General features: G+C 56.7%; 18 protein-coding genes across 18 annotated transcripts; 12 read left to right on the top strand and 6 right to left on the bottom strand.

Moving 5' to 3' along the window:
* Positions 1 to 5,983: 5,983 nt before the first annotated feature.
* TRAVEDRAFT_53251 (uncharacterized protein) lies at positions 5,984 to 6,861 on the bottom strand (the record flags this gene model as incomplete). Its single annotated transcript, XM_008046170.1, has 2 exons — positions 5,984 to 6,684; positions 6,735 to 6,861. The coding sequence occupies 2 exons, from the start codon at positions 6,859 to 6,861 to the stop codon at positions 5,984 to 5,986; spliced, it is 828 nt and encodes a 275-aa protein (XP_008044361.1).
* A 5,361-nt stretch (positions 6,862 to 12,222) lies between these two features.
* TRAVEDRAFT_31878 (uncharacterized protein) lies at positions 12,223 to 13,133 on the bottom strand (the record flags this gene model as incomplete). The annotated part of the gene is made up of 3 exons (XM_008045854.1): positions 12,223 to 12,673; positions 12,753 to 12,816; positions 12,874 to 13,133. Coding segments are annotated over 2 exons (324 nt in total), but the record flags the coding sequence as incomplete, so codon positions are not given.
* A 1,299-nt stretch (positions 13,134 to 14,432) lies between these two features.
* TRAVEDRAFT_75095 (uncharacterized protein) lies at positions 14,433 to 17,650 on the bottom strand. The gene is made up of 11 exons (XM_008046169.1): positions 17,586 to 17,650; positions 17,370 to 17,534; positions 17,151 to 17,312; positions 17,015 to 17,093; positions 16,818 to 16,940; positions 16,547 to 16,755; positions 16,414 to 16,483; positions 15,593 to 15,831; positions 15,104 to 15,531; positions 14,717 to 15,049; positions 14,433 to 14,636 (listed from the first exon to the last, which is right to left on the bottom strand). Exons 1-9 carry the CDS (start codon positions 17,613 to 17,615, stop codon positions 15,298 to 15,300), a joined length of 1,311 nt encoding a protein of 436 aa, XP_008044360.1. The 5' UTR covers positions 17,616 to 17,650; the 3' UTR covers positions 14,433 to 14,636; positions 14,717 to 15,049; positions 15,104 to 15,297.
* A 757-nt stretch (positions 17,651 to 18,407) lies between these two features.
* On the bottom strand, positions 18,408 to 20,063 carry TRAVEDRAFT_53249 (uncharacterized protein; the record flags this gene model as incomplete). The annotated part of the gene is made up of 8 exons (XM_008046168.1): positions 18,408 to 18,478; positions 18,729 to 18,918; positions 18,978 to 19,186; positions 19,257 to 19,394; positions 19,455 to 19,533; positions 19,592 to 19,753; positions 19,816 to 19,980; positions 20,034 to 20,063. The coding sequence occupies 8 exons, from the start codon at positions 20,061 to 20,063 to the stop codon at positions 18,408 to 18,410; spliced, it is 1,044 nt and encodes a 347-aa protein (XP_008044359.1).
* A 652-nt stretch (positions 20,064 to 20,715) lies between these two features.
* TRAVEDRAFT_174895 (uncharacterized protein) lies at positions 20,716 to 21,680 on the bottom strand. Its single transcript, XM_008046167.1, has 6 exons — positions 21,523 to 21,680; positions 21,458 to 21,469; positions 21,088 to 21,404; positions 20,986 to 21,036; positions 20,880 to 20,933; positions 20,716 to 20,821 (listed from the first exon to the last, which is right to left on the bottom strand). The coding sequence occupies exons 1-6, from the start codon at positions 21,670 to 21,672 to the stop codon at positions 20,761 to 20,763; spliced, it is 645 nt and encodes a 214-aa protein (XP_008044358.1). The 5' UTR covers positions 21,673 to 21,680; the 3' UTR covers positions 20,716 to 20,760.
* Positions 21,681 to 23,551: 1,871 nt separating this feature from the next.
* TRAVEDRAFT_78296 (uncharacterized protein) lies at positions 23,552 to 23,931 on the top strand (the record flags this gene model as incomplete). The annotated part of the gene is made up of 3 exons (XM_008046166.1): positions 23,552 to 23,716; positions 23,776 to 23,792; positions 23,853 to 23,931. Coding segments are annotated over 3 exons (261 nt in total), but the record flags the coding sequence as incomplete, so codon positions are not given.
* Positions 23,932 to 24,501: 570 nt separating this feature from the next.
* On the top strand, positions 24,502 to 29,312 carry TRAVEDRAFT_61131 (AAA-domain-containing protein; the record flags this gene model as incomplete). Its single annotated transcript, XM_008046165.1, has 20 exons — positions 24,502 to 24,597; positions 24,653 to 24,868; positions 24,924 to 25,007; positions 25,079 to 25,193; positions 25,255 to 25,867; positions 25,922 to 25,996; positions 26,044 to 26,159; positions 26,217 to 26,315; positions 26,369 to 26,520; positions 26,573 to 26,986; positions 27,059 to 27,167; positions 27,224 to 27,320; positions 27,457 to 27,592; positions 27,682 to 27,764; positions 27,821 to 27,925; positions 28,008 to 28,101; positions 28,178 to 28,471; positions 28,583 to 28,672; positions 28,738 to 28,829; positions 28,883 to 29,312. The coding sequence occupies 20 exons, from the start codon at positions 24,502 to 24,504 to the stop codon at positions 28,968 to 28,970; spliced, it is 3,168 nt and encodes a 1,055-aa protein (XP_008044356.1). The 3' UTR covers positions 28,971 to 29,312.
* A 336-nt stretch (positions 29,313 to 29,648) lies between these two features.
* Positions 29,649 to 32,111, top strand: TRAVEDRAFT_61130 (uncharacterized protein; the record flags this gene model as incomplete). Its single annotated transcript, XM_008046164.1, has 5 exons — positions 29,649 to 30,339; positions 30,394 to 30,493; positions 30,552 to 31,083; positions 31,151 to 31,589; positions 31,641 to 32,111. The coding sequence occupies 5 exons, from the start codon at positions 29,649 to 29,651 to the stop codon at positions 31,679 to 31,681; spliced, it is 1,803 nt and encodes a 600-aa protein (XP_008044355.1). The 3' UTR covers positions 31,682 to 32,111.
* A 916-nt stretch (positions 32,112 to 33,027) lies between these two features.
* On the top strand, positions 33,028 to 34,432 carry TRAVEDRAFT_53244 (uncharacterized protein; the record flags this gene model as incomplete). The annotated part of the gene is made up of 6 exons (XM_008046163.1): positions 33,028 to 33,057; positions 33,110 to 33,271; positions 33,338 to 33,653; positions 33,719 to 33,850; positions 33,922 to 34,130; positions 34,196 to 34,432. 6 exons carry the CDS (start codon positions 33,028 to 33,030, stop codon positions 34,430 to 34,432), a joined length of 1,086 nt encoding a protein of 361 aa, XP_008044354.1.
* Positions 34,433 to 35,227: 795 nt separating this feature from the next.
* TRAVEDRAFT_53243 (uncharacterized protein) lies at positions 35,228 to 36,574 on the top strand (the record flags this gene model as incomplete). Its single annotated transcript, XM_008046162.1, has 7 exons — positions 35,228 to 35,257; positions 35,305 to 35,466; positions 35,526 to 35,690; positions 35,752 to 35,830; positions 35,886 to 36,017; positions 36,086 to 36,294; positions 36,353 to 36,574. 7 exons carry the CDS (start codon positions 35,228 to 35,230, stop codon positions 36,572 to 36,574), a joined length of 999 nt encoding a protein of 332 aa, XP_008044353.1.
* A 1,111-nt stretch (positions 36,575 to 37,685) lies between these two features.
* Positions 37,686 to 39,078, top strand: TRAVEDRAFT_53242 (uncharacterized protein; the record flags this gene model as incomplete). Its single annotated transcript, XM_008046161.1, has 7 exons — positions 37,686 to 37,715; positions 37,768 to 37,929; positions 37,994 to 38,155; positions 38,220 to 38,298; positions 38,357 to 38,488; positions 38,554 to 38,762; positions 38,815 to 39,078. The coding sequence occupies 7 exons, from the start codon at positions 37,686 to 37,688 to the stop codon at positions 39,076 to 39,078; spliced, it is 1,038 nt and encodes a 345-aa protein (XP_008044352.1).
* Positions 39,079 to 40,255: 1,177 nt separating this feature from the next.
* On the top strand, positions 40,256 to 41,393 carry TRAVEDRAFT_53241 (uncharacterized protein; the record flags this gene model as incomplete). The annotated part of the gene is made up of 6 exons (XM_008046160.1): positions 40,256 to 40,276; positions 40,334 to 40,495; positions 40,559 to 40,637; positions 40,689 to 40,829; positions 40,874 to 41,118; positions 41,175 to 41,393. 6 exons carry the CDS (start codon positions 40,256 to 40,258, stop codon positions 41,391 to 41,393), a joined length of 867 nt encoding a protein of 288 aa, XP_008044351.1.
* A 1,822-nt stretch (positions 41,394 to 43,215) lies between these two features.
* On the top strand, positions 43,216 to 45,888 carry TRAVEDRAFT_75090 (uncharacterized protein; the record flags this gene model as incomplete). Its single annotated transcript, XM_008046159.1, has 9 exons — positions 43,216 to 43,245; positions 43,305 to 43,466; positions 43,528 to 43,689; positions 43,744 to 43,769; positions 44,231 to 44,415; positions 44,917 to 45,051; positions 45,121 to 45,329; positions 45,396 to 45,630; positions 45,685 to 45,888. 8 exons carry the CDS (start codon positions 43,216 to 43,218, stop codon positions 45,597 to 45,599), a joined length of 1,113 nt encoding a protein of 370 aa, XP_008044350.1. The 3' UTR covers positions 45,600 to 45,630; positions 45,685 to 45,888.
* Positions 45,889 to 46,271: 383 nt separating this feature from the next.
* TRAVEDRAFT_174887 (uncharacterized protein) lies at positions 46,272 to 47,686 on the top strand (the record flags this gene model as incomplete). Its single annotated transcript, XM_008046158.1, has 6 exons — positions 46,272 to 46,356; positions 46,419 to 46,583; positions 46,644 to 46,799; positions 46,865 to 46,943; positions 47,005 to 47,136; positions 47,196 to 47,686. Exons 1-6 carry the CDS (start codon positions 46,294 to 46,296, stop codon positions 47,684 to 47,686), a joined length of 1,086 nt encoding a protein of 361 aa, XP_008044349.1. The 5' UTR covers positions 46,272 to 46,293.
* Positions 47,687 to 50,017: 2,331 nt separating this feature from the next.
* Positions 50,018 to 51,792, top strand: TRAVEDRAFT_31875 (uncharacterized protein). The gene is made up of 3 exons (XM_008045853.1): positions 50,018 to 50,504; positions 50,554 to 50,982; positions 51,036 to 51,792. Exons 1-3 carry the CDS (start codon positions 50,108 to 50,110, stop codon positions 51,644 to 51,646), a joined length of 1,437 nt encoding a protein of 478 aa, XP_008044044.1. The 5' UTR covers positions 50,018 to 50,107; the 3' UTR covers positions 51,647 to 51,792.
* A 3,375-nt stretch (positions 51,793 to 55,167) lies between these two features.
* Positions 55,168 to 56,441, top strand: TRAVEDRAFT_53238 (uncharacterized protein; the record flags this gene model as incomplete). The annotated part of the gene is made up of 6 exons (XM_008046157.1): positions 55,168 to 55,182; positions 55,413 to 55,535; positions 55,594 to 55,980; positions 56,033 to 56,094; positions 56,154 to 56,226; positions 56,304 to 56,441. 6 exons carry the CDS (start codon positions 55,168 to 55,170, stop codon positions 56,439 to 56,441), a joined length of 798 nt encoding a protein of 265 aa, XP_008044348.1.
* A 643-nt stretch (positions 56,442 to 57,084) lies between these two features.
* On the bottom strand, positions 57,085 to 58,460 carry TRAVEDRAFT_53237 (uncharacterized protein; the record flags this gene model as incomplete). Its single annotated transcript, XM_008046156.1, has 6 exons — positions 57,085 to 57,288; positions 57,366 to 57,574; positions 57,653 to 57,920; positions 57,981 to 58,142; positions 58,204 to 58,365; positions 58,425 to 58,460. 6 exons carry the CDS (start codon positions 58,458 to 58,460, stop codon positions 57,085 to 57,087), a joined length of 1,041 nt encoding a protein of 346 aa, XP_008044347.1.
* A 1,662-nt stretch (positions 58,461 to 60,122) lies between these two features.
* TRAVEDRAFT_53236 (uncharacterized protein) lies at positions 60,123 to 61,545 on the top strand (the record flags this gene model as incomplete). The annotated part of the gene is made up of 8 exons (XM_008046155.1): positions 60,123 to 60,152; positions 60,207 to 60,374; positions 60,429 to 60,590; positions 60,647 to 60,666; positions 60,726 to 60,733; positions 60,796 to 60,930; positions 60,994 to 61,202; positions 61,267 to 61,545. The coding sequence occupies 8 exons, from the start codon at positions 60,123 to 60,125 to the stop codon at positions 61,543 to 61,545; spliced, it is 1,011 nt and encodes a 336-aa protein (XP_008044346.1).
* Positions 61,546 to 65,321: the final 3,776 nt, after the last annotated feature.

Here is a 65,321-nt window from a genome sequence, read left to right as displayed (position 1 = left end):
ACCCTACAAAAGGGTTGTTCAGTTAAGAGCGGCTGGTACGGACTAGGCAGTGCGCATACGCACGATCAGCGGCGGGAGGATGGCGTTGGTGACGAACACCAGGTTGGAATTCGCCAGAAATGTGACGAGGTTGAAGATCACTGCGATGGTGTAGACGGCCTGAGAATGCATGATGGCCTTCGTCACTCGCCAGGCGGCAGTGTCGTACACGTCCTGGGGGAGATATCTCCTGGTCCTTCTTTCGTGCCAATATAGACGGCCAAGCAAGAGGACTATAAGAGAGGTCACCACTGCACCGTGAGCAGTGCACTGGTGGACTGCTAGACGATTCGACTCACGTGTGGTCCCGAGGTTTGTCAGGATAGTCATCAGGAAGTACGCAATCAAGGGCGAACGGGCTCCCGGGATGTACTGTAACTTCCCGACCAATCCGGCGGAGGGTTTGGGGTGTGACCGCCCGGATACGAAGCGGCGCTGCCCAAAAAGCGGCGCGACCGGTGGTGACCGTGACCATCCGGTACGAAAAGCGGCGCGCGGCCCCGCAGGGCCGCCAAAATTGCCATTTAGGGGCGTGACCGGCGCCGGACCACAGGCGAAAGCGGCGGAGGCCGCTGTGACGCGGGACAGACCCCCAAATGCGGGGCGGCGGGGGTCGTTGTGACCTGTGACCCGCCGCTTTGGTCGGGAAGTTACAGTATACGACGTCCGAGTAGGTCGTCGGGGCGTCTTGCAGCAATGCTGTGCCGACTAAAGCAGTGGTCACTTTACGAAGCGTACATAAGTGATCGAATGTAGCGGGTTAAGCAGAGCACTCACCCACATCACCAGCGAGAAGGAGGCTGGACAGGACGAGAGCGACGCCCGAGCGATCCCACACCACAAAAACGCGATACGCCTTTTTGAAACCAACCAATCAGAATAGGGGTCTGTTACATAACAAAAAGGCGTTCACCATGAACGCGTCGCCGAGGAGTGTCAGGAAGGCGAAAATGGCAGCGGAGACGGACAAAGACACGTTGCTCGCCGGACGGTCGAGATATGCCAGGGGCCCGCCGGGCGTCGCGCTGTGGTCGACGTACGCTTTGACGAGCAGATGGATGTCAAGGGCGAGGTACTGTAACATGTAATCACTGAGAGTGTGGCCAACTTTGTCGAGGATGACAACTCACCGTGCCCACGCAGAGAAACATAATGGTGACAATTGCGGTCAACCAGAGTGTTGCTGTTCTCGAGCGCCGCCCGCGGTGTTGCCGGCGCACCAGGATCCACACCGAGGTAGGATACAGCACACAAAAAGCCCCGAAGAGCAAGACCTCTGCGATGACCGAAAGAAGCTACCGACACAGTCAGATATACTGCAATAGATACCAATACAATCTACTTACCTCAATCCTCAGCAACGCAAGGTTTGCCATCACGAGTGCGAGAGGAGCATGAGTCGAGGACGGCTCAAGATATGGGCCTCCGTCTCGGACAAGCGTGAGAGGGCGCCATCCATGTGTTGAACATGGGGAGGAGCACTGTACAGCAAACCGGCCTAGAAAGTATCGAAGGGCCGCGGTCCGAGGGCGGAGCCGGGGTGAGATCGGACAGAGGAGGGCCCCATCCGTACTCCTATCAAGGTGGGCAATGCAGGTATCAGTGGATGCAGATGCGGGCCCACGATATCGGTGTTTGCGAACCAGACGAACCTCGTCCCTGCCATATCCATCGGCCGACGGTTCTCCAGAGCGAGATCATATCTTGACGTAGAGAAGCGCCATCAGCTTCTCCTCCTTCGTTCTCTTCCGAACAGCGCAAGAATCGAGCCGGTGCTGTTGGGGGATATCTAGTAGAGTACTGGAAAAATTTCGACGATGTCACGTCCCCGATGAATACTAGGGAGTCCTGTCCATTATCGAAGAGAGTCTGGTTGAGCGACGAGGCGAGGGCGTTGACTCAACAGACAAAGGACAAGCGAGAGGTAGCGTTACCGAGAGTGCTACGCGCTCAGCGCTCACTGCCAAGCTTTGGCAGATGCAAGTACTGGTGTACTGTACGTGGCGATGCAAGCGCTCATGTCACTCACGCCGCAAGCCCGGGCGCTCACCCAAAGCAGGTCCTGCGTGCCACTACTATCTCTCAGTAGATGGGTTGTGCGACGCGCTCGGCGCATGCGAGCTCAAGCCTGAGGCCGGCGCGAGGACGGCGCGGGACGCTGGTACGTTTCGATATGCGCATTTCGGACGACGTCTGAAGCTTACGCGATACAACACAGGGCGGCAGGGCCGTCGTCGCGGCCTACAGGCGGCGTGGGCTATCTATGCGGTGGGCGCGTCATGGCCGGGGTCGCGTCGTGTCACAACACCGCGTCTCGACTGCGAGGCGAGAAACTGCCAGGCCAATATCTACGGACTCCGGACGAACACCAGACAGGTATTTGGACCGGACGAACACCAGACAGGTAGTTGGACGGGGGAACATTTGCAGGGAGGCATTCGGAGGCGGCGGACTTTGGAGGGGGCGGCGAGGATGCTCGAGGGAGGCTCGCAGAAGGTGTGTACTCGGACGGAACCTGGCTATATACGCTCTAAATGATCACTACATCTATCCCGCTCGACGATATCCGACAGAGAGAATGTCCGCGTTTGCGGAAAGAGATGCGTACATGCGCATCGCCCGCGCACTCGGAGGTGCCCGCACCCATCTCCGCGCCGACAACTTCACTCGGCTTGCACCCACACTGCCACCATGTCTCCGACTCCCCGCGTCCGCCTGGCGTGCTCTCTAACGCTGCGCCCGCTCCGTCTACGGTCTCTCTGGTGCTCTTAGATCATCTCGACTTTGCGAACAGAGCATGGACTCACATGTCTCGCCATTCGCGCGCTGGAAGCTTCGCGCGCAGGCGTCTGCTCCTTTGCGAGAGAGCCGGCAATCTTGCCCTGGGGGTGCTCGAGTGCACGCCTTGTCTTGCAATGCCTCGTATCCAGTCTGAGGACGAAATCGTAAGGGCCCTCGCTCTCGTGGACATATCTAGAACTCACTCGCGCTGGTACTCACCTCTGCGACTCGGACGCGCACCCGCCTTGCTCGGAGTCTCCCATCGTGTCGTGGAGTCGCCAGCGCCTCCCCTCCTAGGCTCTGCCTACGCCCACCAGAACTCGGCCCAGACGCCACAGCACCCTCGCAGCACCTCAGCATCCGCCTCCCTCCCCTTAGAGCGCCTCACACAGCGTCTCTTTTCCATCATCAACCTCACCGGTCCGCCCCTCTCTAGCGCCCTTACGGGCGCCCTACCTCCCGGTATCACCGGACTCCCATCATACTCCCTACGTCACTCCCTACGTCACCACAGTCATTACGATTACTATAGCACCCTGAAGGACATCATAGGTATTAGTCTAGCTACAGGTCACCTGATCGTTGGTCACATGCTTCATACTCACCTTAGGTACCAAACACGTACAAATAGGTACCTGGTCTGTGCGCACCTGCTCCAGTATATAAGTAGAGTAGATCCTGCACCTGTTCCCCATCTCGACCTCTTAAGTCATTGGGGACAGGTAAGCACCTCTTGTACTAGATGGTCAAGCCAATATACTTAAGTCATTGGGGATAGCTTTGGCCTTCGTCGCCGGCCTCCTCCTTGGCCTCTTCCAGGCTAGTTCCCTGGCACGCCCCTGTCGCAACCCCAGACCTCTGTCGGGGTTCGCTGAAGGGTGCCTCTGCCCTGTAAGCCCCTCCCTCTCCTCTCTCGCCTCCTCCCATCGTCGTCCCCGCACGAACTCGGCGTGGGCCAGCACCACCTCCGTAAGCAGGTCGGTCCGCTGTCGTCCCTCGTCCCAGGCCTCCGCGACACATCGCGCGCCGGTGTCTGCGAACTCGCGTGGCCTTGTCCTGAAGTACTCGGGCCCGCGCGGTGTCTCTGAGTGCCTCGTTTATGCTGCCCGAGGACGAAGCTGTTAGGAATCTCGTCTCTGGATCTGCTGGACATATCCTGAACTCACTTGCGCTAGTGCCACTTCTACCCTGTCTTCTTTGCCTCTCCCGCAGGCCCGCGACTGCACTAGTTCACCTGTGCGCAACGCCGCACCCTCCTCGCGCGCGCCGGTGACTCTTCTTCTGCGATGCTCACGCTGGCGCTCGCGTACTCCCTTCTGCCGCCTGCAGCATCCGTATCAGCAGCAGAAAACACGAGTGAGCAACTTTGGGGCTTACCTACTTGGTCTTGAGCAGACTTGCACGAATGCTCCCGCACCTTGTGCGCGCCGCGCAGGCGTCCTTGTGCTCGCGTGGTCGTTGCCGCTGCCGTGTGCGCGGGATCGCATGCCGTACCTTTGATGTGCAGTGCTCAATTTAGTCCAGGGTGCGATTTCCGAGCCTCCGACGCTCACCTGTTCGAGACGCATCCCTGCGAAATCGAGCATGCTCCATCTGGGCGTCCTGCGGGTGCGTCTTCTCATGTCTCCAGCTCGTGGTCTCCTGTGAACGTCTGCCTCGACGACGCGTGCTCGGGCCGTGGCCCCGCGCGGCCATCTCCGAGTCGATACGAACTTCGACGAGCAGGTAAGTCGTGTGGACCATGCTCGGAAGAAACCTTCGACTCCCCACGGTCAGTCTGTCTTCGCTGTCCTAGTCACGTCCAGGTCGGCCTTCCGTCGGACCGTCCGCCACCATTCGGCCCGCCGTCCTCGTGCCCCGCGCCCGCTGCTATCTTCTATCTGCCAGTCCCTGCGGCGCGCGCGGACGCCCTGTGCTACTGCCGCCTCCCGTCTGTCTCCCTGATGTAGCTCGATCTCAGCGCCCTGCTCGTCTTGTTGACTGTCAATCCGGGCTGAACTCACTGGACCCTGTCTGGCAACACACATCTCTTGCCGCTGCCGTTCCTTGTGGGGATCTCCATGCGCTCCACAGGTGCATCATGCACGCTGCAATCTGCGAGCTGCACGGCGAAATCTGGTGAGTACTGTTGCAGATGGCCTGGGGGTGCTGCTACTCACCTATCCAGGCTTGCCCCTCGTCTGCATGAATGGCGGTGGGGCATCTGATGTGCTTGAGCAGCAGAAAGTGGAGAGGGGAGGGAGGGAAGGGGAAGGAGTGGGAATGTGGGCGGTAGTGGAGGGAAAGGAGACGGCCCAGGCAGGGCTGTTCCAGGGTGGTAGAGAAGGCCATCCACGGCTCTGCGCAGGCGAAGCGTGGGCGGTGCGACCGGCATCTTCCTGTATTTAGCACGTAATATGTTTCCAATCTAACAACCCGGTGGTGAGGTGTGCTGATGCTGGGAATCTGGACTGAGTTCTCCCGCTTCAGGGTCTTGCGCCCGATTGCAACGCCTGCCACAGCTTCCTCAGCGATGCTCACACTTTCTGACTGACTCACTCGCTCACTTGAATTGTCCACAGCACACTAGTAGACAGAATCAGCCACGGAAATTGGCTGGGATGGGCAGATCTCCTGCTCATCCCGCCCTCTTCCTTGGCTGATTCTGTCTAAATGATTAGCTGTCATTCTGTGTTATATTTGTCCCCTCGGCAGTGTCCAACCTGCACCAAGCGCGCCAATCTTCTCTGCGCACCGTGTATTTTTCTAGCGCTTCCGTGCCGCCATTCGTCCCTGCTCGAGTGTCGGCGATACGGTTGCTAGACGTCTACGCCCAACCCAATCACGCCCGCAGTCCGCCAGGGGACATGCCCGTTTCTCCACGCTCCGCTCGCAGCGCAGGGCACGCATATTTCCAAGCTCGATATCCGGCACAGATGCCAAATTGATAGGGAGCGGAGCAAGGACGTTCGCGTTGATCTAACGAAATGTGCCAGATTAGGAAAGCAGTGCCATTCAGAGCGCCCAACGCCTCTGCGCGGCTCGAGCGCTCCTCGAGTCCCCTCTCGACGTCCACCACCACCGTTGAGCTCCCGTCATCACGTCGTGTCCTCTGCTCGAGCTCGAAGACTGTTAACTAGTAGATTGTAATGTAACAAAACAACGCTGAGATCAATGTGCCACCCTACGTCGACTCGGACACCTCGTGGATGGAGAGCCGCCCGCCAAACTCGGTCAACAACTCGAACTCCGTGATAGGGTCATCCACAGGCCAGTCCTCCAGCCGCGCCCTCTTCGCCGCCCTCCCGTCACCACCGCCGCTCACCCCGTCCAGCCCAGGGATCACGTACCGCATGCTCGTGATGCCCCGCATCGGCAGCTTCTTGCGCACTTGGAGCGAGGTGTCCGATGCCCTCGCGCGCCGCTTGCATGTGTCCACCCTCTGGCTCCGCTTGCGCTTCCCGCCTGGCTGCGTGGTGGTGAGTTTGATGCCGAAGAAGCGGAGGTCGCTAGGGTGCCATGTGTATGACACAACGAACATGGTGTTTGCCGCAGCCTTCAAGTTCGCGCGGCGCGCCGCCTCCTTCCGCTCCTGCTCAAGCTGGAACAGGTTCGGGTGGACGCTGGTGTGGTCGCGTGCAGCGGCCAAGGCGTCCTCGCGCGTTGCGCGCTCGATGCGCAGCTTGTGCTTGTGGCCGTCCGGGAGGTTCCAGCGCCGGCGGAGCTCGAGGAGTGGGCCGACGCCACCGCGGATCTCGCTGAGGGGCTTGAACGGTATGTCCTCTGGCCACCCCAGGATCTTGCAGCGCTCTCTGATCACGGTCTCGCTGGCATAGGGCTTCGCGGCGTAGTGCATCTGCGCATCCTTGTTGCCAGACACCTCGCCTGTACATGGTGAGCCTCTCGTGCACGACGTATGATGGACCATTACTCACGAAGTTTCCCGACCAGGAAGCCCGAGATCTCGTGTCGGAGTCGTGCACGATGAGTCGGCGGGCGAAGATCGTCCTCGTGCAGCGTCGGAGTAGCGTCGATGAAGATGGGGTTGTAATGCGTCGACATGGGGAGCGACGGTGAGTGTGGGGCGAGATGTGCGAAGGAGAAGGCTGACGTCTCGCAAATAGTTCTTATAAAAGAGCGGAATCGGCGGAAACGGGCGGGCGCACGGCGGTTGCTCGATCTCGGGTAGGATTGGCTTGTTAGGCCGCGCCTCCTGCTCCTCCGTGGGAGAGAGTTCGCTACGTACGGCATGTCACAACGGTCGTCCGCAGCCGTTACGCCCAGATCGTGCGGGCGGATTCTGCCCCAGGCACAACTTGTGTAGGCGAGTTTGCAACTGAATCCTCCAAGTCGATCTGCTGACTGAATTAGCAGAGCTCACGGGGATAGGTGCGGGCTCCATACGGCAGCGCAAGTAGGATACTTCGTGGTCGTTCCGTGCGATTGAGCAAGGCGATTGCCTGCTGTCCCCAGCTGTGGCCTACGGCTCCAGAATTGACCTTTTTGTGTGTTGGACATTCGCGTACCCTCTAGACGGTTCTAGATGATATCGAGTCCGAAGGGGATACCTCGTCCACGCCCATATCCCAAGCCTGGTGCACACACGGGTGGACTTCGAGTCAGCGTCGCGCAGGACTCGCGAACCCGCCCATTCTCGTAATAGCCTCGTGCGGCAGTTCTGAACTTGCACCAGCCACGCTCGTGATACACCATCCGGAACCATGGCCCCGGAAATCAAAAGACTGCCGGCAGGTACGCCATTGCACGTTTGATCTCATGTCTTAGCCTCTCCGCTAATTGCTGTTCTATTCACCCTGTCACAGCCCGCGGCTTCCCAAACTCTCCGCACACCGGGATCTCGCCTCTCAATGTGCGCCGTCACTCGCAATTCATATGGCTAGGAGAGATTTCAAGCCAGATGTCCGATACCGCTTCGGCGACTTGATACGCATGAACTGCATAGGAAGCAGGGCAACGTACGACATCGGTGCGTATCCCCGCTGTGATTCTAAGGCAGGTATCGCATGTTGATCGTCCACGATGCTTAGCTGCGCTTGCACGTCCAATTGGTCTCTGCGGAGTGGCCCAGAGCGATGGTATGGCCTTGGTAAGGTGGTCCAAGCCCTGCTGCCGCTGCTGCTCGTACAAGCTGATTTCTGCAGATCAGAATTTACGGAGACCTGTAGTCCACGTGTCCGCGTCCGCGCTCGCGTACGCCGGCCTGTCTGGTGCACGCGACCCGCCGCGAAGCCTGCGCGTTACGCCTTACCGACTCCGTTCAACTCGCTTTGAGTATGCAAGCACACTCGCCAGCCTTTCCCCGAGGTCCACTGGAGATACGACGCGCACGTAAGGAATCCAATTGCCTATCTCTGCGGTGAGTTGTGTACTCGCATATGGCAGACGTACTGGAGGACTGGAAGGGTTAAAATAATATGCCAGGGATGCTGCACGTGGAAACGTCGAATCCACCGACTGTCGCCCACGGGTAGGCTCCCGCCTCATCGATCTTCTTTCCCAGGACTGACACTTGTTTCTGTAGCAACAATGCCGGCCAAATATCCAATGTGTATGCCACGCAGGAAATTCGTGCGCCAAGCTTCTCTGGACTCGTATACAACGGACCTAGCTCGTAGGGGCTGCGCCCGCGTTGCGACGCATGTGCCATGGCGTCCAAGGTCTGGATGCCTAAGACGAATCTCGATACAGTGTCGTGGGATACACGCCCAGCCCTAGCAGGAGGTGTGTTTCCATGTCTTCTCGTCGGTTGCATGAGCCTATCGCTAACAGTACTTGCAGGGTCGTGGGAGTGATTCGTAGGTACGTTCGTAAGCATCGAGACGACGTACAGATATGCTAACTTTCCTATGTGCTTGTCTGCAGTACTCGAGGCCTACAATACATAATCTCAGCTCGGGCGACCTCTCGGGAGCATGCAGGAGAGCGACGAGTACACTGCGATCTAGGACGCTCGATTATGGCCGGCTGAAGCGGCCGGGGGCGCAGCCTCAGGTGAGTTCTCAAGCTGCCTCCCGTTTCCAAGAGCAGCGCTTGATTTCTGTCGCAGAGCTCATTTGCGACGGTGGGAAAATATGCGATCCCGCGACGCCGCCGAGCGGTCATTATCCACGTCTGCTTTGGTGTTCTGGCGACTGTTTACGAAAGGTATTCCTCCGCGATCCTACGTGTTCTGTGCACGTCTCAGTGATTGGTCCATGGTTTGCAGATGTTTGCGCCTTGTATGGTTCAGTGAGCATGGGTTTCGAATTGAGCCAGCGTTGTTTGAGCTCAGGACGTTCTCTGTCAATGGACCACACCAAGCCGTCGGGCAGCACACTCGCTCGAGGCTCTAGAGCGTGCAATCAGCCTGTATCTCACGAACAGTGGGGCAGCGGGATCGGCCTCAAGCAAGGGTATGATCTTTTCTCTATAGAAGGTATGCCGTTAACCCTCCCAGACGTTCGGTAGCGAATTGACTGTGTATTTTGCAGCCACGTGGTCGGTCTCCTCGGGGGCAGGTACAAGCGGCGGGGCTGATACATGGTCTTGGACGACCCGGAGGTATGTGCGCGTCCCTGCACTTTCGCTAATCTTCAGTGTTGCCAGAAGCCTGTAGCTCCCAGAATATACGGATCCACTCGGCATCTCCACGATGTGATGCGCTCGGTGCCCGCGGCCTTTTCCTCCTGGTAGCTATCTGTGTATTCGGCCTCAAAACGACTTGCTGACGCACTCCCTTCGAGTACCGTCATTGCCGTGGATCAATGGCAATGTTGGACGCTTGCACGTACGGGCCAGGACAGCTGCAGCTTACGCACACAGATACGAGCCTCAACACAGCGCTGTGTACAGATCTGAATAATATTTACGAGGGATGCTGTGCGTTGAGTGGCCGGTTTCCAAAGGAATCGACGAAGCGGTATCCACAGGTTCGTTTACTAATTGATTGAGCCTCCTAGTTCATACTGATCTCCACGCCTAGTTCTACTGTCTGCCGCGACAGCTCTGGCTGAATATCCAATGCACGCGCGCCGTCGCAGGGAAGCCTTGCTTCCCGGCAATCAAAATCCCCAATCACGGAATTACGCACGCTTTACGGTGTGCCGGTGCATGTTGTCTTAGGGCGCGCCCGCGAATCCTCTTCCGGTGCGGTGAGTCTATTTCTCTATCGTGATTTCTGCTCCATATAGACGTCGTCCTCTTGAAAGTCTTTGTGGATCGACTACGAGCCCTCGTGCAAAAGCCCGCCGTGCGGCGGTTCCATGGCACCTTCTCGTAACCCATGTAGCCTACGCTCCCCGCGGAGTCTGCACATCAAGCGCGAATCTCGATACGGTGGCGTAGGAAACCCGTCTGGTCTTGGCAGGAGGTATGATCTAGAGTTTGTCTTCGCATCTCGATAACTAAACGAGCCTCGCATCTACGCTTGCAGGGTCCGAGCGAGTACCATCGCGTACAGCCCTTTGCATCAGCCTTCGCGTGCGATAACGAGCAGCCCAGAACCCAAACGAGGGAGTCAGTTCTCGTTAACTGATCGCCTTCCATCCCCTCGTGGGTGAGTTTGTACACATTACAATAGCTTCGGGACTTTTAAACTGATTTTCCTGTGCGATAGTCTACCGGGAGCCGAGGTGCGCACTGTACAATAGTAGTTTGTTCTGTGCGAGTCCCTCGTCTACAGGAATGGCACGAGTACGAGCCCACCATGGTCCGGGAGGCTGGGCTATTGTCTGCCGAAGCAGCGGAGAATGCCGCCCACCAGTGAGTTCTAAACCCCTCTGCAAGTTTCAAGAATAGGCCCTGATCGCCGTGATGTATCTGGTCGCAGTGACGGCAGAAAAATCCAAATACGCACGGTGGCCTCGAGAAGTCGTACTTTGCGTCTTCTTCGGCGTCTTGGAGACCGTCTAGGACGGTCGTTTGTGTACGTTGAGAGGCAATCTGCGCATGAGATCATCGTTCACACTTGGCAGCCGCTTACGGTCAGGCCTGCTCGAACCACGAACCGGTGTGTCTTTCAATATGCTCTCTGTGGGCAGACCAAGCCACTCAGTAAAGCAGCGCTCCCGCCAGACTCAAACCCTGGGCTACTGGGAATCCAATCCACCTTGACACATACCGTATACCGTGTGCCACAGCGAGCAGTGCCACGGTCTGGACGTCATGATGCGAGATCGGCATCTAGTCTGTGTAACAGGTACGCCGTCACTGCTTACCAGCTCGTCGGAAGCGAACTGAATGTGTCCAGCAGGGCCACAGGCGTTCTCCGCGATGACGACAGGCACAAGCGAGCTCGATAGACGGTCAGGGATGAGCCTGGGTGCTTTCTGAGGTATGTACACGACCCACTGTCCCCTCCGCGAATTGATTGCGTCGCCAGATGCCTGCGTATCCCAGGATACACAAATCGAATTGGCGCGTCCACAATGTGATCAATATTTGTTCTGTGCACACGGCGCCGCCACGGCGTCGTAGAAACTTGTATCGCGAACGGGCCGATTGTGCGCCCGGCTTCGAAACGAGCAGAGACATCATCTCTCGTCCAACACGACCACCTTTGTGGATCGACATCGGGCACTTCCACACCGGACGCAAGGCTTCTGTATCTCACGCGCGCAAACGAAGACTCTGCATTGTGCACGGTGCCGCGGTCTGGACGTCATGACGCGAGGACGGCGCGCTGTCTCGGTAGAAGGTACGGCACCATGCGTGCAGCTCGCCGCAAGCGATATTGATGTGCATCGTCCAGGGTCACGGTCGTCCCCAACGACGGCGAGCGATGCAAGCGAGCCCAGTCTACGATATTTTGGGGACCCAGTGTGCATTCGGAGGGATGCCCAAACTGTTTCACTGATTTTCTGCGCCGCCAGAAGCCTGCATCGGCCGGAATGCACGGAATTCCCGGCTGCTCACGTTCGTAACGGCCAAGGGTGCTCCGAGTCGCAAACGTCGTTGGACACAGACGACGGCAGCATGGCCAACTCGCCATCCGTTCATGGTCGGGATGGGTCACATTCGAACATTTACGACGTGTATTTCGACTCTCCATGTACATTACAAAATTCTCTCGCGAGATACAATATTTGCCCTCGAACGTCCGTCGAGGGTTGCTTGCTTGAACCGACACACCCAGTGCCCACGCCATGCATCAAACCAGGCAGCACACGCCTCCGCAAGGGGCCGCCCCGCCTCGTACGCGGCGCGCAACCATCAACGCGCGCCCAGGGACGCAGCGGGTGCATCCCCTTGCAACGTACTACCCTTCTCGCCTCCGCCGAAACACGTCCGCGTGCGTCGGTGCCCGCCGTCTCGGGCTCGGTCTCAGTCTCTCGACGCGAGATCTGCGCGTCCCGCACGCATGGGGGAGGGCCCGTCCGTCCTGCGGCCGAAGACGTGCGCTTCGAGGGGAGGGTGGGGGTGTATTGTGTGTTGGAGATACAGAATGTGCAGGGGGCGTGCACGTACACGACACCCGGGCCAGAGTTCGAGGGCCTCCCACCATCTCGGGAGACAGACTCGGATGCATGCGCGTCGCGTGCGGTGGGATTGACTTGGAGACGGTAGCGGCGGGGTGTGCGGAAGCCTACGACGCGAAACGTCCGCACGAGACGGCGCAGGTGATGTCTGCGCCCCGTTACTCGACGATTTGCCGGAGCAGAGTCGGCGTGAGGGCACGACAGTCTACATCGCGCTTGCCGGTGCACGCGAAGGCTGTGGGCGGCGCACTCCCGCTCCACCCCTGGGCGTAGCTTGCTCTGGCCTTGGCGAGTCTGTGCCTCAAGCGGCAGAGGGGACGTGAATGCCCCTTCCTGCCCGAGCAGCGCGCTATTACAAACCCCAGCCCGTCGGTTTCTGGCACCAGCCGCTCTGGAGTTGAGCCCGCCGGTGGTCCGAGTCGCCGTGCGCACCACCCCGTGAACTAGACATTGTGCTCGCCGGAGGCGCGTCCTCACTCCGTCCTTGGACGTGTTTCCCTCTGTTCTCGAAGTTTTGCAGGAGGTGGAACCGGAGCATCTGCTGCGAGCACGAGCCAGTCAGTTATTGACCTCTACCGATAGAGACTCGGGCACTCACCCCCCGCTCGACCGCCCTCCACTCTCGCCCGCGCCGCAGCACGCCAACGACGCGCATCGCGCAGGCCAGGCCCAGGCGCGCAACCACAGCGCCGCCCCACCCCAACAACTCGGGACCGGAGCCCTGGGCGCGAAGACGGCATCGGCGACGCGGCGCGGGTGCGCTGTGTCTGCCCTCGCGTCTTCACGGTGCGGGGAAGGCCTGGGGGTGCGAGACTCGGAGGCGAGGGCGCAGACGCGCAGACGGACACACGGACACATGCCGGCGGAGGCGGAGATGCGGTGGGTGCCGCTGCCGCTTGCCGAGGGCGCGTCGTGCGCGGCGCCGGGGGGTGGGTCTATATAAGACTGCGTGAGTGTTGTGTGGGACACCCAGCTCTCCCCTCTCTCCGTTTCTGCTCACCGTCGTCGTCTCGGCGCTGGCACTGTTTCGCCGTCGTCGCCGTCTTCACGTGGTGCACTGTGGGCCTGGCTTGTCTGGCCCATGCAGGTATGGTCCTTCTTCGAGCTCGTCGAGGTAGCTGCTTACTGTGAGTAGCTCGAATTCACAGATACGGCGGGCCGGACGACGGCTGCAGATGCCAGCAGACTCGCCCGTCTGAGTTGTGTCCAACTCCAGCCACACATGCCCGTTGGCGAAGAGTGCTCTCGACGAGCACGAGACACGGTACGTAGCCGTTCGTTGCGAGTCACGGAGACATGTCAAACTGAGCTGACGTCGGGTGTTCAGGCGAGGCACTGCTCTGGACGAGTATGCGCAAGGTGGACGGGTGGGCTGTAGGGATGTAGCGCTTTCGTGTCATGTACGATAGCGTAGTAGTGTAGAGGAGGGGGACGTACTATATATGAGTTGATGGTGACCCAGAGCAGTGTCGTACAGGGGTGTTCGCGATCCGGGCGCAGCAGAGCAGTCGTCGCGAGATGTGGCCAACATAAAGGACCTTGGGTGTAGCAGGATGTCTACCTAGTCGAGAGGCAGAATTCGTGTCGGAGGGCTTCGGCGCGGGCTCGCATCAGTCTGAGAAATCTTGAGAGGCCTAGAACGTGTACCGGGTGATGAGAATGTGCCGCCGACTTGCTGGAGAAGGTGCCGGGTTTGTCGCTGGCGCCAGAGATGCGTGCTCGCATGCTGTACCATCGACGAGATATCGGTGTTACAGAGCACTCGAGTGGAAACGAGGGATGCACGTCGTGCGTGTGAGGATCGGCGGGCGAAGGCGGAGGCATTTGAGGCACTTGACAGCTGCCAGATTGTCGAATAGTGAGAGTGCGGCGAGAGAGCTGCAAGGCGCAGGCAGTCGTCGACAAGCAGCGCGCAGGCGGGGAGACGAGAGCGAGTGAACACCAGAGGTGGATGGAGAGCTGGGACGCGCGAACGAGAGCTGCGAGAGAGCGCGCGACAAGGAAGGCAGCGCGAGCGAGACTAGGGCAAGCGTCGTTGCGGCAGTCGTACTGGCACCTTGGGTGATAATCGTCACCTATCATCAAGATTGCGACCATAAGATCCTTTCGAAGGTACCCGTACCCGAGGCCAGGTCGTTGCGGACACTGTCCTGTCGTCGCACGTCGCACATCGTCGTTGCCTGCAAGCCGCGCCGGAGATACGCCCGTCAACCGCGAGCGAGGGGACAGCAGAGCGCAGACAGGGACGCCCCAGCTGTGTGCTCGTGCCTGGACCGGTACCGGGGCGTGCAGGCGTGCGTGCCGCTCCGACATGCCCAGAGGGGGGTAGTGGTGGGGGCAGTACGAGCGAAGGGTGTGGGGCTGTACGAGCGAGGGGGTGTGGGGTGAGTGCGTCTGGGCGGGCCGCCGTTGGAGCACGAACACGCGGACGGGCCACTCACCTGCAGATCGCGTGCGAGGATTCGGAGGGGCGATGTCTGGATTTCGGGTCTACTAGTAGGCTGCGAGGACCTGGGGCATCTTACGGGCGGAGGCGGCAGCGTGTTGTGTGGAACGGTGCCCGCCCCGCCGGGCTCCAGGAAGCTTTTATGAGCAGAGTGCACCCTTGGCAAAGAGCGTCTCCCCGCCGCCGGTGTGCACGTCGACGAGCTGCAGTGCGAGTGCACGCAGCAAGCGGCGTACGGGGCGGCGGTTCCGGACGAGCCGTTCGACGGTGCACAGTCCACTGGCAGTTTGAGACACACAGCAGAAGTGGTCTGTCATGGTGCAAAAACCTGGGTGTATGCGTCAGCGACCGAACAATATCGATGAGGGAGTGTATCACCGACCGGTCTCAGGGTGACTCTACACGGTATACTAGAGCGAGAGTCGTCTGTCAGAGCATAGTGCTGTCTAAGATGGCTGTATGCGTCCGGGATCTCCTGGAGGACACGACGAGCACAGTCTGGCGCACCTCCGCGTCCCCGCAACACGATACATATTGCACCAAACAAGCACCACAAGCCCACAAAAGCGCCGTCTATCACTGCACAGCCCGGAACCGCGGGCCAAACATAGTGTACACCCCGGGCGCATTCGCGGAGGACGGCCAGAGCTGGAACCCGCGGGGCATGTTGACGGGCCGCCGGGCGCGCGTGTCGAAGAAGTCGAGGCAGAACTGGCGGTACATCTCCATGCCGCCGTCCCACATGCGGATGGCGAGGTGCGAGTGCGGGACGTCGACCGTGTAGACGCCGTCGCCCACGCGCGGCTTCATCTGCAACCTCGGTGTGAGTACTCGTGCTCTTCGGACGGCGAGGGACGGGGCGGGGACGCACGCCGATGAGGTGGACGCCAGGACCGGCTGGGCCGAGGAGCTGCTCGGCGGACCTGTTCCAGTTGTGGAGGGTCTGCTGGCGCGTGCGGTCGTCGGTGGCACCCAGGAAGGTGAGGAGGTCGTGGATGTCCTCCTGCGGCATGGGCGTCCAGCCGGGGACGGCCGCCGCCAGGTACTCGTCCGCCTTCCATACAAGGCGCTCCTCGGCTGCGGCGGGCGGCTGGGGGGCGGCATGGACGTCTGCTAGCGCGGCTTCAATCTCGGCAAGTCTTGTGGACCGCTGCTGGGCACATTCATGGGCTGGTGGAGGAGGCATCTTGGGTGGGCCGAATAGAAAGAAATAGGGGTGGCGTCCAACTTGTGGGCTCAAGCGCTTATCGGTGATAACCCCAGTCTAAGGTTACAATGACTCTTACCCAACGGTACAAAACGCTGCTCATCGGAACCGTATATATGGCACATTCCCGTGCTCTCAAATGGTCCCGCCGAGCCTTCCTGCTAGTATGCGGCGTACGCACTCCAAGAACTGTGGCGCCCCCTCCCGCAACCGCACCCCCAGTGCTCGCACGTCCTCCATCTTCCGCCGCACGTCCTCCTCCATCTTCCACCGCACGTCAAGCGCGGTCGCGCGGTCGACAATGTAGCATTACGCGCTCGTGCTGCACGGCATTCATGTCATCACGCCAGGCAACTTCGTGTGGCTGAGCGTCACGACACCTTCGCTACGGTCATCCGTGTGCGAAACAAAGACGTTGACGGCAATGGCCGGAGACCCCACGCGCCCTCGATTACTGAACTCTATGGGCCTTGAAATCGCCGAACCGTCGAGGTCCGTGCTCTCCAATACCTCGCTGAGGCCGATGCGAGCGATGATCAGCGTGAACGAGATACCCTACAAAAGGGTTGTTCTGTCAGTAGGAGCGGCCGGTACGGACTAGGCAGTGCGCATACGCACGATCAGCGGCGGGAGGATGGCGTTGGTGACGAACACCAGGTTGGAGTTCGCCAGAAATGTGACGAGGTTGAAGATCACTGCGATGGTGTAGACGGCCTGAGAATGCATGATGGCCTTCGTCACTCGCCAGGCGGCAGTGTCGTACACGTCCTGGGGGAGATATCTCCTGGTCCTTCTTTCGTGCCAATATAGACGGCCAAGCAAGAGGACTATAAGAGCGGTACTGCGCCGTGAGAAGTGCACCGGTGGACCGCTGGATGATTCGACTCACGTGTGGTCCCGAGGTTCGTCAGGATAGTCATCAGGAAGTACGCAATCAAGGGCGAACGGGCTCCCGGGATGTATACGACGTCCGAGTAGGTCGTCGGGGCGTCTTGCAGCAATGCTGTGCCGACTAAAGCAGTGGTCACTTTACAAAGTAAACACTCAGCGGACGATCGCACGGAGCGGGCTAAGCAGAGCACTCACCCACGTCACCAGCGAGAAGGAGGCTGGACAGGACGAGAGCGACGCCCGAGCGATCCCACACCACAAAAACGCGATACGCCTTTTTGAAACCAACCAATCAGAATAGGGGTCTGTTACATAACAAAAAGGCGTTCACCATGAACGCGTCGCCGAGGAGTGTCAGGAAGGCGAAAATGGCAGCGGAGACGGACAAAGACACGTTGCTCGCCGGACGGTCGAGATATGCCAGGGGCCCGCCGGGCGTCGCGCTGTGGTCGACGTACGCTTCGACGAGCAGATGGATGTCAAGGGCAAGGTACTGCAACATGTAATCACTCAGAGTGTGGCCAAACCATGTCGAGGATGACAAGCTCACCGTGCCCACGCAGAGAAACATAATGGTGACAATTGCGGTCAACCAGAGTGTTGCTGTTCTCGAGCGCCGCCCGCGGTGTTGCCGGCGCACCAAGATCCATACCGAGGTAGGATACAGCACACAAAACGCCCCGAAGAACAGGACCTCTGCGATGACCGAAAGAAGCTACCAACGCGGTCAGATATACTGCAATAGATACCAATACAATCTACTTACCTCAATCCTCAGCAACGCAAGGTTTGCCATCACGAGTGCGAGGGGAGCATGAGTCGAGGACGGCTCAAGATATAGGCCTCCGTCTCGGACAAGCGTGAGAGGGCGCCATCCATATGTTGAACATGGGGAGGAGCACTGTACAGCAAACCGGCCCAGAAAGTATCGAAGGGCCGCGGTCCGAGGGCGGAGCCGGGGTGAGATCGGACAGAGGAGGGCCCCATCCGTACTCCTATCAAGGTGGGAAATGCAGGTATCAGTGGATGCAGATGCGGGCCCACGATATCGGTGTTCGCGAACCAGACGAACCTCGTCCCTGCCATATCCATCGGCCGGCGGTTCTCCAGAGCGAGATCATATCTTGACGTAGAGAAGCGCCATCAGCTTCTCCTCCTTCGTTCTCTTCTGAACAGCGCAACAATCGAGCCGGCGCTGCTGGGGGATATCTAGTTAGAGTACTGGCAATATTTCGACGATGTCACGTCCCCGATGAATACTAGGGAGTCCTGTCCATTATCGAAGAGAGTCTGGTCGAGCGACGAGGCGAGGACGTTGACTCAACAGACAAAGGACAAGCGAGAGGTAGCGTTACCGAGAGTGCTACGCGCTCAGCGCTCACTGCCAAGCTTTGGCAGATGCAAGTACTGGTGTACTGTACGTGGCGATGCAAGCGCTCATATATCATACATCACCTGTCGCAAGCACTCGCCTTGACCCCACTTGAATCATGAAGAAATTCGAATAAGTACAGGGAATAGAACGGTAGAGCTTGGACATCAGACTAACGCACCCGCTGGGCTGCAGACTTACATGCTCTCTTACCGTTTAAGCACCCTGACTGCCGCTATAAGTGAGCCTTGCGATCTCGATCATGCATGCGCCGTGCTGCGTGACAGCTGCATTCTGAGAAATCAGTATTTCAGCTCCTTGAGCCTCGCGCCTTCGTATGGTGATCCTACATATACTTGGGAGAGGAAGGTATATACATGTCGGAAACTGAAACCAAAGGTTAAGCATTCTGAACCTTCGTTGGCGTCCACAATCCCGGTGTGCAGATGAGACGGAAGTCGGATAGAAATCAAATACAGTACACACCTAGGCTACACGAATCGGACGGTCAGGCCATCGCGGCGGGCGACTTCGTACGGCCCACGGCAACATCTTCGCTGCGATCATCCGATCGCGAGATGAAGACATTGACGGTGCTATCATGAGACAGCGCGTGGCCTGGAATGTTGAACTCCATGGGTCTTGAAACCACGGATTCTGCGTGACTGGTGTTTCCCACAACCTCGCTGAGGCCGATGCGTGTGATTATCAGTGTAAACGAGATGCCCTACAGACGGGAGTAGGCCTGTCAGCAGAGGCCACTATGCACGAAATGTGTATACGCACAATGAGCGGAGGGAGGATGGAGTTGGTGACGAGTACCAGGTCGGAGTTGGCCAAATACGTGACAAGGTTAATGATCACCCCGATAGAGTAGACAGCTTGGGACTGCGCAATGGTCTTCATCACCCGCCAGGGCACGGTATCGTAGACATCCTGGGATAGAGTACGTCTGGTCCGTCTGTCGTGCCAATAGAGACGACCGAGCAACAGGACTACACAGAGGGTATCGAAACCCAGTAAGTCGTGAGTATGATGAATAGCCTCTACTTGGGTAGCACTCACATGTCGTGCCGAAGTTGGTCAGAAGAGTCATTAAGAAATACGCAATCAAGGGCGCACGGGCTCCGGGAATGTATATAACATCTGAGGCGGTTGTCTGGCCGCCTTGCAGCAGTGCTCGACCAAACACAGCTGTAGTTACTGCATGAAGTGGGCATTTAGTGGACGGCGAGGGGCGAAGTATCACTACAGAGCACTCACCTATATCACCGATAAGAAAGAGGCCAGGTAGGATGAGAGAGATTGGCCTGCCGCCCCAAACCACAAACACCCGGTACGCCTTATGAAGACCACCTGGTCAGTCTGCTGAGATGGATAAGAGATAGTGAGAGAATCACCATAAACCCGTCTCCAAGGAGGGTCAGAAAAGCGAAAATGACAGCGGAAACGTACAGGGCCGGATTGTTCCCGGGATTGTTGAAATATGCCGTTGGCCCGCCAGGCGTCGTGCTGTGGTCGACGAATGCCAAAAGGAGCATACGGATGTCAATGGCGAGATCCTGGACAACGTAAATACTCAAATGCTGGTATCTTTTTCCGCGCTTGAGGAAGAGAAGCATACCGCGCCCGCGCACAAGAACATAGTTGTGACAATCGCGGATAGCCAGAGGACCGGGGAACGTGAGTACCGTCCGCGGTGTTTTCGATGCACCAAGATCCATATCGCGGCGGGATACAGGATGCAGAAGGCCCCAAATAACAGGACCTCCACGAGGACAGCCAAGAGCTTGTCCATGTCATTAGAATTGCCATGCACCGATATGAAGAGACTTCACTTACCTCGAACCAGAGTAAGGAGGGGCTTTGCATCATGCGTGTGCGGTCGGAGGCTCAAGCGTCGAGGTTGGAGAGAATATAATCCTTTATATCGGACGAGTGGGAGGATGCATGATGGACGGCGTTGACCATGGGGATATCCGGTGAGCGGCAAAGAAGCTGGTGGTTCGACAAGCCTATAGCAAAACGCCGCGGTCCAACGTTGTATCTTAAGTTAAAGTTCGGGGAGGAGACCCTTTCCTGAGATACAGAGAGGAGATTGCCCACGACGGTTGCAGCGTCAAATCGATCGGCTGCAGACGTTTGAGCGGGAACCAATCGACCCATACTGACGATTTGACAAGCAGGCCCATTGACCTTTTTGCGCGACGCGCGAATATAACTCGCAAGCAGCATGCCAGCCTTCATCAAATTCTGTCTGCCATACAAGATCAACACACGTAGAGTGATAAAGGAGATATCGAAATACCCATCTAGCAGCATACCACCCCATCGCTGCCGCAGATAGAAGAACCGATGTACGGCAGCGCGGTAGTCGTATAGCCTCATTCTTGACGAACCTGATTATGCCCATTCCGTGCAAGACAATGGCGCTAGCGGACTGAGCACCATTGTCTTCTCGAGGGTGTACAACGTTCCAAGTGGACGCACGCTGGCGCGGCGTACATGAGCGCCTGAAGCTCGTCGGAACTAGAAGCAAGAGTATGTATCCGTGAAAAGTCGTAATAAGTTACACCTTGTATCGTCTGCCAGTCTTCGTGAAGAACGTCTGCAGCACATACACCTGCAGACTGCGGCGCGCGACACGTCATCAGCGCGTGCTTCCACAGGTACAAGAGCGGCACTTACACAGCCATCCCAATCACGGCCAAGCTCTCTAGCACCGTGTACCAGAACATTTGGCTGTGAACGAAACATGATGCGGCTGAACGGGTCAAGGGGAGGAAGGGCGTACTTCTTGGTGGCCTTGACAATGTCGAACCCGCGGTTCTCGCGCGTGTGGAAGCTACCACTGGTAAGCACGAGACCGACACACCCGAGTCGCGCGCGCACTCACTATTTCTGCGTACGCTTAATGTTGATGAGCATGCCATTAAGGCGGAATATGCTCTCCTCCAGCGCGCTCGTATGGTCTGCGATTTGACCGGGTTTCGCGGGAGGGTCGCGACGGGGTTCGGACTCGACCATGATGTCGAAGTCGACGAGCTTCTCGGTGAGCGTGGACATGTCGTTCTCAAAGCAGAAGGAGTATTCGCCAGGGGTGTTGGCCGTGAAGACATAGTCGCCTTGCCTCTCGCGCTTGCCGTCAAGGATGACCTTCTCGCTCGGATCTTTCACCTCGAAGTCGATGTCAAACGAGCCACCGGATTGAACCTATTTGGCGCGCCTTTAGCAAGGGAAGAGCTTCCAGTGCAACAAATACGCACAGCGTAGTAGAACTGGATGCGAGCATTAGCAGAGGCGTACTGAGTAGACGAACGCAAGAACGCACCCCAATCTTCTCTCCCGCCTTGTCCGCATCCGCGTAGAAGCACACCCGCTCATTCGCACCAATTGCGGTCGTCAGTGCCGCCGCATGTGTCCGTACCGCGAGCTGGAGGAAGCAAAGGAGCGAGAGAAATAGGGAGAACGCGACAGCCATGGCCAGCGATGAGCGTGTCAGAAGTGAAAGGGTATAGCGCGCGCTTACATAATCTCACTCTGCCTATTTCTGGGTGGCGGTGTCCGCCAAACAACGCGCAAACACCGCGTCCTCCCCAACCCCCACCATCCCCCGCAAAACGCTCTTCGCGGACACCCCCCGCGCCCACACGCTCTCAAAAACACCCTGCGCGGCACAGAAAACGGGGCTACTCACACCGAAGAAGCATACACGATGTTGCGCTCAACTTACTCGTACGCGCTGTCCCACTCGAGCGCCGACCTCCTCCAGAAAAACCCCCCTGCGGACAGCTTTTACATGCCAAACTTGTCGAGCGATATTTTTCTCTACACCCCGAGCCTTTCCTCACATCCTTCGCAAGATTCTACCGCTCAGTCTTCGAGCTCTTTTGACGCGCTCTCCTACATCTGCAGCCCTGCCGACCGCTCTGCCTCTGCGACGACCTTTTCCCCAGCAGCCTTGCCTTCCTCGGCCTCCTCTCAGTCCCCTACGTTCGTTGAAGCGTATCTTTCTGGTCGCGAAGAAAAACCCATCACGCGGCTGTCGCCGAGCACGCCGTTCCAGCGGCTCTTCGATTCTTCACCGGGCGGATACTGGCAGGCAGACGAACTGTCTGTTTCTCCAATCTCGCGACACTCCATGTTCGACGCCACGCTCGGCTCCGAACGTGATGCCGAAGGCGAGGACGACGGCGAAGATCTCCCGCCGTCCGGCAAGATTGAGTCCCTACTCGCCTACCAGAAACTGCAAGACATTCCGGACAGCCCTCAAGCCGCAGATCGCGCTTCTTCGCCTTCCTCGCTGTCAACTCTATCTTCTCGTTCAACTTCTCCGTTTGTCGCGCTTTCTAGTCTTGCTCTGCCTTCTTCCCAGACGTCGTTCGGAAGAGCAACTCCGTTCTCTCCTCGCAAACCTGGCACGCTGTCTTTTCTGGGGTCTCCGCTGAAAATCTGCTCGCCATCTCCACCCTCTCCCTCATGTTCCCCGTATCTCCGTCGATCTACGAGACTGCAGCCTGCCAAACGTGCGGGCGGACGTTCTCTCGCTACTGACATCCTGAACCAGCTCGGCCGACCTCAGGGTGATGCAACTCGTAATGCTCGCACATCCTTGAAGCTGTCTAGTTCTCCTGTACTCTACTCTGACGACGAAAACTATGATCCTGCCACTGGGCCTCGCCGCGCCACTCGTAAGCGTGTCCGCCAATCTCACCAGACCTCCCCGGCGATCCGCAACAAGAGGCAACGCGTCGCAGAATCATCGCCTGCTGCTCCAGCGACGCGTGCCAGCAGCCCAGCGGCGTCCTTGGACGATGATGGGCCGGCGTATCCGAACCGCACTTTCCCGCTTTCTTTGCCCATCAACGAGAACTTCCTGCTGTTCTATAGGCGATTCCCAGTCAGCTCGGTGATCGCTGCCGAAGTTGCAACGTACGCTTTCCCTCAGCCGTCGTCCTCTTCGCATTGACGTGTCTTGTGTTCTTGTAGCGCTCACAACATCACCGCTCCCAAAGCGGCAGATGGACTTCCTAACCCGCCGCGTGATGCGTTCGACTTGTACACCCCGAGGTTCGTCAAGGGAAGAGGCACTACCAAGGTACGTTCCGCAGTAGTAACTGCGCGTGAGCTCCCGACGATGGTTTTCAGGTTGGACTTTGCCCGATCTGCCATGAACGGGTTGACCGGGGTGGAGAAGGCAAGAAGCTGTGGTTGTCCATGAAGTTCTCGGCGTTCAAGTGAGCCCTCTCTTTCCCAAGCGATTTTAATGTTGAGGCTCACATTGCTGTAGCTATCATATGCAGTATGCGCATGGTAATGACGCCCTCATCAGGGTCACTGCGAGGTTCTGACTTGTCGCAGGTATCTCTCCTGCCACCGGTCGGCCATTCTCTCCTCCGCTCGCTTTCCGCACGACGGCCCGACAGAACCCGGGGAAGCTCGAGAAGACTGAGCTGATGGAAGGCAAGTGCCACAAGTGCAAGAAGTGGGTTGCTGTGGAGGGCATCAAGGATGTTCCGACTAAGGTATGTCTCGCATACATCCTGCGCGACCTCTATTGCTCATGACGTCACCCGCTGCATAGGTTCGAGAGATATTTTGGTGAGTGTGTTGGATGCAGAATGAGTCGCGCGGTGTAACATTCGACGCCGGTCCGCATAGGTGGAAGCACGCGGCGACCTGTCACCAAGGCTCGACCATCGAAGGCGAATGCGACGTCTTCGTCGAGGATGAGGTCTTCGAGGTAGTGGCCAGCTTGGAGGACGCCGAAGGCGAAATGGATGAAGATGAGTGAGAAGACTCAGGATCACTCGGACGTAATGCTGCCCGTGAACGGGTCGGAGAAGATGTTCTCGGCGGACGATGTACAGTTGTCGGGCTTCTGTCAGTTGTATCAGTATCGATGTTTGTCCCAGTTCGCTATGTTGTACCAATGCTGTCATGTATCATGTTCCCCAATAAGTGTCTTCATATGTCTCCGCGCGCACTGTCCTAGAGCCCGACTCAACTCCAGTAATTAATTAGTTGAATTGAATGTCATGAAGCGCAGGATTTCCAGTCAAACACTACACCTTCCAGATCGGGATATGACACGATCGTGCAATCGGCGATCCGCATCTGAGATGGTAATGCGGGGTGACACTCGTGAAATCCGACTCAAGTCGGAGCACTCAGCTCGCATTCCGGTAACACTCATGCCAGCGCTGTCGTAGCACTACGAATTCGCGACATTATCTCCTTGCCATCTTGACTACTTTCCTCGACCTGCTTTGCTCTAGGATACCATAGTCTCAGCGTCATCTAGCCAACCATGCCGCGCCGCTGTCGCATCCACTTCGTCTCGCTACGCTCATCCCTCGTGAACCTCCCAATATCGCTCTATGGGCCGCTCGTCGAGCGTGGAATTGTATGTTTACGGAGCTTTTGTGCCATGCGCTCCAGCTTACGCGACAGGTATGCAGAGGCCTCAATCCCTCGCGGTACATTTGACCCTCGTCTCCGGCTCTGGTGCGCCGAAGAGTGCCCTAAAGCGCGAGTTATATGTCGGCTGGACGGGCATGGCGTCCGCGTCCTCGCTCGCGCACTTCAACTCCGGGGAGGCGGGGGACCGTGGGCTGGAGACGGTGGAGATAGACCCGCAGTATGCGGAGGGGCTGGGATTAGCTCTCGGAGATGTGGTGCGTGCTCTCGTTTAGTCTGCCTTCCTACTTGCTATATGCGTGCCTATACCAGGTCGAGATTGGACTGTTGCATGACCTCGGCTACGCCAAGTCCGTCGCCACCGAGCCCGCGACCTCAGACGACTGGGAGATCCTGGTGAGTGGGCCTAACACGCCGCGAACGCGCTCTTGCGCGTGCGGGGATGTGGTTTAACACTGGCTACATAGGAACTGCACGCGTCCCACGTGGAATCTACTCTTCTCTCTCAAGTGCGTGTTGCAGTAGTGGGGCAGGAGATCGACGTCTGGGTCTTGGGGCGTACCAGGGTGCGACTAAACGTCGGTGCGTGCCCCCTCTACCTCCGCTTCTTAGAGTTGGCTGACGAGCAATATACGTTGTACAGTGTCGCTGGAGCCATCTGCCGGAAAGGCGCTACTGCTGACGGCGAGCACCGAAGTGAGCATTGCGCCGAAAGTGCGCAGCAAGACGAAGGGCGCGAAGGCAGGCTCCGACGCAAAGGCCGCACAGAAGGCCGCCCCACTTGCGAACGGCGTGAACGGCGACCATGCACCTTCTCCGGAGAAAAAGAGTGTCTCTGGTCTGTCTAGAACGCTACGCCTCCTCCCTAAACGCATGCTGGTCGGCGCACCACAAGCCCATAGTGTATCCGACGGCCCTGAAACACCCATCGCATACGTGTCATACACCACGTTAGCAGGTTTGCGGCCCACACAGCCCCCTTCATCACAGCTGCATGCTTGGCGAGCTAGCATACGACGCATACCTCCTCCAGCAAACCCTGCCAGGGAGTCGGAGCCTGCATCGGCCCCAAGCCAACGGGCCCCGCGTGTGCTTATACCTAATGGCGAGGCAGGATCATCGAAGGCTTCCGCGGCTGCGAGCACTCCCCCTCGAAATGAGGTTGTGGTGGTGTGGTCCCCGGATGTGTATGTCCCCGACGGGCATGTTTCGCTCCAGGCAGGGTGTGATAATGCAGAAGATTGGGACCTGATTAGGTGGGTTGTATCGCGATGTGCACGAGAGATACTAGCCTACTGACGAGCTTACAGAATAAGCTTCGTGAGGGAAGAGAGCAGTCGCGCTTTGCCGCCGTACCAGGCACCAACGCTGCCATCCCCAGTCCAGTACGTAGCACCTCCAGTCATGGGAGACGACAACTTATTGTGAACAGATCTACCGCAAGTTCAGCATACGGACTAGCTGGCGTAGACGAGTTGTTCTCAAAATGCACGCAGTACTGCCTGACATCATACGCCAACCACGCTTTCAGCACACGCGTACGGGGAGGTGTGTATGCGCATTCGTTCTAGAAGTACCTGGTTTGACGGCGTCTCCCGATTGCAGTTCCCGGGCTGCTAGTGACAGGGCGAAGCGGGGCTGGCAAGACAGCTTTGTTGCACGCGGTATCAAATGCCATGGAAGACGACCCACGGACGCTCTGCTGTATGGCTCCTTCATGATCTCGCTTCTTCGCCCGCTTGACAAGTACTCTTCAGTTACTCTTTACGTCGACCTGAGCCGCTTCTCGGGCTCTCCAGTAGCGAAAGTCCGCACGCACATGAAGTACTGGATGGAGAAGGCGGCATGGCGCAAACCCTCCCTCCTCATCCTCGATAACATCGACAAACTCATGGGCACCGAGCTTGAGGTACGTGCCTCGCCTTCAACGCATCCTGCTCCCTCAACTTCACATCGCACAGCACGCGGACTCCTTCCACACCAGGCACATCACTGAGCTTTTCCTGGCTCTATTTGGCTCCTCTTCACGATCGGCTGCTCCCAACGCCAGCGGGGTCGTCCTTCTCGCCGCCGCAGAGTCGCAGGCGGCTCTCCATCCTTTGCTGAACTCGTCGCATATATTCAAGGAGGTTGTACATCTCAAGCCTCCATCGAAAGACGCTCGGAAGGAGGTCTTGGCCCACATTGTAGATGAACATATGAGCTCGTCCGATATCATCCAAGACCCCGCCGCGCCTCTAAACTATACCGCGCTCGCCACGCAGACGGAAGGGTACTCCGTCACAGACCTCAAGGACCTTGTCGCACGGGCAGTCCATCGAGCGGCCATCCGCTCGTCACAGCTTGACAGCAGCAATGCTGACGAGGCCCAGCAGGTGCCTTTCCTTCCGCTTGTTTTCCCAATCTGCCCGAACGGTCTGCTAACTACTTGACTATATGCGCGGCAGACGACGCTCACACCAACAGACTTCGCCGCGGCACAGGTCGACTTTGTGCCGCACTCTTTGCGTGACGTAAAGTTGCAGAAGTCCGAAGTCGTGTGGGCAGACATCGGAGGTGGGTGCTTTAGCGGCGTCGGGCGGTCTGCGTGTACTTGATACTTCCGTTCATAGGCCTGCAGGACACGAAGCGTGTCCTGCGCGAGACGCTCGAGTGGCCGACGAAGTACGGGCCCATCTTCGCGCAGTCTCCATTACGGCTTCGTTCCGGGTGCGTAATTCCGCTTTACCCATCCTTCTCTTGCTTCTTCCAGCTTCTCTTACCCGTTCTCCCCACCACTCTCCGCGCTTCTTCTCTCGTACTCCCTCTCCACCATTGGCTGATGCTCGCCGTTGCGCCCGGATAGGTTGCTGTTGTACGGCTACCCTGGGTGCGGAAAGACGCTGCTCGCGTCCGCAGTCGCGAAGGAGTGCGGCCTGAACTTTATTAGCATCAAAGGTCCCGAGCTACTCAACAAGTACATCGGCGCGAGCGAGAAGTCGGTGCGTGCTCTGTGCATATGTCATGCGATCACACGTTAACCGACGGGCGTACGGTGCGGTGCGGCGTGGGTGTGCGTCTGTGGATTTAGGTGCGCGACCTGTTCGAGCGGGCAAGCGCCGCGAAGCCCTGCGTGCTCTTCTTCGACGAGTTCGACTCCATCGCTCCCAAGAGGTAATCTAGCTCGCGCCTCCACTCACCGCCCGTTCTCATGCCTGCCGCGCCCGCAGAGGACACGACAGCACAGGCGTGACAGACCGCGTGGTCAACCAGATGCTCACACAGATGGACGGCGCCGAGGGCCTGGACGGCGTGTACGTGCTCGCCGCGACGAGGTCAGTCCCACGTCCAGCTGTGCCGTGCGCGTCCGAGCCTAAATGCTGAATCTGGATGGACGAATCGCGCGCGCGCGATTAGCCGTCCGGACCTCATTGACTCGGCCCTCCTCCGGCCCGGCCGTCTGGACAAGTCCCTGCTGTGCGACATGCCCTCGCTCGAGGACCGCATAGAGGTGCGTGCTGTGCGTTGCGCTGACTTCTGCCCGTCGCACGCCCCACCCAAACTCCTATATTGACTGTCAATCACAGATCCTGGACGCGCTCCGCCGGAAAGTGGCGATCGCGCCGTCAGTGGACCTCGCCGAGCTCGCGCACGAGACGGAGGGATTCTCGGGCGCGGACCTGCAGGCGCTCGTGTACAACGCGCACCTCGAGGTCATTCACGACACGATCTCCGCGTTCCCGTCTTCGGAAGGGTCGACGACTGCGGGTACCGCATCGGGTGCGGAGGGTACCGAGCCAGTCAAGTACACGGTCCTTGGCGGACAGTCCGGCGACCGCCGCGTCCTGTCGCGCGCGGAGGAGTCGGCGTTCCAGCGGCGGGTGTGTATTCATTCCATCTGTTTTCCTGCGTGTGGCGAGTGACTAACACGAATTTGTATTTTCCCCCTCCCATGACATCCCGCGCTGCTTCGCGGGCTCTGGAACGCTCAGCTGCAGCGCATAATGACTGGCGCATCAATGGACAAGGACAGGGGGCGGGCGGGCCCGTCCTCGACCGCGAGTGCGCCCAAACCCAAGGCGGTAAGTGCGGAGCGCTCTGGACCCGGTCAATCTGGCAGCCACTGACGCTGCGCCACTGCGTGCAGAGACACGAGATCGGTGGGGAACACCTACGGCGCGTGCTGGGGGTCACACGGCCGTCTGTGCCTGCTGAGGAGCGCGAGCGGTTGCGCAGGATGTGAGTGTTGTCGTTCTATTTGCTGCAAGAGGGTGCTAAAGCTGGCGGGTCAGATACAGCGCGTTCGTTGCGGACAGAAGCGGAGAGATGCCTGTTCCGCCTGAAGTGGGAGGCATCGGTAATAGGGCGTCGCTTGCGTAACCCATGTTGTCCTGTGGTGCTCTTCAAGAAGCAACACTGGACGTATGTATTGGACAGAGGAAGCTCTCGGGATGCCTGCCCACATACGGCTTCTATCGGTCTATCCCAGCGGAGGGATATCTTCCTCCACAAACCCTGGTTAGGCCTGTCTGCATGCTTATCTGGATTTTGGGGTTCTGTATGTCGATACTCACGCCGTTGGATGTTCCGTGATCGTCGCCAGCCTGGGCGTGCGGACTCATTTCGGACATTGACAAGTCGCGGACAGTGCCGGAGAGCCTGTAGATGGAATATGGTCTTTATCCCCTTGATGTTCGACGGATCCTGCGCCGTGGCTGGCAATGCTCAACATGTTGTAGCTTGAGCATATTCACATGAGAGCCAGAGGCGGTTAAGTGCGCCAAGAGCCGCGTTACCCCGCAAATGCGGGGGAAAGAGTTCTTAAGCGCCCATTGGGTCTCGGCCCGTGGGCGCTTGTGAGCTCATCGGCTAGAGTCGGGAAGCGGTTGGTGCGGTTCGCCAAACACAGGCGGCGAATGCAAAATCGCTCTCGCAGGTTTCCTTTGCCCGATCACCTTGGCACTCCCCCTCCCCTCTCCCCTCCTCCATCCTTCCGCCCGTCTTTCCTCGTCGCTCTTCACAGCGAGCTCAACCTAGAGGGCGACTACGGTGCCCACCATGAAGAACATACACAAACGCTTCTACACCGTCCTTCCGCGCCCCGTTGCCGTTGCTCCCGCCGCATCGACCTCGCAACTCCCTCGCGTGCGCTCGAATTCCGCATCGTCCGCCCGCTCCCTTTACACCTCCACCCACCTCTCTTTCCTGGATGGCCAAGCACCCCCACCACCTCCACCAAGCACTCGCGGGAACTCCAACATCATCGTGGGCACCCGCCTCGCTGCAGAGGCCCGCGGCGAGATCGAAGGTCACACCAATCACCCCTCCTCTCAGGGGCAGAACGGCCACCTCCCGTACTCAATAGCGCTCACCCTCGGCCAATCCGAAGCTTCGTCTCATCTACCACTCTCTGCATACAACCCGTTCTTGCCCTACCAATCTCTATCTCCGCTGCTTGTTTACTCCGCTAAATCCGCGGAACCCCCAGCTCCGGAACACCGTACGAAGCGTCAGCGGACGCGTTACCAGCTCGATGTTGGTGCCTATGGCATTCCGAAGCGGTCAAGAGGCCAGTTTGTAGCCGGTCGCGACGGACACGGTCGCTTCGCCGCAGGCGATGGTCGGCCGGAGCACAATCAGGAGGAGCTTGGCCGTGCCGTACAGGTGGGAGAGGACGCCTACTTCGTCAGGGACAACGCGATGGGCGTGGCGGACGGCGTGGGCGGGTGGTCAAAGTTGCGACGAACAGGTAGGTAATATGACGTCTATCGTCCGGTTCTGGGTGCTAACCGTGCAACCGCAGCCAATGGCGCAGAGCCTTCCGCCAGTGCGCTCTTCGCCCGGCGGTTAATGCACTTCTGCTCGGAGGAGGTCGACGCTGCGAGCGAGCAGCAGGAGCAAAGGTATGACACACATTTCCTCGTTATCCACATGCCCTAACCCCGCGATTACCTATTGCAGTGCCGACCTGCTTTCGGACGCTGAGGACGACATCTTTGCCGACCTCGAGGATTCATTAGAGGAGCTCGAGGACGGCCTGGACGTTCTCATGATACTCGAAAAGGCCTACGAGAAGACCCTGCGATCGCACGTCTGTCGTGCGGACCAGAGCCCATCATCAAGCAGGTCGCAGTCCCCACCAGAACGAGAGTCACCTCCCACACCCATCGCGACCTCAGCAGCTCAGCCGCAGTCATCGAGCACACAAGCACAGGCCCCTGCGGTGATTGCTGAGTGCGCCAGCGAGGTCGTGCCCCTTTTCCAGGGATCGTCCACGGCGCTTGTAGCTATTCTGGAGCATCCTTCGCCGCGGTCGATCAAGTCATTCGGCGATGCGCCGCTGTTCGATCCACAGCCTGCGTCCACAACGCCCATCGACGATGAGAAGCAGGCGGGCGGCGCCGTCATCCGGATCGCGCACTTGGGCGACTGCATGGGCATGCTCGTCCGTGGCGACAACATCGTTTGGCGAACGGAGGAGATGTGGTGGGGCGTGAGTCATCTTCACGGATTTGCAGTTATCTCCGCCTGTGATATTGACTGCGCCCGTGTTTTTACAGTTCAACACCCCCGTGCAGCTGGGCCCTGCATCGTCAACCAAGCCTCAAGATGCACGCGTGTTCACAGTTCCAGTAGAGGAGGACGACATTCTCATCCTCGCCTCCGATGGGCTAAGCGACAACCTCTGGGATGCGGACATCCTCGACGAGGTCGTGCGCTTCCGCCACTCCTTCATGGGCTCTGGCGCTTCGACGCCAGCCGCGGACTCGCCCGGCGCGTCCCCAGCAACGACTGCGTTTCGTCGCAGCACACTCGCGGGCATGCTCAGCGAGGCGCTATGTTCCCGCGCAAAGCGCGTTTCGGAGATCCGGGGTTCGCGAAAATCCTCGTCCCACGCCCAGAATGCGAACGAGCCGAAGGTGCAGGTCGAGCTCGAGGTGCCATTCGCCAAGCGGGCGCGCGAGCAGGGCCGGTTGTTCGACGGAGGGAAGCCAGATGGTAAGTCGTGTGCTCTATAGCGGTTCTGCAGCGCTAACGGCCCTTGCGCAGATATCTCGGTGCTCGTCGCAGTCATTTCCCCTGTAAGGTAGAGTAGATCGCCCGGATGCGCGCGCTTTTGTGCCTCCGCCTCCGTGCAGTTCCGATGCCCCGATTTCTTGCATATATGCGTGCCTTTTCCCACTGTATGCACTCCTCCGTCCCTCACGTGTCTCATTTCTCCTCTGCGCATGTTTCCTGCATCTAGTTATGTCTTCACATCCCCACACATCAGCATATCTTATCTCCTTGCGACCCCCTCCCACCCCCATTCGGCTTCCCGATCTCACTCTCGCTCAAACTGACGCATTCCAACCACCAATCAAGCGCATACATTCCGTTTAAACTCTCGTTACATCTATTTTATTCCGTCCTCGCACTCGTTCCCAAACATCCAACATCTCCCCGTCTCAACACCAAACGCGTCTCGAAGCGCATTTTCTGTACAGTGTAGAGTTACTCACTCAGTAGGACGGTTGTGCGTTTGTCAACCCCCGCTCGCTCCTGGAAATACATAGGATATATCAGGATCAGGATTTACGTTCAGCCTGGTGCTCTGTGCGCGACGGCAGGTTGACTGACTTGAAATAGGTTCGTGATTCGCTCTGCCTCCTCGACGGTCGTTGGTTACTAACGCACACGCTCCGCCTCGTCTCCAGGTACTTATACTGGCACTTGACGACTTCCTGTGAACAGCATGTTGTGTCGAACACCGTGGCTGTGAGCGATCGGATGGCACGTCCTGCAGCTGAGCCACCAGGTCAGTCGCGCTCGAGTGTTGGCACCTCGGCGATAAGGTCGCTTCAAGGCGGGGCATTCCCTAGAAGGACTCGAAAGAGTTAGCATTCTGTCTGCCGGTGTTGCTTTCAGCCCATAGAAGACACACTATCAGGTTCGTCGGCATCGAGGTTACACGGAGCACGTTCTGACCGTGGTCATCTCTTCCATCCGCAGCAACGCCGGGAGCGCATGTTTCCGTATGTGCCCGCCCCCGCAACTACCATCCAACCGTGTTCATGTCGCATGAGAGGTGCCATCTTCTCAAACCAGTGCTGGACAGCTGGACATGCTGTTCTTGCAGTGAATGTTGACGCCGCTCTCACGTGGATACGCCTGCGCTGCTGTAGGCACTGGGCATCACTCGATTCTTCCTGTGACACGCTCGCGGTTCTGAACTTACGCCTCTTTCCGTGGGCGATCTTTCCCAGCCTCATGCTCATTGTCGCGAGAAGCGTCGAGTATCATGCCTACCGAGCAAGGTTACGACAAGGCCGCCGTCGAGCTTCCACGTCCTGAGTCCCTTCTCTAGGTCTCACGGAGCACCGAGCCAAGTTCGTGCTGCACGAACACACGTATTTATGCACACTACTGCTGCCATGTCGGCCTCACGTCTCCCGCCATGCATGATCCCTCGTTACTCTCAGTAATGGTGAGCAGCAGTCGCCCTCCCGCTTACATCGCGGAGCACTCATCGTGACCAGCTCTACCTCCTCTTCGCGGAATCGCTCTGCTTCGGGGCCTTCTGCATCCTCTATCTCTTCTCGCTCTGGGTCCTTGTGTACCGGCAGCGCCGGCATCGGCACTCGACCCTTAGTTTCACTCTTGCTGCCGTCGTCACGAGCTTGTTCCTGCTCTCAGGACTGGTGCGCATTCCTTGCATGCGCGTCAATCCGGCACGATGTGGCGTTTTAACAAGAATTGCTCATCAGTACCTCGCCATCGACGTGCGGATACTCAAGAAAGCGTACGTTGAGCACAGCAAGACGGCCGATGGACCTTCGCACTTCCTCCAGCAGGAAACGGACGACCCGATGCGCAAGGTGCATCCCCTCATATTTGCGATCATGACCTTTCTGGGGGACGGCTTCATGGTGACCGATCCTCTGTTTCCATCTCGTGCTACCCTCGGCCCGGGGCCCGCTAACCTGCCCGTATTGGATCTGCAGACGTATCGTATCTATATCGTCTGGGATCGGCAACTGATATCCCTCATCATACCCGACCTCCTCCTTGTAGGCGATTTTGGTATGTACCTTGGATTTTCTCTATTCTTGAGCGCGGGCACAGGCTCAGGAACGTCGTCCATGTAGTCGCCGCGGCATTCGCCACCAAGGCGCTGACCGATGGTCCGAGAACGTACTACCCCATCCTCGCGCCCAACGCCAGCGTGGAGCTGGTCGCCTACTTCGGCATGACACTGCTAACGAACGTGGTCACCACACGTGAGTCCTGCGCTCCCTAGTACGTGGTCGTTCGTCACGGTCCATGTCTCTGACGTGTCGCATATGGAAAGTTCTCCTGATCGGGCGGCTGTGGTGGTCTGACAACAGAGTGAAGAGGTATCGCTCTGGAGAAGCGTCGACGTCCGTGCCTTGGCAGGTCATGAAGACGATCTTACAGTCCCAATTCGCGTACTCCCTGGTGGTCGTCCTCAACGTTGCCGCATACGCGGTGCGCTCGAACCTCGCGGTGCTGACCACCGCCATACTCCCGTCGTTGCTCGTACGTCCGATCCGCGATCGTAGTCTTCGACGGCTGGTACTAGTGCTGAGGGTGACTTTGGGCAGGGAATATCCTTCACGCTGATCATCACGCGGATTGGGATCAGCGAGATGGTGGGGGAGGCGTCCCAGACATATCCAACCCAGTCAAGCGAGCTCAGCGAACACGGGCGGACGGTGGCGGTGTCGCCTATCGCCGTCAACGTGTTCATCGCTCGGACGGACGACAGGCAGGATGCGGGCGCGCGTTATGATAAGACTGTGCCAGGCGCCGGCGAGCGCGTAGGTGAGGCGCGGGGCTAGGCGCACAGCCCAAACACAGGGGTGTAGATGTGAGTTTAACACGGGTACGTGCCGTTTGACTCTTGCATCTTATGTGAGACGTTCTTCACGAAGACTGGCAGACGATACAAGGTGTAGCTTATTACGACCTTTCACGGATACATATTCTTGCTCCTAGTTCGGACGAGACTAAGGCGCTCACATACGCCGCGCCAGCGTACGTCCATTTGGAACGTTGTACACCATCCAGCTCGAGAAGACAATGGACTTCAGCCCGCTGGCGCCACTTGCATAGAACAGTCATGATCAGGTTCGTCGAGATTGAGGCTATACAATTACATACTGCCACACTCGTTTTCTCTATCTGCAGCAATAACAGGGTTGTATGCACATGGGATGATCTTGCACGATAGACAATATTTACTGGAGCCGGTTCTGCTTCCCAGCGATGTTCCGGCGCTGCTGTCATGCACCGCCTGCAGTGCTATAGGGTTCACTTGTCATCTCGTCTGTACTGATCGATTTGTTCCAGCTCAAACTCATGCGGGCGGTCGATCGGCTTACGTCTGGCATGCACTGTCACGCCCGAAGAAACCTTGTAGCCATTAGGTTTGGCAGTAGCTCGGTATGTCCTGTCAACAAATCCTGAAATTGCAAGGCTGTACCCACGGAACTGACACCTACACTCTTCGTTTCGTAATACGCAGGTGCATTTGCCCCTTCTGGCTCACGAGGGAAGACTTAATCATGCGCGCGCTGAACGAAGGCACGTATTTATATGTGCCGCTACTTCGGAGTCGACCCCACGTCGCCCTCATGCACAACCCCTCAGTACCCACGATGACGGTGAGCAGTAATCCCCCACTGCGCATCCTAGTACTTACTAAGAGTAGTTCCTCGTCCTCTTTCTAGAATCGCTTTTCTTCGGGGCGTTCTGCATCCTCTACCTCTTTTCGCTCTGGGTCCTCGTGTGCCGACAACGTCGTCAGCCGCATTCAGCTTCGAGTCTTTCAATGATTGCCATCGTTACGATAATGTTCATTCTCACAGGGCTGGTGTGGACATCTGCTTACGTTCTTCCTGCCTGATATCATTCAAACGAATTTTCATCTAGCTCCTTGCCCTCGACGTCGGATACCCCATGAAAGCTTTCGTCGAGCACAGTGGAACACCCAACGGCCCTATAAACTATCTCAACCAACAGGCGAATGACTCGTCTCTTAATATGTTACACCCCGTTCTTTTTGCGATCATGACCTTCCTAGGCGATGCATTCATGGTAGGTGTCCCCGCAAACCGGCATCCTCGTGCCCGCTGACCTCAGTGTCTCGGATCTGGAGACATATCGTATCTATGTTGTTTGGAACCAGCAGTTAATATCTCTGGTCGTGCCCATTCTCCTTCTCGTCGGCGATATAGGTGTGTACCCCATGTCGTCAACCTTCGAGCGCAGGCTGAAACGACGTCCATGCAGTCGCCGGCGCATTTTCTGCCGAGGCGCTGATCCACGGTCCGAAAACATATTACACCATTTCCGCGCCCAATGCTAGCGCCAAACTGATCGCCTATTTCTCAATGACATTACTGACAAACGTGGTCACTACGCGTGAGTGGAGCGCCTCCGTGCATGGTCATTCGCCCCGTGGGCACACCTGACTTGTCCCCGTATCAAAGTCCTCATCCTTGGTCGGCTGTGGTTGAACGATAACAGCGTCAAACAGTATCGCACTGCAGAGGCGTCGACTTCCGTACATTGGCAAGTGATGAAGACCATCGTACAGTCCCAAAGCGCCTACTCGCTCGGGGTAATTTTCAACGTAGTCGCATTCGCGACCCATTCGAACCTCGCCATCCTTACCAGTGCGATGCTCCCGACGTTACTCGTACGTCCCCGCAACAGTAATCTTCGACAACTAAAGCTAAAGCAGTGAATTCGGGCAGGGCATATCGTTCACGCTCATTATCACTCGGATCGGGTTCAGCGAGATGCTGGGGAACGGATCCGACGGGTCTCTAACGGAAACCCACACCATGCATTTCAACGAACGCGGGCGGTCGTTGTCGCCCATCTCGGTCGACGTCTTTATCTCCCGAACGGACAATAGCCCGGATGCGCAATGTCTCCACGATAAGACCGTGGACCTACCTGCGATGGGAGCTTGACGAAGACCGAAGACCGGGCGCGTATTTAAGACTGCATGATGTACTTAAATGCGAACACGACATAGGTACGTACCATCTCACTGTCACCACTTCTATGGATCTTTGTTGACGCCCCGAGTATGTAGAGAATGTACATGAGAAGTGTTCTGAATTGCACGGCTATTTTTCTTGCATCAATTCGTCCGCTTTGAAACGTAGAGGAGTCCCTAACTACAATGAGGGTGACTCAGGGCATAGAGCGCTGTATCACGCCTCTGGGCTGAACGTGAGGCACTGCACGTCACTTCAAAGTCCTTTAGCATTCAAATCTTGAACGACGGCACGGCTCGATGTCTGTTATTGGAGTTGCGCTCACCAGCCTGCTTACATGCGACCGCATCAGCATTTATGCTCATGATGTGAGCGGTCACTACCTGTTTGATCGATCATTGTACATTCGCACAGAGCTGACTTCAGGTTTCGAAGGGACCCTACTGGCGCGGGTCGTTGGTCATCACCTTCGAGTTCGTGGGCTCAAAGAAGCACCACCACTACGAGGGCGCAGCTTGCTTCGACGAGCAAGCGGCGCAGAGCCTGCAGACCTCAGTATCCGGTATGCTGGCCCAAGTTGCGTGACGCTTGGTTCACATGGTGCGTCATGTGTTTTGTTATCTGCGCGGCCATCGCTCGACGCTCATAGAAGAAGCCTACATACTCAGGTACGCCGTCAAGACTGAAGCTTCATGAATAGCGTTCGGACCGTTGTGATCGTTTTCTTCGCAGGTGGTAGTGCAATAGTCATATGGGCATAGTTGCTGTTCTTATGACTCCACTCTTCTTCGACTCATTGACAGGCCTCATCATCGTCATTCAATGCCGACGCTGCTTCTGAGCAACCACGAGTCGGTGAACATCGCGTCCAGGCGCTAGCTGTAGACATGCGGTGATACTGGGTTTGATGTCTGCAACACGGGTATCAATGATCTCTCCTTCTTGCGTTCAGTTGGTCGTTTTTGAGTTCACACTGCACCTCCCTAGGTTCACATCATGGAGCACGGAATCAAGTGCGCGCTACGTGGATACACGTACTTATGCAGGGCGCCGCCTCTCAGTCAACCTCACAACCTCCACCATGCATGACCCCTCGCTACTCTCAGTAATGGTGTGTAGCAGTTGCCCTCACGTCCACATCATCGAGCACTCACTGCGAATAGCTCCTCCTCCTCTTTGCAGAATCGCTCTTCTTCGGGGCGTTCTGCGTTCTCTATATCTTCTCCCTCTGGGTCCTCGTGTACCGGCAGCGCCGGCATCGGCGCTCGGCCCAGAGTTTCTGTATGACTGCCATCGTCACGATCATGTTCCTTCTCTCGGGACTGGTGCGTAACCCTTATATGCGCCCATGTGATGCGATATGGCGGCTCAACAGGAAACATTTACAAGTACCTCGCCCTTGATATCCGATTGCTCATGATAGCCTACGTCGAGCATGGCGGGACACCCAACGGGCCTTCCGATTTTCTCTACCATCCAGTGAATGACCCCTCTCGCAACGTACACCCGGTCATACTTGCGGTGATGACATTCATAGGGGACGGGTTCATGGTGAGTGTTCCCGCAATCTCCTGTTACCCTGTGCACGCTAACATGCAGTGTGTGGGATTCGGAGACATATCGTATCTATGTAGTGTGGAAGCGGCAATTGGTCTCCCTGGTAGTGCCCGCCCTCCTCCTTGTTGGCGATCTCGGTACGTGCCTATGTTCCAACTCTGAGTTTCACGCTGAACGCCGTTCATGCACTGGCAGTCGCCGCTGCATTCACCGCCAAGAGACTGCTCCATGGCTCGAGAGCATATTACTCCATCCTCACGCCCAGCGCTAGCCCAGAACTGATCGCTTACTTCTCGATGACACTGCTGACGAACATAGTCACCACGCGTGAGTACTGCGTCGTCCTGTTTTCCTCGCGCGGTATACGTCTGACTTGCCACCATTTTGCAAAGTTCTTCTGCTTGGGCGATTATGGTGGCACGACAACAGCGTCAAGAAATACCGCACTCCAGGGGCGTCTACATCAGTGCACTGGCAGGTTATGAAGACGATCATACAATCTGAAGTCGCTTACTCCGTTGGGGTAATCCTCAACCTTGCCGCATATGTGGCCCACTCCAACCTCGCGATCCTCACCAGTGCGATCATCCCGCCGCTACTTGTACGTTTTTATTCTGCCGGTCTTCGACATCTAGTACTAAGGGCGCGATCAGGGCATATCGTTCACCTTGATCATTACTCGGATTGGGATCAGCGAGATGTTGGGGGAGGCTTCGGACACGCACCCAACGTTGGAAACTCAGGCAGTACAGCTCAACGAACGCGGGCGGCCGTTTCCACCTATCGCCGTCAATGTGTTCATTGCTCGGACAGACGACAGCCAGGATACCGACGCACCTCACGATAAGACCGGGCCTGCCGATGACGAGAGCCTTGTTGAAGGAGCCCAGGCCCACACACGAGGCTCCTTCGTGTAGGCGCGGAGAGCCGGGGGAAGTACGGGTGCGCACTATTTGACATCTTCCGCAAGGTTATGGCTGACATCCTCAAGACCCACTTGTCATCATCTACGATATGCATTATCATGAATGTTCTGATCGACGTGATGCACGACTGCTTCTTCCATGATACAATTGGCTGACTCGTACTACTTAATCCATCTGTCTGAAACGCAAGTGAGGTCCATCAGGACACTAGTCAGAGCAGAACTATGTATGCCCGCTTCTGAGCTCAAAGTGAGTTACATCTCCAACTTTGAGATGCCCAGAGATCATTGACCCGTATCATTCACAGGCTCGTTAGCGTTCAACGGATGTTGATGTTGAGGTACAATTAGTTTCCACAAGTCGCGCTCTCTTAGCCGTTACCAGGCCGTTCTCTGGACAAATAGTGCGTAGCCCTTTGTGATACGCAGCCACTGCATAGGTTGTCGGTGTCACTACACGGAATGCTAGAACGATTCGGGTGAGTCGTTCATTGTCCCGTCAGCACTGTCCGTTCACGCTGAACAGCTGTGCTTGATTGACATATAGGACTCCATACTTAGCCCTCAAACACAAGAGAAGCGCTAACGACACTTCTCTGCGCTAATCCCGGTCAGCCCGGAGGTCTTCTGCCGGCGAATCGGTAGTGTATTTGCTCGGTCTGCTCGCTCATCCACACCGACATTGTTAGCCCACATCTACGCACGCTGATCCCTGCAATGCGGCTTCCTTTAATTCAGGTACTGATAGGGGCTCCTATCTGTTCATTCTTTCAAACTCTATCATCTGACCGCGCCGCTTCGGTGCCAATTGGCCACCGAGCGTTGTGCTGGACGCCAGCCACACCTATGTTTGACACCCTGGATCAACCTCTCTCACGCTCGTTCAGTACAAGAGCTCATACTGTGCTCCATCCTTGACTCTTGCACCCTACCCGCTCGTGATGGAAAGCTCCTCTATACGACTTAAGATTGAGGCAAGCGAATTCTTGTGTTGGTGCACTATACTGTTTAATGACCTTGTACAGCTCCTGTCTGTCATCACAGAGGTTCTGCTATTCGGGATATTTTGCGTCCTGTATCCAATCTCCGTATGGATTCTGGTGCACCGACAACATCGTGGACGACGCTTGAGGACCGCTACGCTCTGGTTGACCGCAATCGTCACCATCATGTTCTTCTGCGTGGGCACGGTGTGCCTGTCTTGCTGATCCACGATTTATCGATCTCTGAGCAGTCATGCAATATAGTACCTCGCTCTTGACCTGCATTTTCTCGTGGAGGCATACATCAATCACAGTGCGACGCCCGGCGGGCCTCTAGCGTATCTCAACAATCCCGGGAGCAACGTGTCTGTGACCGTCTCCACGGCCATCTTCGCCTTTCTGACGCTCCTCGGAGATGCGTTCATGGTGGATATTTCTTCATCCTGACAAGTCATCCTATGCGGACTGATCCTGGTTGGTTTCGAAAAGGCCTATCGGGTTTTTGTGGTATGGAATGGCATGATAATCGCTCTCGTCCCATCCGGCCTCCTTGTCATTGGCGATGCCGGTGAGTGGTTTGTTACACCCGTACGTAAAACTGTCAACTTAACTCGTACAGTCACCACCGGTCTCGTAGGCCATGCGCTGCTACACAGTGGCGGTCCGACGACATATTCGAAGGTCATCTATGTACCAGGAGCTCGTTCGCCCTTAATTGCGTATTTCCTGATGACCATCTTGACAAACCTTGGCACAACATGTGAGTGCTATCGGAGCCCCTCCCTGATCTAATTGACCTTCTAGGGCACATTGCTCCCTGGTTGCTGCCCCTTTTTACAGCCTTGTTGCTCGGCCGTCTGTACTGGCATGACAGACGGACCAGGAGACACCTCCCCCAGGATATGTACAGCACTGCTGCCTGGCGAGTGATGAAGTCCATCATACAATCTCAAGCCGTCTATACCATCGGGGTGATCTTCAACCTCGTCACATTTCTGGCGAAGTCCAACCTGGTTTTCATCACCAATGCCATCCTTTCTCCGCTCATTGTACGTCGCATAAATCGTCTGTAGCGGCCGTTTCTGACATTTCGGTCCTCCACTAGGGTATCTCGTTCACGCTCATCATCACCCGCATCGGCCTGAGCGAGGTTTTGGGAAACACCAGTCACGCACAGTCCATGGTTTCCAGACCCATGGAGTTCAACAACTCAGGCCACGTGTCGTCTCATGATAACACCGTCAATGTCTTCATTTCGCAATCGGATGATCACAGCGAAGATGTTGCCGTGGGCCGTACGAAGTCGCTCGCCGCGATGACCTGACCCCGAACGTGTAGCCCAGGTATGCATTGTATTGAATTTCTGTCTGACTTCAGTCTCATCTGCAGGTCGGGAACCGTGCACGCCAACGAAGGCTCTTGTTTCAGATTCAGTAATGTATATTATATACCTTCCTCCCTTATGTATACGTAGGATCACAACACGAAGACTGAAGGAGATGAAAGATCGGTTGCTCGGAGTGCAGCAGCCGCGCAGCACAGAGCAGTGACATAGCCCAAATATTGCTGGTGGGTTGCGAGGATGCATGTTCGAGACCGCCGGGCTCACTTGAAGGAAACAGTGGCCCGGACTCGGATGCTGAAACGGTGAGTGCCACAACGCCGCTGACGCCGTATCCTCTGAACTTCAAAGCTCGTTCGGAGTCATATAAGGTATTTTTTGTTCGCTGCGAATTTTGCTCTTCCCTGGAGAAGAGCACCCTGAACCACCAACGGCTCGGCTGCGTCAGCGACGGGCGTCGCACATTTCCTCTCCACCCTCGGTGAGACCGAATTCCCTGTGTATGGGCTCTCTATCTGCGGCCCGTGCGCCCAAGTTGTGTCCGTGGATCAGTATTCTGCGGCAGACAAGGTGAGCTCAGAGAGCCGTCGTCGGTGTTGCTGCAGAACTCACCGTCTGTAGATATGCTACATGGTCGAACCTATTGGTTCAACTTCGCAAATGAAAAGGGCGCCATGCATTACCTCGCCTTTCCGTCCAGGATTGAAGATCACGGACAGGAGCTGCGGCGAAGGGTGGCGGAAGCGAAGCCCGGGCTGATCGAATGCGCGAAGACGACCGATGGACGAAAGGCGCTGTGCTGCACGGCAAGTGCGCGATTGCTAACTATGAACTTTGGCCCAGAGGCACCTGGACGGATGAGAAAACGCGGAACATGGAGGAAGTTGTGGCTGAGTCCGCGCGCGCGTTACGTTAAGGCGGCTTCAAGCCTGGCAGAGGAAGAGGTCAAGGAGACTTCGGTGTGTATTCCGGAGCTACCATGGCCACCTGATGGCCACCTGCCGAAGAAATGGCTACTAGACGAAGACGACGGTGGGAAGCATTGGTAAAGCCTGCGCGCATGATGCTAAAGCACGCAAGACTACAGTCCAGCGGGTGCGTTAGTTTGATGTCCAACTTCTGCCATTCTATTGCCTGTGCCCAGATGTCATTATGATTTTACGCAGAATCTCAACAAGGAGTACTTGCTTGCGACAGTGTTGCAGTTCCGAGCATATAAGTGTTGGGATAGCGTACTACGCGGATGAGTATCAGTGCGGTAGAAGTCGCCCGTGTCTGATTATGTGTGCCTATAAGCCGAGACTTAGGGCAGGTTCACTTTTTGTAAACACGATAGATTTTATCGTATCCGTGGGAAGATTTGCACTTGAAAAGGATCAAAGTATCAGTAAATGGCGAGAGAGCAGTCTCCGGGGCCCCTTTCACTGGCACCACCTCCTTCTCCCGCACGTTCGTGGCATGTACGACCTTCAAGGCTTCACAAACGACCGCTTTGATACGGAGTGCTCGCCTACGGATCTCAAAGCCAATGCATAAGCTGATTCCAGCGAGCTTTAGGGTCTGATGGGTCGACACGCCAGCCTACTCCGGAGCGCATGACAGGTGTAGTTGTTCGCAGTGGTACCATGCTCATTTATGGACAAAGCTTCAATCCGCACTGCCCGAATTACGGCTGCTCCTCGCAGTATCTCAGAATAGGGCAAATTAGCGGAGGCGTAGCGCAACGACTGACCGCAGTCATACGAACCTTAAAGACCCAGCTTACCTCTATCTCCGCCCAGCTGGACTCGCTTGACCTTCCCCCATGAATTCCTCCTCAGTCCTACGGGCCGATGTACGCTATAATCTCTGCTGCGTGGTCTCTTCGAAGCGTAACTCACCTGTCACTCACAGTTAACCGGCCTATTGCTCGAGGGGATATTGTTCGGGTGCTTCACTATCCTGTACCCCATTTCGTTATGGATGCTTGTCTACAAGCACAGACGTCGCGGGTATACGAGGCTGGGAATGTTCCTCTTCGCTATAGTGACCACCATGTTCCTGCTCGCGCTGACGGTATGTCATCGCTACGTCCGCACTCTCGGCCCAATGCACTGATAACCGGCTTAATTCCTAGCATCTCACTCTCCTCGCCGATGACGTTATTGAGGATTTTGCGAACCACAGTGCGGTTGCAAACGGTCCACTGATCTTCTTGGTGTCGGGGAGCGGCCATAGCACAACGGTCGCGAGTATAGTCATCCATGCAGTGGTTTCCTGGATAGGAGACATTTTCATGGTGCGTATCGTTCACGCGCTCCAGAGCCGATGTGTGTTCAATATCCTTCTGCAGACCATCGGGGAATCCGCCTTCGGCAGGTATGACCTTCCAGCGCTTATATGTCGGCACAAGTCTGTTGTTTGCTTGTATGGCCTTATACTCGATTGCGATGTCTCGCCACACTTCTGAGAAATTGGCACGCTCGTAGAATTATTGTACTCATATTATATTTTCTGGGAAGCTTGCTGGGCAGCAGGCATGACTCTTATCGCGCGGCAAGAAGGCCGTAACCGCCGGCCCTAAAGCCTCTTCCCGTGGCCTCAAAGCCTGCGTGCGCTGGCACCATCGTGCGCGTCCGTCGACGTCCTTGCCTTAGCTCCTCTCCCATCTCCCCTCGTGTCCAGAGCTGTTATTGCTCCGCAGCCAAGCTGCGTCCATGTTGGTGGACTATTGACTCGACTCCCGAGCTGCTTGCTCCGTGGCCATCCACGTCCTTGTTATGAGGGAGCGGGCCATTGCAGCCGGCTACGACGTTATACTAACGTGCATCGTCATGTAGGCATGAAGAACACCCCATCCGGGATCCGCGCAAGACATTCGTACATGCCCTGCAAGGTCGCCCAGGTCGCGCTCGGACCCCCTCCGTCGACGGGCGCTCTCCGCGCCGCGGGGCGCGCTATTCTGTGCAGGACGTGACGCCGCCGCCGCTGCCGTCCCGGGCCTGCGGCGACGGGTTTGCTACAGGTGAGTTATCGGCGGATCTACCTATATTTCCTGAGTTGTGTCCTCTACATGTATATGTATGTTCTATAGTACCATCTCTTTGCGAATACTTTCCCTGCGTGAGAAGCAAATGGCTTGAAGTTCCCGCTCCGGAGACCAGACCGAAGGGGGCGCGCTACGTTGTCCCCGACGGGGTGTCAGGAGTCCTGCAAGAGGTATAATGCGCCCAAGTCTTGTAGCGTCTCGCAAGGCTTGTGTTGTTTGCCAAAGGGAGATTGATCATATATGACCATGTAAGGACCTCCACAATACTTCTAGAAGTTATAGAAAATGTACTTATTACATGGGGTTACATGGGCATATACAATAGTGGCCGATTCCCCGATGACCTACCGCGTTTTCGTGATATGGAATCGCAGTTGGAAGGCCTATTCTTCCATGCTTACTGTTCATGGGAACGTGTGGCAAGTCTCAACCTCCGTCATCCTTGCCATACTTGGGCTAAGTTATTGCACCTCACAGTGGTAACCGGCCTTTGCGTATACGCGTTCAAGAACTCCCACCTCGATGGCGGTGAAGCCTTATACGCCGACAACGTATACGCGCTAATGACAACCTACTTGGCGCTCGTCCTGGCGATGAATATAACAACGCTAGGTATGTCGGATCGACTTTGCTCGGCGACGTATACGATTCGCTGACAATCTCTATTGCCAATCACCTCAGCGCTCATCCTCGGTCAGCTCATGCGGCACGACCGAATGATCCGCGAATACCGCGTTGACGCCCCCGGCCCTACCATGCCCTGGCGCGTAGCCCGCACGATCGTGCAATCGGAAGCAGTGTACTCCGCCACCATCCTCGCAAATCTCATCCTCTACGTCACGCGCTCCTCAGGCTTCTTCGTCACCTCGTTTATGCTCCCGCCGCTTGTCGTGAGTTGTCAACTATGTTGCATGGTGACTCTGAACTCGCCAGCTGATGCTCACACTCATTATCAGGGCATCTCGTTCACGCTCATCATCACCCATTCCGGCCTCGACGAGATCATGGGCCAGTTAAAAATGGCCAACGACGCGGCGCACGACCTCGAATGGGTAGTCAACAAATCCTTGAAGGATTCCCTGGCGACTACTAGTTTGCAATCGTCGTGGACAGCAGTGACAGTATCCACCTCTTCCCAGACATCTCTCCATGGAACTTGAATGGAGTGTCGGGCTCTATAACGTTGTAAGGGTGCGTCGTAGTGTTCCCAACCTACTCTCACGAATTCTCACGCCTCGGTCCCAGCATCAGATATAATGCATTGTTCCTCTCAGGCTCTCGATCCCGCCAGGCCTGTACTATAGTAGGCTACACAAAGCCGCCCTTATACTCCTGTCTCGCTCCTGTCTCGCAGTGGAACGACGAACTTTGCTCGGGATCGTGATCTCCTCATTACTTGGACAGAAGGTAGACTCGTCAGACGAGTCCGAAGCTTGCACTGCCGCGATTCTGCACCGGCGTCGGTATCCACGAACGCGCAGTAGATGTCTTGCCGTGCTGCGTAACCATCATTCCGACGCAAGCTTCGATGCCTGTGCTGAGAACGTCGCCTTTGGAGGGCGCGCTTCTCTCGCTCGAGCACTCCACAACTTTGGCAGCATTGTACTATACCCTCCGTAGTGAGATCAGCCGCCGGAGAACCCCTGCCTATGTTCTCATCACAGCGAATCTCCGTGAGTCTTCCCAGGCTGTCACCGGGTGTGCATGTGCTGATGAATCCCGCAAGCTCGCTGCATCTCGAACTATAGAAGAGCGCGCATCCGCACTGGTATCTGTCCGTAGCCCCTTACGCCCGCGCTACGCCCGTCCCCCCTGCTACTTTAGCACTACGACTCGGAAGCTGAGGCACACGGTATGAGTGTCTCAGACGTTCCTGTGAAGATCTCGGTGCCCGTGACGAATGTTCCGAAAGCTGAGGTACGACTCAACGCGCGTGCAGTTCGTGACGATGCAATTCAAGCTTACATCGCTGCCACCAGCTCCTCGGGTTCGCCGCGGAGTCGCTGCTCTTCGGTGTCTTCGCCATTCTGGCCTCGATCTCGTTATGGATCTTGATATACAGGCAAAAGCGCTTGCGGCCGGCATCGAGAGTCAACATGTCCATGGCCGGAATCACGATAGCGATGCTCATGTTGGCCGGCGCGGTAGGTTCCAGGAGCGTATACCGAATGCGAAACGTTTTGATGAAGTTGCATTCGTTTTAGCACCTCATTATCGACGTCCAGCGGACCATACGTGGCTTTCTCGGAGACACACCGGGCGGCCCTAGCGCGTTCTTCGGGCTGAGGGTGGATAACCCTACCTATGTCGCGAAACCAGTTCTTTTCACTGCGATCACGACGATTGGAGACTGCTTCATGGTACGTGCACCCTATTTGCACAGAAGGGGGAGTGCTGACGACTTGCCACTTTCACGTTTCCGCAGGCATATCGCACATTCGTTTTGTGGGAGCGCAATTGGGCAGCGATTACGTTCCCGGTTCTCCTCATTCTTGGCACTGTGGGCAAGTCTCTTCATGATGTTCTCATTATGACACGTGCACTCACAGATGCTTGCGTATACAGTGACCGGCATCGGGTCAGCGTATGGATTCGCAATGAGTACCCCGGACGGACCAGGGATCTTTACGCCGGACGTGATCGCGTGGACAACAGCCTTCTTGTCGCTCTCGCTAGTTACAAACCTGATCACCACTCGTGAGCGTCGTCTCGTTCGCCACGTTCACGATAGCTCGCTAAAGCCACGCACGTGCAAGTTCTTCTGCTTGGTCGTATTCTCTGGTTCGCAAGGGACAACCGCGGAAACAAGGGAGGGCTCACCGCATCAGTGCATTGGAAAGTCATGAAGGCGGTGTTCTGTTCAGAAGGAATCTACTCGGCCGCGCTCATCGCCAACCTCGGCGTGTACTCCGCCGCATCTAGCGCAGTTTACACCATCATGGACATCCTCCCGCCTCTCGTCGTGAGTGCCACATCGACTACCTGGGCCACGCTTTACCATCTGACGATATCTTCGTATTGGCAGGGCATCTCATTTACGCTCATCATCCTACGCATCGGCCTCGACGAGGCGGTCTTGGGCCACTCGGGAAGCGTGGAGATTATCGAGAGTTCATCTGCGCTTCCGCAGAGACGAGGCCATGCCGTCTCAAGTTCTCCCATTCAGTTCACACGGGCCGTGTCTTGCATGTGGGATACCGCCAATGGCCGGGCCATGGACGTTGAGGGGAAGGGACCGACCCTATAACCCACTTCCTTCTGGCGCTGTATGGGAGCGCCGGCAACAGCACGGTCCCGGGTCAACCCATCAACTTGAACATGTACTAAACATAGAGTCAGATTGCAATCCATCGCATGGCCGTCGGGCACCTTGTACTTTACACTTGGAGAACCTGACGGAGACTCTGCAACTCCCGCGCACGGGCTCCTTGCAGAACACCGCTCGACCTGATGGCTGTGTGATAGAGTTATAGGGCGCGGATGAAAGGCTATGTGCGTTCCAATTCTTACTCTCCAAAACGAACTCTAACAAAACTTTGATGTGATGTTTCCACTATACAGAATCCGCTATACTGCCTTTGGTTCGCTATCTCGACTGTGTCGAGGGAAGAATGCCAAGAGATGACCTGAACAGTGGGCTCCTACTGAGGCGTTACAGCGTGCGGGAATACTGTGTTCCTCGAAAGGTGGTGCTGTGCTCTCATAGAAGCCTGGTCGCCGTGAGTACGGCGACCAATTTCATCCCTATCTGCCACATTTTGATAGCTGTGGGCTTCTTGAGAGACCAGTTATAACGGGGGCTCGCATCCCCCGCCGACGAACCCGCGCGACCTCACGCCGCGCGCTCAGACATGCCAGACGAGTCTATACTCACCATCGAGGTATTTCCGCCTATACTGGATGCATGTCAGGAGAGCTAACGTGTAATCTGGCGATCCGCTAGGTCTTCGTGCTCTTCGTGGAGACACTGCTGTTTGGCGGTTTCATGGTCTTGTACCCCATCTCCGTCTGGATTCTGCTATACAGGGAGCGTCGCAAAAGACAGTCGAGGATGGGCGTATGGATGTTCGCCACGGTTACGATCATGTTCATCTTGGCTCTCGTGGTACGCCGTCATAGTCGATATCAAAGGGGACCGAGAGATCGTTTCGTACTGATCCTTGTTTAGCATCTCGCATTCGACGTGCAGTACGCTATTCTCGCCTTCGTAGGCCACAGCTCATCCCCTGGCGGTCCCGGAGCGTACTTCACAACATCAGAAGGGGACAAGGCGATTGCGCATATCGTGGATCCTATCCTATTCGCTGTTTTGACCTTGGTGGGAGACAGCTTCATGGTGAGTGCGCTGTGTGTCTATCATAATTCGGCGGCTTACTATAGAGAATTTTTGGCAGACGTACCGAACGTACGTGGTTTGGGAGAGGAAGATATGGTCTATCGTCCTCCCCGTTCTGCTTCTTGGCGGGATGATATGTGAGGACACTTCTAGAGTCATCCCACCACCATATGCGGGTACTCATAACCACATTATTATCCAGTTTGTGCCGGTTCAATCGGATACGGGCTCTATAGCTCGCCGCAGAGCCACCCTCGAGGCGGCGATGGTTTCTTCTCCGACGCTATATTCCCGCAAATGGTCGCATACTTCGTCCTCACGCTCCTGACGAACCTGAGCCTCACGCGTACGCCTCGTAATCACTCGTAGCTACAATAAACGCGACTGACCTTCTATTTAAAACAGTGCTTCTCCTCGGGCGCATCTTATGGTCCGGTAGGGAGACCCAGAGGTACCTCGTCGGGCGCGTGGCCGCCAGCATCCATTGGCGAGTCATGCAGACCATCATCCAGTCCGAGGCCGCCTATTCGGTGGCCGTCGTCCTCAACCTCGCGGCGTACGTAGCCAAATCAAACCTCGTCTTGATAACCTTTGCTGCGTTACCTCCCCTCGTCGTACGTGTTTGTGAATTCAGGCAGTATCTTATCTCTTTTGACGAGGAATTATTTTAGGGAATCTCTTTTACCATGATAATCACCCGCATAGGCCTGAGCGAGGTCGTAGGGGACTCATCTGGCGGAATGCCTGTTGCAGACACGCAAAGTTCGACGACTTGGGATACAGCTGAACATGCTCAGCCCGGGAGGTCTTCTCCCATTGCGATTACGGTAATGATCACTAAGTCAGACGATGGGGATCAACCTGCGGTATACAGTGACAAGGCCACCGTAGCGGTGTGCGACCGCGGTGCGTCTCGCTCGACATTGGATATCACCGCGCTGGGCCCGGGGATGGAAGGGAGAGGAGATCTGGCCTGCTAGATTTTCATAACACAGTAGACCGCAAACGATACGCCATATGTTGAGACACCCAACCCGTGTATGACTAAGTAGTATTGCAGATGCCAAAGAAAATACTTGTATCCATGTCACCGCGAACCTGGAATACTACACTTCCCAATTTGGATGCAACACTTGAGTATCCTTGCAGATGGGCGCCTAATCTGCTGCTGCTCAGCTTCCTCCCATCATCTGGTCCTTACTGTTTCGCTCTCACCCCACCTATCGAAGCTGGCCTTTTTATCTGTCCGAGCTGGGCCTCCGTGGATAGACTCTACTGCAACGTTTCGAACCCCTTCTGAGCGTGCCAAAGCCTGCAAGCTGTGGCTGCACCATGTTCTTACCCATCTCTTTGCTTGCCGTAATCCAGAACTTCTTTGCGCTCGTCGACGCCCAACAACCTCAGCAACTTGTGCTAGAACGAGTACTAGACATCTCCACTGCGAACCTTCCGAATCCGCCCGCGTTTCGCATCCCTGCAAGCACCGACCCTCTCTTCGTTACGGTTGCGCTCTGCGCGGCACACGACAACTCTACTCGCTTCTTCCTTACCAATGACTCCAGCATATCCAATCCTGGAGCCTCGGACGTTGACTCAGTGAACACGGTAGAGATTGGTATTCCAGCCGAGGGCTTTGGCTCATGGTCGTCTTGGTTCACGGACGGAGGAGTGCTCTCCGTGAGCAAAGGGAGCACGACGCTGGAGATTCAGATGCTTGTGTCAGCCAGCAGTGAGTATCTCATTATGACGGTCCCTATTCTTATTCACAGCATTATAAGACTCGACCGATATGGGTTTTCCTCTCGTGGGAGACACGACGTCGAACCAAGCCCTGGTGTTTTCCCCGCCCTTCGATCCCCCACCTATCGATGCACCTACGTTCCCCAACTACACCCTTCCGTCTGCCAACCTGTCGTTCACGCCGCCCGCTTCGCCTCCCAACTACACTCTCATCCTCGCTCCGACAGCCCAGAGCAATCTCACTCTGCTACCGCGCACGGCATGCGCGCTGAGGGCAGCTGCTCCAGCCAACGCTGCGACCCTTATCCCTCCATTCGTCGCTGAAGGAGTCTGGCTGCGCGATTCGGATGGCTGGAGGTGGCAGTGGCTCCTCAACGCCTTGAGCCCGCTCACGAACTACACCATGTTCGCGCTCCGAACCGGTGAGCTAGCGAGTTCTGCTCCAGCGTATTTTGTGACCAAGTCCGGTACGTGTTCAATTACCTGCACATAATGCGCCCCACTAACCGGAGTCGTATAGCGGCCTTCAACTGCCCCATCGTACACTCCCTTCCCTTCTGCCCTAGCGTCGCATACGCCACGCCCCTTGTCCCACCACCAGGCGTCGCAACCGCTCACACAGCAGATACGCTCCCGGATGGCGTCGCGGACACCCTCATATCCATCATGGCCAACTTCACCATCACGCTCTCCACGCTCGCCTGCGGGCGCGACGTGTACAGCCCACTCGTGACGTGCGCGGGCTGCTCCGACGCCTACCGCCGCTGGCTCTGCGCCGTCTCCTTCCCTCGCTGCTCGGAGACCCAGTCGCAGACCCTCGTGAGCCAGTCCAGCGCGCAGGTCCCGCTGCCCGCGCTGCAGGCGGTGAAGAGCGGTGCCGCGCCGCGCAATCCCGCGTTGCCGGCGTTCACCTCGGACTACGAGGCGCTGCTGCCCTGTCTGGAGACGTGCAACGCTGCGGACCGGGCGTGCCCGAACTTTTTGGGGTTCAAGTGCCCGCTGCCGCGCTTCACGGCTGCGGACAGCTACGGGGTCGGGTACATCGATAATGGGGACGACGGAGTGATCGGGCATGGGTCAACGGGCATCGCGCAGGACGTATACGGAAACGTGTGGTGTAATACTGGGTAGGGTAATGAGGTTCAATGGTACGGGACTGACTATTCTAGGGCTTGGTAGGTTTGGGTATAGCTTATATTGTTATTGTACTTATGGACGGCATGCTGTGGAGTGTTCAGACATGGATATATGCTATCGCGCTATATTAGAACTGTCATACGTTTTAGGGGATGAAGCGACGTGCTCTTCGCTCGTACTGTAGGGTTCGGCGTCGCATGACGGGTTCGTCCTCCCCCATTCTCTACCTTCGTTTGCTTCACAACTGATAGGTTAGATTCACAGACAACAGCTGTTGCAGCATATTGCTCCAAGACTCCCATAGATCACGAAACCCAACACCCTGACGGCAAGGGTCTGCAATGAGAAATGCGCCTGGAAATTCTATATTCTTGTCGTACGCCCTATGTCAATGCGTACTGCGTAACAAACAGGCGCTTTGCTACCTCTGTACACGCTGATCATTTCTTGGAGCAAACCAGGACAACGCAAGTAGACGCCGTGGTATCTGCCTTTGCCTGACGACTGGGGCAGCGTGCACCGCGCGAGGAAGCTGACACAACGATGTGGCGACTCCCGATTCCCGACCTGAACTACTGCATCTGGAGTGTCCCATAGTCAATCCGAGTCGCAACGCCCATACCCCATATGAACCTGCCCTTGGCTACTTCCGATTCTTTACCTATGTTTCCTCCGCACCCCACCATCCCACATCCCTTCCACCGCACTTCCACAATATTCTCCGTCCCCTCCGCCTTTTCCACCCGCGTTCAGTCCGCCGGGTGCTGGTCGTTCCTCTCCCCGCCCTCCATGGCCCTGTCCAACTTTGACGAGGCCTTCCCCCCGATGCCGACGCCGGCCCTCGACGCGGACCCCGAGTTCGCCACCCCGGTGCCGCCTCGTCCGAGGTTAGCGCCAGGTCAAGCCCCGGAACTGCGACCGCCGCCCCGAGTACGGACCCCTCATCGACGGTGGCGCCCACTTCCAGATCAAGCTTCTGCCGCTCCGGGATGCGCGTAGGCGGCATTCGATCGTTTACCGCTCGCTCTGATCCTGGGCGCGCCTGATGCATCGGCTGCTTCTCTTCTCCTCTTCGTTTCCCATTTCTCGCGCGCGTTTCCATTGTGTTCCTGCTGGATATTCGCCCCGACTTCGACCTGGACTTCGCCACTGCGCGCAGCTGAAGCCCTAGGACAGGACAAGGATACTTCCCCACGACCGGGGGAGCGCGGTGAGGCTGACGGCTGCGGCTCGACGCTCCTGTGAGGTGGGGAGTCATCACCCTGCCGGACCTAGTGTCTGCCAACACCCGACGCCCTGTTTCGTCTTCTGCATATCACGCGTCTTTTGTTCGTCGCTGCTCTACCCTCTTTCCACAGATTTTTCAATCAGAAGACGACCGCAACTCGAGGATCGACGCAACTCCTCCGGGACAGGACTCGGACTCGGCGTCGGCGAGGTCGGCACGGGTCTCATCCACCCTCCGATAGTGTCAGCCTCCCCGGCAGTGCCACAAAGTATTTCGGTTCTGTTCCGTTCGGTTCACCGCCTGGTGTACCCGATACTTCTTGCTTTCCATTTTGAGCGCATGCCGGTGGGCGCGACTGGGGCTGGCCACCCCGACTGTCGCCCACCTTCGGAGCGGGGGGTCTTCGGACTTCTGCCCCTGCATAATCCCGTAAAGTGAGTCGACTCCTTTTCCAGCGCGGGTAAACGATACTGATATCTTCCACATACCTTTCCGCAGACTCTGGAGTCCATCTCTTGAGTAGAATCCGCACGGGATTCGCTCTCTCATGAAACGCGCCTGTATCTTACATCTGTCCGATGCCCTGGAGACCTTGGTACGTGTCATCAACTGTCTGGCAAGGTCGCGTGGGGTAGCAGAGTGCACGGTGAAAAGGTCAGCATGGGGGTTTTGGCCTGGGCCCCTTGCTGCTCTTTCAATCATGTATATAATTTTTCCGCTATACACGTGTTATGGCGTTTTATTAGTCCTTGTTTTCTTTTGTCCCGCAGCTTTTAACGCGCACGCCTCCACGGGCGCTAGCAGCCAAATTTTAGTCCACGGTCTGCCTCTACCGGTACGATATATCCACATTGCACACACTCGCGACGTCAGCGTCGTCAAAGGTGTTGGCCTAGACGTGTATAAGCACCATCAGAAACGGATGGTAGGCCGGCTCACCGTACGACGCAGTGCGCGTGGCTAGAAAGAAGGTCTTGTCATTTGCGAAACCAGTGCGTCAGTGCCGCCTCCCCGCTTCGTTCATATTATGAAACACGCACCAGTTCGCGCACGTTGAACAAGGGCGCCCTCGGAGTGAATACGTCCGGCGGCGCGCAGCCGCCGCCAGAAGGGCGCACCGGCCTCGGGTGTGCTACACTATCTCAGGAGATTCGCAGATATCGCGAGCGTCAGGAATGCCAGCACCCGCGTCCGAAACAGCGCCGCACGGGCGTTCCTGGAATTCCCTGCGCAGATGTATACGACCATCAAGGAGGTTTGAGGACGGTTCGCGGTCATGCGCGGCGGGAGAGCGCACCGCATAGCGACAGCGATGCGTACGCGGGTGGCGGTCTGGTCCTATCCGAGCGGCTTGAGGCGGAAGGCACATATGGGGAAGCAGACCGGGCGGTGTATGGCGTCGGTGGAAGCCTCACGCCCGAGGTCCGGTCAACACCCCGTAGCTCTTCGATCTGTGGTTCGCTATGCACGTCTTCGACTGCGCGCTGTTGCGCAGTCGGAGCCGTCCTCTCGGCGCGCGAAGGCTGTCGGACGTGCATTCCGCGAAGCCGACTGAGCACATGGCCTATTCGTTGGCAAGGTTGCACCCTACAGGCGGTGAACACAAGGTTCGATGTAGTTGGCGAGCGTGGCAGTCGCGGCACTCGAGCGGGCGGGTTGCTGGCAGGGCCGGGTCCGACTCGAGATCGAGGAGAGCGCCAACTGTCTCACCTCCGGAGTGTGGGGGATAGACAGATGGAAAGAAGGAGCGGGGGCACTGACCAGATCTATAGCTGACTTGGATAGATAATTAGCAAGTCCGAGTAAGTAAAAGTGCGAAGCGCACCTATGTCGTGAACCCGAGCTTTAGGCAGGTTCTCGATTTGTCGGGGGTTTCCCCGATGAAAATCTGGCGAAACCTCACACTTACTACACCATCATTCTCTCAGGGGACGTTGTGTTACTCCCTAGTGTATACCGCAACTACTAAAGCGCTGAGTGGCAAAGCCAACTGATCTCGCAGTGTGCTGCGGTGCGTACGAGCGCCGGTATATGTTCCGGCTCAGCGGGACCGAAATGTGGCAAGTCGTTACCAGCGCGTTTTGCCAGTTGCAAGCACTTACTTACTCTACGGGCGTCGTCAACCAGATATCCGTCAAAGTCGAACGACCCGTTTGATCAATGGGTGCTAGACACCAACACCATCGTAGCGTTTCCCGCCTGCGGCGGTGTTTCGCCGCCCTACGTTGATGATGTTCTTGAGCGGACACTGGCACGCTAGTCCGCCACTCTCCAAGCTCTGCACACGATGTCGGTCCCCGAGGTCAGTCACTATATATACTCGGGCACTTGGGAGTATTTCCCCAACATCTGACATCCTTACCCGCCGACCAAAGCTGACACAGCAATATTGCAACCGCTACCAGCATATTCCGCTCACTTGTACGACCCAAGCTCTCCTCCCCCCGACCGCGGGACCCTCTGTGCTAGACCCTCATGGTACGATCACCAAGGACCTACCAATACTAAACTGATCCAATTTTTTTTATCAAGTCTGACACGCACATGATCGGCGATAATGGCACCGCGTGGCCGTTCCAGCCTTCGATGATGGCGTATATACCCCCAACCTCAGCTACCACGACTCGACTCGATAACTTCGAACCGGGACAGATGGTACGTTGTGTTATACTCCCCGCGCTGGTGCACGCCCGTTAAAAATGCGTATTTCTAGGACGTGTGGCCTGGACGCATCAATAACCCATATGTGCCGCAAGCCTCGGCGGTTCCTCAATTACCCATACATGGTAGTTCCGTCACAGCGATTGGGAATGCGGTTTCAATCGGTCATCAAGCTCTCCAGAGCAGTCCGGACTCGAACCTGCTTGCCTTGGGCCACCATGGGCCCGACCCGCGTCAATGGATAATTCCGCACACGATATACGCAGGCGGCCCGCCCCCGGATACCCCAGTTCCACCCGCTGTTCTGAGCATCTTCGTGGGCGATATTCTTGACCTTGGACGCCTCGCGCGACTCAAGACGATGGACCTGCACCACGTTCCCGCGTTCCCCGATCCTGAGGGATATCGAGAAAAGAAGAAGTTCACTGTTCGGTTCGCGGTGAGCAATATCCTACTCCGCGCGTCAACCGTGGGCTCACCACTTCTCCTAGTTCGAGGGGATTCCTATCAACGAAGATCCCCCTCAAGTAAACGAATACCGCAAACCTGAAGGGTGAGTATTCCATAGTATGTGATTGCAGTACTATCGTCTCACCAACATTGTATGGGAAGGTCTGCAAAGCGCGTGCCCCTCACACGGACGGATTTCGCCGTCGTCGTCGTGAAGCAACTGTGCAAATTCCTCGTGAGTGCCCCTCCCTCTATGTCATATATCTCTGTATTTCCGTTCCCTCAGTGTGTCGCTGACAAGGCTCGGATTAGTGCGGCAAACAACTGCGGCTCAGAGGCCGCGTCGTTGACGTCGGACATCTCGTCATCCTCGAAATCGGCCGCCCTTCTAAAGGGAGCGTCCAGCCCGTCTTCATGATCCATCCCCACTTCTGGCCTCTCTACGCATGATACTGCTCTCGATACCCACTACCACAAGCGCTTCAACATCCAGGGCACGCTTCGTAGTCGTGTGTCTGCGCGTAACGTTCACGGGCCTTTGATGTAGAATCAACGGTGATCACGATAATTAACTAGTGTGAAGCACTTAATATCATCTTCTTTGTATCAAAGGCATACGAAGAATGCAACACGTCTAGGAACTGCGGTTGTCACACCCTCGCAAGTTGCACAAAGACGCAACGCGTTCTCTGCTGCCCCAATCATGCAACCTTCCGCAGCTTCTCGCGCTGGCGCACCTCCTCCCGCCACCGCCATACCGTGAACACCTTCCACACGCGCACCGCGATCGCGGTCCTCAGCTCTCGCACACCGTCCCCGAGGCGTACCACAGTGTCGGCGAGCCGGTGCAGGCGGCGGACTCCCGCGTGCACTGTCTTTCGGGGTGGACGCGGGGCCCGTCGACGTCGAGGATGCCGTACATGCATCTGGGACATTCTACTTCATCAAAAAAATTTCCAACCATTTCCCTGGGTCACGGGAATACATGGTGGGGGGGGATGTGGGAACACCGCGACGGGGCACCCGTAAAATAACATATAATCCTCACAACAAACACCGGGCCGTTCGCAGCCATACAACTATAAACACTTCACTAAAGTCCACGGTGAACTTTATCGCACGAGGCGGACGCCGTCACCGCCAGCGACGAGGGCACAACGCTGCTAGTCGGCCGAGACTCCTTCAGGGAACGGTTGACGACCCAGTCTAGGTCGTGCCCCACGTCGTTCGCCTGCTTCAGCTGGCCCACGATCTCGTCGAAGCCGGAATGCGTGATAATGAGCGTGAACGAGATGCCCTGCCACGGACGCGCGTCAGCTCCAGTCCGAGGAAACGTTGTACACTCGAATAATGCCAATAAGAACGTGGACTCACGACCAGCGGCGGGAGCATATACGCGGTGACGAAGAAGCCCGTAGAGCGGATGACGTAGAGGACAAGGTTCGCGAGGATCGTGGCGGAGTACACGGCCTCCGACTGCACGATCGTGCGGGCGACGCGCCAGGGTATGGTGGGGCCGGGGGAGTCCGCCCGGTAATTGCGGATTATCCTGTCGTGTTGCATAAGCCTGCCGAGGATGAGTGCTGAGATAGTTGGCGACAGATTCGATTGTCAGCCTGTTGTATACACCATCGTGCAAAAACCACTCCAGTTCGACGTACCTAGCGTGATTATGTTCATCGCGAGGACGAGCGCCAGGTAGGTCGTCATGAACGCGCTCACGTTGTCGGCGTATAAGGCTTCTGTGACATCGAGGTGGGAGTTCTTGAAAGAGTGTACGCAAAAGCCAATTGTGACTGAGGTGAGACAACTCAGGAGAGTGGTAAGGAGAAAAGTAACATATGACTTGCCGCCTGTTCCAGCCAACAGCGAGCATGGAAGAACGATCGCCTTCCAGCTGCGACTCCACACAATGAAAACGCGATACGTCTGTGGAGGGAGGATGTACACATGTCTGAGTCGGCGTAGAAGCGCGCGAGCGGTGCGTACCATGAAGATCTCTCCTATCCAGGAGACCACCGCGTGGATGACTATACTCGCGACAGTTGTACTGCGACCGCGTCCAGTGAGCAAGAAGAATAAAGGGCCGTTTGCGTCAGTGCTGTGGTCCGCAAAATCCTCGATGATGGTCTCAGCAAGGAGGGCGAGATGCTAGAAATTGAGCTAATCGTCAGTGCGTTAGTTCGAGAGCGCAGACGCAGCGATGACATACCGTCAGCGCGAGCACGAACATGATCGTCACTATCGCAAAAAGCAACATCCCTAGCCTCGAGTAGCCGCGACATCCGTGCTTGTACAGCAGTATCCACAGCGAGATAGGATACAAAATGGCGAAGCATCCGAATAGGATCCCTTCGAGCAACATGCCCGTCAGCTACGAGCCATATGTAAGTTACGCTTCGAAGAGGCCAAGCTATTGCGACTGGGACGTACCTGGGCCCGTAGGATCGGGGAGGAGTTCAAGTCCATGGGGGAGGTTACGCAAGTCCGGCCGGGCGCTGTGTTGGCTTATGCGGGGCGTAGGACAGGCAACCCTTGTCGTAATCCCGCTCAGTGCTCGTGCACCTCATCGTACCAACACCATGCCGTAAGCAACTTCCACACGCGCATAGCGATTATCCGTCAAAGCCAATCGCTCATCGCGGCAGATACTATGTCAGCAAGCCGACGTTCGCGACAAAGTCCTGCGTGTTGTCGGCTGAAGCGAAGCGAAGGGGTTCATCGACATTGAGGGACCCGCGTTCACGCGCAACCCGATCCACCGCATCCGTTATCAGCGTCACTTTCCCCATTAGCCTGCGTCGCACGGAAGAGAAGGTCATGAGAGAGAGAGCTTTCTGCATCTCCGTGGCGAACACTGATGGTTAATCAGTGTTAGATTACGGGTTCGCGGGACGCGTTCTGAATCTGTTGCAGGGATCATGATTCATGAGTATAGCACGCGGCGATGTAAGCAAGCCAGAGAAGCATACCAGCGATCTCGCCCTTCGTAAGCCCGAGTCACGGTGGTCATGTCCACTTTCGCGGCTCCGTTTCCGAAGGAGGAATAGGGTCGCTATTTGATACTACAATTACTGTTTCTCTAATGCACTGTTGTTAGCTGGTGGGATCATGTACGAGGGCTCGTCGCCTGGCTTCGTTCGACCACTGAGGAGTCTTGGATCCGAACGAGGGCGCCCGCCGGTACATTCGCGGCGCTATGTTGAGGGGGCAAAAGGCACGACTTGTTAGTGGTGTTCCAAGCATCTCCATGTGTCGTATTGCTATGTGTCGCACCTTCAAGTGTGTCCGGATTGTTTGCTGCTGCCAGTGGGTGGTGGTACGGTGGAAGGCGAGTCGCCGGAGCGTGAAACCTTGTTGGACCACTTTGGGCGGTCCGGACGGTAGCGGCACGGGCGCCTCGCGACTTGCCTTCCTGCGGCCAACATCGTATACGGTGTGCTTGCTCTTGCTTCGAGTCTACTTCGATACGGTTGCTCCTGGTCTTCACGACTGCGCCCATGCAGTAGCTAGAATGCCAGCTATCACTTGAGTATTCGAGTCTAGCGCATGGTATAAACGAGTTGACATCCTCGCTGGCCACTGACACTTGCTATGAATTCCCAGCGCGAATCATCCGGTGAAGGTTCCGAGTTTTTGCAACAAGCTCGTCCATCTGTCTTTGTCTTAATATTTCTCGCGAGCACACCTTAGGAAAGATATGATGCGCTCAGTGCCGGCGGTCCCTACGGGCACTTCCGATAAATAGGAGCAATTCTAGCTAGGTTCATCAACGCAGCAGACGGTGGCATGTCCAGGTCAGCGCCTTCTACTCGATATTCCGACTACGCCGCCCGATACTGATACGAATATGGTCCTCTCCAGTCCTTTCGTCAACCTTATCATGACATGTAGTCAGCGGCAGCGTGTTGTCGGCCGTATAAGACTCGCAGCGGTACCCGAATTACTTCATGCAGGTTATATGCTCATCACCTGCTTGTCACAAGGGGCTCTGAAGCATATCGTGATGGAAAGAGGGTTTTAAACCCTGTCTGCGGGCTCTTCGTTGGACGCCGTGCGCACCAGTTAAAACCCTATGGCTTTCTTCTCCCTTCCCCCCTCTTCCCCCCTCGATCTTCCATCTCTCCGGACATGGAAGCTCTCCCATTCCTCAGAGCTGAGGTGACCTCTACTCAACTTCTTGCCGACAACGCTTCGCTTATCTGCGTTTCGTAGCTGCTTAGCCTTCTGTTCGAGGCGCTGCTATTCGGGTGCTTCAGCATCCTATACCCCATCTCCTTGTGGATGTTGGTGTATAGACATAGGCGTGACGGCGACCGATACAGCAGGCACGGGATAGGGCTGTTCTCAATCGTCACGGTCATGTTCTTTCTCGATATGACAGTATGTCAGCCAGCCATGTCCCTGCCCTTCTGCTCACAAACAACTTTTCGCTAGCATCTCATTCTCAGCGCTCTAGATTACGTTACGATGTTTGCTGACCACAGCACAACCGCTGACGGTGCCTACCTCTTCTATCTCTCTGGGAAAGAAGACGGTACCGCCATCGGGAATATGTTACTTTCGGCAGTGGTCACGCTCATAGGAGATGGTTTCATGGTATGTGCAAGCCTGGTCTCTCAATGTAACCGGTTTGAGCTGACCTCGGCTCGCAGACATATCGGGTGTTTATTATGTGGGGTCGTAGCTGGAAATCCATTTTTCTTCCCGTTTCGCTCATCGAGTCATCGTGAGCACCGTCGGTAAGTACCTCGTCGCCTTCTACGTCCCACAACTAACGCCCCAAACCGGTTACGTACCCCAGTGTCTGTCGGCATGCTCAAATATGAGTCCCAGGCTTCAGGGCTCGGTCTCGGAGAGGCCCTCTACGACGCCAAGGTGTACGCGCTGATGACGACCTACTTCGTGTTGGTCCTCGCGACGAACATCGTGACTGTAGGTCAGTCGACTACCGCGCCCACCACAACGCATGAACGCCGCTGATGTCCCATTATCACCTTAGCCCTAATCATCGGACGACTAATGTGGCACGAGCGGATGGTCCACCTGCACGACGTGGACGTCCTTGGCCCCTCCATACACCGCACCGTCGCGCGCACGATCATCCAATCAGAGGCTCTGTACTCCGTCACGGTCGGCGCGACCCTCGCGTCTTACGTCGCCCGCTCCGACATCTTCTACGTCGGCTCGTGCATGGTCCCGCCCCTCGTTGTGCGTGCTCCAAATTACGTCCGAGTGCCCGCACATCGTTGCTGACGGCGGCTCGCGTTTGTAGGGCATCTCGTTCACGCTTATCATCACGCATGTCGGGTTCGACGATATCAAGAGGGAGATATCTGCGGCTAACAACGCGGATCTTTCGAGGCTCGACTTTCAGCGTGTGGTCCACAGCTCTGGGGGAGACTCGTCGGGCTCTATGATCATCGCGCCGTCAACCCTCATAGTCTCTACCTCAGGTGACGCGGAAAAAGGCAAAGCTTTCCATGGAGCTGCGAAGAAGAACACGTCTGCCTCTACTACAACCAGGGCGGGTCTGGTTCTTGGGACTGCATGAACTTGATATCTCGCATGCTCGACCCCATACAATGTGAATGGACACCTTCGAGTACGTCGCATCCTTCTTCCTGAGCTCGCAGCTGACGTCCTACGGTAGTCAACCCTTGTAGCTCCGAGCATGTCGTAGAGGAACCCAATTGCACCGTCATGCAACCATGCGCAACCTCCATTTGACAGTATTGTCTCAAGTCAGGAAAAAAATCGCGACGTGTTCTCTCCCCCGTGCTCCTGCACTATCCGCAGCTCCGTCGACTCGGGCATCTCCTCGCTGACCGCCTTCAATGCGTACATCACGATCACGGTTTTTCGTTCGTCGCTCGCCGCATCAAGCTGATGTCGGCGGGTCGGTACGGGCAGCGGCATCCTGCGCTTTTTTTTTTTCCAGCGCAGCGTGCCCCGCCATCGATGTCGACGATGCCGCGCTCGAGCGCCACCAGACTGAGACATGATACCTCTTATGATATTTATTGTGGGTGTCTCCTCAGAGCCGCCTCACAATCTCTCTCAGAAGAATCTCGTGAAGGAGAACGGGGGTGCAGCTGATCACCACAAACTACACGATGTCTGCACCCTGGAACACCGAGCTATCGAATGCTGCAAGTACTAGCGTAATATGTGACCCAGCCTGGTATGTGCTCAACGACATGCATATTACACGCCCGACCTACAGAGACATCATCCAGCAACCCTCGACGTATACTGTCTACTCTTCCACTTGCTTGCATTCTGCCCTCCAAAGCGTCACGTACGCCACGTGTATTACTCAACCCGCAGCCATCGCGTCCACGCGCACCGCATACTCGCCATCAGAAGGCGTTCGAACGGAGACGCTCACCTCCATAACCATCTTCCCCTCACCGCTCCCTATGCTCACCTGCGGGCGCAACGTCCACAGCCCGCTCGCGATGTGCGTCGAATAGTGCAATGTCTTCCGCTGCTGGCTCCGCGTCGTGTCCCCTCCACAGCTCTTGGGAATACACCAGTTGCAGTCGCTCTCCAGGCATCGGAACGCGTAATTCCCGCCCTCCGCAACAGGTCATGAACGCGGTGGATCTTTGCGCCGTCGGCGTACAAGCTAGGATTATGAGGCTCTTTGTCGTGTGCTTCACCGCTGCAGACAGCCAAGGAGTCTGAAATGGTGATGACGGAGAAGACGGGGTATGTGGTTGGGCACGGGTCGACTCTGACGGGGAGTAGGTAGGACGCATATGTGCACTGGGAACGCGTGGTGGAACACCAGGTAAATGATCAACCGTGGCCAGGTGATCTTATCGCAACAGGTACAAGGTTTTGTGATGGAAGCAATCCACTCTTCTTTACCGCAGTATTCTGCTTCGCAAAACGGGTCAGTGCACGCGCCTTCTCTACTTCCATTTTCAGAAAAGCTAATAGCACCAATAGCTTGCATCAAAGTTGCAGATCAAACCCCATACAGCAAATTTCTCGAAGGCCGCGACGGCTCGTGGGCCTCAACATGGGCAACATGGGCCCGATAACAAGAGCCAAGGACTTCCGCATCCTTCACATGCGCCATGCTATAGAATACTGAGCGACATGGATGCGTGTTCCTGCTTCTGGGCATGCTACGGGGCAGACCAGGGCAATGCGGGGATCATAGGCCTGTTTCGTGACTCATTCCTGTCTTCCGCTGCAACCACACAATCCGACGATCGCCCTTTCCTGGAGACTTGAGTCCGTGCGCCACGCGAAGAGGCTGACACGCGGCGACTCTCGGCTCCTGTTTTCGCCCATTCCACCCCCTCGTCGATCGCTGCTCGTTCCCCTCCCTGCCCACCATGTCACTGTCTGACTTTGACGAGGCCCGCCCACCAATGCGACGCCGTCTTCCGACGCCGACGCCGAGTTCGCCACAAACCAGACCCAGTACCGTCTCGTCCGTAGTCATCGCCACGTTGAGCTCCACAACCGTCGTGACCGCCGCTCCTAATACTGGCGTCTCATTGACGGCCACGGCCACCTTCTGTTCAAGCTTCCGTCGCTCTGGGGTGCTTCTTCGTCTCCTCTTTCCCGGGTGTGTTTACCTTGACATCCCCAACTCGAGGACGAGTTCTCCCCGGAGTTCTCCTTCTCCTTCACTACGCGCAGATGAAGCCGTTGAATATTGTGAGGAGGATTCCTCATCACCGATTGAAGTGTGAGGCCGACGGCTGCAGCTTCGCACTTGCCCAGGGCAGAGTCATGGCCCCGAGGAACACGAGGCCCTGGGGAATCCCCGACGCCATGTGCCACTGCCTTTCCCTATCTCCTTTCGAGGATTGAAGACGATCGGCGCAGTCCCTTCCTACGGCAAGATCACGACCACAGGACCGCAGTCTGAACCGGGCCACGATCCAGACCCGGATTCAGTGTCGGCGCGGTTGGCACAAGTCTAAACCGACTTCGATTAGCCACACGTACGACAGGGTTTAATTTCTTTGTGCGTTCTTTACCACTGTTCACCGCAGTCGGGAACGCGAGATCAACAACGCCGAACTGAGCGTGTACGCCAAGAACAATTCCGTGTCCTCCAGTCGCTGCTTGGGGTCAGAAGAAGCCGGAACTGACCTCTTCGGATATCGATCGCGGTATACGTATATTCAGATATCGCACCCGGGTTCTCTGTTGACGTCCTGTCCCTTTAAACTCTGGACAGACGACCATAACTGTTCTCGTCGATGTCCTATCTTGTTCGTGTTCTACTATTCCTTCTTAAGTTCTTCCCTATCTTCCCGTGACCGTATCGTTTTGCGTTTTGTGCAGATGCTGTTAGTTGATCCGCCCACCATTGGCAAGCAGTGCTGGGCGTACCCGCGGCCCGACATTGTTCACGGAGGAGAATAGAGGCCACACTACTCTCGACGTGGTGGTCCTTGCGCTCTCGCAACTTTGTTTTCTTTCTTTCCTTTCTTAACTCCCGTTTATTGCCCGTCAGGGCCTAGCCCTATGGTAGGCACTAAACTAGCGTATCTGTAGTATGTATAATAATGTATTGGACTGTCGTAGATAGTCGTAGTGAGAAAACAAATGGGGTCCGAAAACCCCAGCAGTCAGGAGAATGTATGTGGAGTGAATGATGACCGAGGACCAAGATGTCCCGAATGGTATGACTAGGGGCGGAGGCACTGAGGCTGGGACATGTGCATTGCGGATGGCCATCTCTGGCCTCCCGATCATCGAAGGTAAGGCAGTCGGGTTGAAAACCTGCCGCGCATTTGAGTAGCCGCAGCTCCCGACCCTTTTTGGCTCTTGCCGCAGTCAGGGGGAGACGGGGAAAGAAGCAGAGTTGCGAACCAGCTTGTTTACGGACCCTCGGCTAATCTACATCAGCAAGGTTCTGGTCCACCTCCCGGAGCTAGCCCAAGCGGCGGAGCTCCACCGAGGACCCCGAAGGGCGATCGCCAAGACGAGCGTTTGGAGGCCGGGTGCCGCAAAAGGCAGGCACGCGATCGGGACCGTAGTTCGGCGCCTATGGGACCGTAAAGTTTAAACTTGGCGGTAGGCTCGTAAACCATCCGTCCGGACATTCAAACTCCGGTGTGTGAGGCTGTCCCGACCTGCCTTTCACTCTCCGCCCGTGTGTTCCGATCGACTGGTTTTCGAGTCTAACTTGGCGGCAGTAGATGCGCAGCACTGGAGTGCCCCCGCGCCGCTCCCTTCGCTTCATCATCTGCCATCTCGTTGCCATCCACCCCAAGGTGTCCAGGAACCCATCACAGCGTCAGGTCGAGCCGTGGGTGTTGTCACGCCATTGGCTCAAAGGGCTATACAAATGCC

This window comes from Trametes versicolor (genome assembly GCF_000271585.1).
Source record: "Trametes versicolor FP-101664 SS1 unplaced genomic scaffold TRAVEscaffold_13, whole genome shotgun sequence".
NCBI classification, from domain to species: Eukaryota; Fungi; Basidiomycota; class Agaricomycetes; order Polyporales; family Polyporaceae; genus Trametes; species Trametes versicolor.
This window is presented reverse-complemented; position numbering and strand designations above follow the sequence as displayed.

Excerpts from the sequence above, each read along its gene's own strand:
- TRAVEDRAFT_75095 (XM_008046169.1), bottom strand. The coding sequence starts at position 17,615 with ATGGCAAACCTTGCGTTGCTGAGGATTGAG. Across the intron at positions 16,941-17,014 it reads CCTTCTCGCTGGTGACGTGG|TCGGCACAGCATTGCTGCAA; the intron begins GTGAGTGCTCTG and ends CCACTGCTTTAG. Across the intron at positions 15,832-16,413 it reads GGAGAGCACGGACCTCGACG|ACGTCCATGCCGCCCCCCAG; the intron begins GTTCGGCGATTT and ends CCGCGCTAGCAG.
- TRAVEDRAFT_174895 (XM_008046167.1), bottom strand. The coding sequence starts at position 21,672 with ATGGCTGTCGCGTTCTCCCTATTTCTCTCGCTCCTTTGCTTCCTCCAG. Across the intron at positions 21,037-21,087 it reads ATTAAGCGTACGCAGAAATA|CTTCCACACGCGCGAGAACC; the intron begins GTGAGTGCGCGC and ends TACCAGTGGTAG. Across the intron at positions 20,934-20,985 it reads ATTGTCAAGGCCACCAAGAA|CCAAATGTTCTGGTACACGG; the intron begins GTACGCCCTTCC and ends TTTCGTTCACAG.
- TRAVEDRAFT_31875 (XM_008045853.1), top strand. The coding sequence starts at position 50,108 with ATGTTCTTACCCATCTCTTTGCTTGCCGTAATCCAGAACTTCTTTGCG. Across the intron at positions 50,505-50,553 it reads GATGCTTGTGTCAGCCAGCA|ACTCGACCGATATGGGTTTT; the intron begins GTGAGTATCTCA and ends CAGCATTATAAG. Across the intron at positions 50,983-51,035 it reads GTATTTTGTGACCAAGTCCG|CGGCCTTCAACTGCCCCATC; the intron begins GTACGTGTTCAA and ends GGAGTCGTATAG.